Source organism: Pinus tabuliformis, chromosome 9, assembly GCF_031772625.1.
Source record: "Pinus tabuliformis cultivar Carrire ecotype Pingquan chromosome 9, CPIR1, whole genome shotgun sequence".
Lineage (NCBI taxonomy): Eukaryota > Viridiplantae > Streptophyta > Pinopsida > Pinales > Pinaceae > Pinus > Pinus tabuliformis.
Genome location: NC_142307.1, coordinates 123,404,455 through 123,476,543, shown reverse-complemented (window position 1 = coordinate 123,476,543; position 72,089 = coordinate 123,404,455). Strand labels below are relative to the sequence as shown.

General features: G+C 39.2%; 2 protein-coding genes across 5 annotated transcripts; both read right to left on the bottom strand.

The window, feature by feature from the left end:
• Positions 1–26,484: 26,484 nt before the first annotated feature.
• On the bottom strand, positions 26,485–37,972 carry LOC149147396 (adenosine kinase 2-like). 4 transcript variants are annotated; one of them, XM_089445026.1, is made up of 11 exons: positions 36,530–37,968; positions 36,285–36,397; positions 36,084–36,151; positions 35,886–35,953; positions 35,624–35,700; positions 35,427–35,479; positions 35,241–35,311; positions 34,976–35,042; positions 34,768–34,890; positions 30,305–30,425; positions 26,485–30,185 (listed from the first exon to the last, which is right to left on the bottom strand). In XM_089445026.1, the coding sequence occupies exons 3-11, from the start codon at positions 36,114–36,116 to the stop codon at positions 29,977–29,979; spliced, it is 822 nt and encodes a 273-aa protein (XP_089301152.1). In that variant the 5' UTR covers positions 36,117–36,151; positions 36,285–36,397; positions 36,530–37,968; the 3' UTR covers positions 26,485–29,976. The 4 variants fall into 4 exon arrangements, with proteins under 4 accessions (XP_089301152.1, XP_089301150.1, XP_089301153.1 ...); XM_089445024.1 differs by having other exon boundaries at positions 35,427–35,524; positions 36,530–37,964; XM_089445027.1 differs by lacking the exon at positions 34,768–34,890 and having other exon boundaries at positions 35,427–35,524; positions 36,530–37,972.
• A 25,039-nt stretch (positions 37,973–63,011) lies between these two features.
• On the bottom strand, positions 63,012–63,682 carry LOC149147395 (histone H2B.4-like). The gene has a single exon (XM_089445761.1). It carries the CDS (start codon positions 63,599–63,601, stop codon positions 63,179–63,181), a length of 423 nt encoding a protein of 140 aa, XP_089301887.1. The 5' UTR covers positions 63,602–63,682; the 3' UTR covers positions 63,012–63,178.
• Between the last annotated feature and the right edge of the window lie 8,407 nt (positions 63,683–72,089).

Below are 72,089 nucleotides of genomic sequence, written 5' to 3'. Positions count from 1 at the left end.
GTTCCTATGTGATTCCACCAGGGTATTGTCCAGGCCTGCTGGCAGTGGAGCAACACCAGAGATGAAACTTAGACTCTGACGACTATACTTCTTGTGCACTTATATACCCCTTAACCCCAATTGAAATAACTATGTTGCCTTGGCTTGGAATGTGTGTCAATCGACCAAGAGTATGGCAGATGCTACATCTTACAATCAAGCTAGTGTGAAGCCAAGACGAGCTGAGAGCTGAACAATACTTCCAGAGGTGTTAGACATGCTTTTCACAAACCAGGTCCATTCAGAGAGTTGGAGTTCTACCAGTGTATCGCCAAGTGTTGTAGCGGCTACAACCACCCTCCAAAATTTTGCCTTAGCTTGTTTTGGAGCCTCCCTACCAACCTTCATAGCAGCTTGCCTTGCTTCGTCAAGCCCTCAAGTTTCAGTGTCTTTCTTGCTCAAAGGCAACATGTCGATCACAGTTTGATATTTTCCTTTCAAAGGCTACTCACCCAGACTTGGTCTAGATGCAGGCTGAGTAGCTTCCCCCTGAAAATTGTGCATTTCTTGAGGGAAACCAGCCTTCCCTCCAGAAATTGCGCAATCCTCTCTGACAACCTATTGGTCTCCAGGATTGCGCAATCCTGCCAGCCAACCCTCCAAGAAATATTTGCACAAATTTTCCCAGTAGCAGGCTATTCAACCCAGGATTTGCATAAACCTAAGCAGCAGTCAGCTGCTTAGCCCAAAAATTGTGCAAATCTCCTGGGCAACCAACCCAACTCCCAGCCATAAATGCACATGTTTCTCCAGCAGTCAAGCAGTGTCTTGCATGTGCCATTGAGTTGACCGGTTCCTTCCGGGACTGAGAAAAATAGACTTGCATGCATGGGCTATTTCTCCCAAGGTATCATGCAAAGGAATCCCCTATTTTAAGGATCTATGTTTAGCAGTTGGAGGTTACATGCAAGGAACAATTCAGAAACCTCCCTCCAAGTGTCGCTTCCCCAAGATTTGTGGCATGCGCGTCACAACCTCGATGTTATCAAAACTCATCAACCGGACACTACAGAGCTCATTCTTCACATAAACCTTGTAGCTCTGACATCCCACATCACATCTAGGAGCAGTCGTCACATTCAGCTCAGTTGTTTTAGGGTAAGCTCGCTTCCCATTCCTTGTGTTGCATTTATGTCGCTCTTTGCGTATTCGCTTGTGTGACTATTGTTTCCTTGATTTATTTGAACGCCTGTTGTCGTTTACATGTAGTCTAGCTTGTCCTAGCTCTGTTTCAATTTTCGTTGCTATCACTGTTGTCGCATGCATGAAATTGTTTTGAACGGACGTTCGCCCAACTAGCGAACTACCTCACCCACATGAATGTTGGTTTGTTCGTTGAATATTTCATTCATGTTTTGCATGCACTATCAATCACTTATGCTATCACTTAGTGTCACCATGCATTTACTATCTTAGTTACTTTTAGTTGCCCGTCGGCGAGACGGGCCAACCTTGGCCCGGAATCTTCCTTCACCAAGGCTGCATTGTGCAATCTGGGGAAGGAAGGCTCACCTTCCTCTCCAGATTTGCACATTCCTACCCAACACTAGCCTCAAGAACTGTTTTGCACATTTCTGGAGGACAGTGGCTGCTTGGCTCAAGAAATTGCGCAAATTTGTCCCTGGGCCAGTAGTCAGCAGCCAAATTGGACTGTGCATTATACAATTCTAGCAATCAGTCAGTCTCTCAACAGCGCGGACTGTGCCTTGTGCAGTCTTGGTAGTCAGTCTCCCAACCTCCCGGCCGAAATTGCGCAACCTTCATGATCATTCACCCAGGTATGTTGCAAGTCAGTTTTCATGTTCATTATGGTTTTCGACTGATAGATTGCTTTCTATGAGTGTTTCCATGTCTCCAGGTATCGCAGGTGTTCACCTGCCACTCAGCAGTACAGGTACAATGGCTTCCAGGAGAGAAGAGACGAAGACACCGTTCAAAGCACGCTTGGGGATGTAGTCGATCAAGTGTCTATGAGCTTGTTTACTCATGAAGACATTAAGTTGTTCGTGGACAAGGACATCAAGCAGCAACATCACAGCCAACAGCATCATAAACAACAGTTGAAGGCATCATACCAAATGCAGTGAACGCAGCAAATGAAGCGAACACAGCAAATGCAAGAGGAAGGTTGTTGACAACATAGAGGCGAAGAAAAGTTGCAAGATCATGTAGATCCATTGATAATAAAAGCAACTTTCGAGACTCAGGCTATGAAGTGATGGTGCGACATGAAGATCACGCGAAGGCAGAAGATGGAACAAAGAAGGAGTTGCATGTGTTGAAGCAGTAACTCAGGAAGAACATGAAGCTGCACAGAAAGTCCAATGAGTTGCAGCGGGAAGAGGAACAGCAGTGGGCGCAACATGCACTCACGGATGAAACTATGCTAGTACAAGTTAAGGATCCATCCTGGCAACTGACACAGAGTAAACATGGTGAGCAGTGTTTTTTATCTCATGCAAAGGATCCAGCAGTGTGCATGTCGTTGAGTGCATGCATGCAATCCAACCCATCCAACACACTCACCAAGGCGAAGACAAGAAGCAATTCCAACTAGGGCTGAACATGCACTTCGACAAGTTGATGTGTATGACCACCAACACACACTTGAAGATCAACACAGACACTATGCATCAATGTGTTGCCAGTTCAACCATACCGAAGAAGACCATGTGCATGTTAGCAGACGAGTTAGATGAAGGGCCAAACCAATGCATCGATTGCAATGGAGGCAAGAATTCGCTTCAGCAAGATGTCACCATGAGGTGCATGCACACCATCGCGAACAACCAAGTTTGGCATCAACTCACCAGCTTGACCATCACAAGCATGTCAAAGAGTTGGTCTCACCATAGCGGACCGAGTTTCAGTGATGTCTTGCAAGGCTTGCTCAAGCCATGTTGTCTCACATGAGTACACGTGCATTGTAATGTTGAGTCATGTCAAGTGCAATTCGAGTGTCAAAAGTTGGATGTAATAGTGATAGAGTAGGTGAAGAGTCATGAGGGTAGTCGAACTGTCACAAAGGGGAATGTCAAGGGTCACCCCACCCTTTGCTATAAATAGTCCCTCATAACTCATTATAAAGGCTTTTTTGTCATCCAAGCTTCTATTAAGACTATCTTAAAGAAGGCTTGAACAATATTGTAACGTGCTTTGGCTTCTCCACTGCACGCAGCTAGTACATCTCTTTGGAGGAGAAGGCAGATGTGGTTGTAATGTTCCACTGTTGGGGCTAGCAGGTTTACAAGGTCTATTATATGATTGTGACTTACACTTCTTTTGTTGGGTTGTGTTATATTCTTTCCATGACTAGCCCACGTAGTTAACCAGGGGGCAGAGCACCCCCTTCGTTGCGCCAATTGTGTAGCGAGGGGGGGTCAGAGGTGTACCCGTAACCCCACTTTATGGGGTCCAGGGCAGCGCCCCGGAAAATTTTGGTTTTGGACCCTATGTTAGGATGGGCGGACCCACCGATGGTTTTTTGCATGTTTTTCGCACATTTTTTTGGACGCGATGGTTTTCGGTCCATGGTATTGAACGCGATGGTTTTTTGGTCCATGGTATTGGATGCTTTGGCATGTATAAATATGTATTATAACATTGAAAGGAAAATAATGAAAAATCAAGCTGGTAGTCCCGATTTTGGGATCCAGGGGAAAATCTCTGTGTATAAGTGTTTTATGTGTTATGCTCTCGCATTGTTTATATTTTGTGTTTTAGAATTCGTATGCAGGTAATTTCTGTACGAGGTCAAAACCTACATCTTTAATAATAAGAGCCAGAACATTTTCATGCATATGTTGTTATTGTAGTTGGATTGTTCCGGTTGCCTTAATGATATATGTTGTTTAACTTACATACTTGTATATGAACTGATTTGTATGCAATTATATGAATCTTGTTGTTAATGTGTTGCATATGTTGTCACCGTCTGAGTCGACTTCTCTGTTAGACATCAGACAGACATTTCTCATGAACCTTGCTATATCAACTGTCACACTCCTCTCGTATTGATCCATGAGTGTTGTTCGTGTTATCTTACCTTGTTGTTGTGACTACCACATCCGAGTGGACTGCTCCACCGGAAGCTATGCATATGCTTTGTGTGGTGTGTTCCTAGACGAGTTGGCACTGGTCCCTTTCAACTTGTAACTCTCCTTCACCTTCCTCTCCCTTTGAAGTTTTGGAACCTCTCATACACATTCCTTGACTCTCTACATCAGTCACTCCCTTGCTACTAACAGAGTTATCTTACTTTCTTCTGTGACATCGCGGTCAAGTCATTACCATACGACCCACTGTTGGGACTCCTACACCAAACGGTCTGAGGTATAATTGGGACTTCTTACCGGGGAGATCCCCTTGACATGTTGGCGAGTCCAACACCTTCAACAATACCATTATACACACAAATACATTTCCAACAACGAAAATTGTGTCAATCGGAGTCTATATGCGAAAATTATGCCACTCAGAAGTTAACCTTCTTGTTTTCACCACCATAATTAGAGAGGACGCCACATCAACCCCCAGTATTCATGGAAAAGGAGCTAGCCACATGATTATGATGTAGAATAATATAAAAGATTTTATATTGTATCTCTGGTTAAGAGTTAAGGTAGTCAAACCTAACCACTAGTAGGCTGTCAGATTGTGTTATAACTGGGCCACTAGGAGGAAAAGGGATTTCATTCCGAGTGCATTTGTTCCATAACTAATAAAAAATAGCCAAAAGGGATAGAAGGTATAGAACACAGAGAGGATTTGTTCACTATGGCATAACATGGGCCACAGGACATACTTATTTGTACTCAGCCATATTTCCATTCAGAGAAAGAGAGTGGAGCAACCTCACCTTCTCGCTGGGTTTTTCTACCAAAAGGGTTTCCCAAATCATATCTTGTGTCAAATGTGTGTGTGATATTTTTATTTTGTTGTTATTTATCTTTTGCATAATTTTAATTTGCATGCATGCATTATTAACAGTAAATCTAAATATCCAAAAATCTAATAAAACTATAATAGTGTAGAATTTGAAATATTTAATATAACATTATCATATATGTTGTGACAAATTGTCGAGTGGAATATCCACAACAGTTTACGGATCACTCTACTTCTGTATTCCTGATTATTATCCCCTTCTCTTGTAGTTTCATCTTGAGTGATTCTTCAATCGCTCTAGCTTCTTCTAATTGTACTTTTAAATTTATGATAATCTGCTTGTTTTCTTCATAGTACATGTTGGGACTTTGTAAACATTATTTTAGTTTGTTTTGCCTCTTCCTTGAGTATGATATTTTTATTCATTATTCTTAAAGATCACTTAAGGCACTAATTTATTTTGCCTCAAGACCCACTTCTCCTTCTTCATCATGATTTACTTCATAGTCTGTAGGAGTTCCATTCTAAGTATCTAATGCCATGAAGAGCACTCTATTGGAATCACGGTCACTATCATCATCTTCAACGGATGAGCTACTATCTTCTCTTGAATAAATACTTTTTTTCGAGGAATTTTCCATTGTTCTTTCATTTGTTTCTTTTTTGATATTTTTTTTCTTTCTTATAAATTTCTCCTTCATCACTATTTAACACCTTTGTAAAGGGACATTTAAAAGCATAATGACCAATTCTATCACATTGAAAACATTTAAAAGGAAGCTTACCTTTATATTTTCCAGTTTCTCTTTTCGAATTTCTCACAAATTTGGCATCTTCTTCATCATCAGAATCATCACTACAACTAGAGATTTTTTTAAACTTTTTCTTGTTCTTCCTTATCTTCTTGGATACCTTGAAAGTTGCTTCCCTTTTAGATGTATTTTCTTGTTTTGTCCTCGTTTCATACAGCGTAATAATTCCTTGTAGTTTATCCATACTCAACGTAGCTAGATCTTGTCTTTCTTCTAAACTTGATATTTTAGAATCAAATCTCATTTGGAGATATCTTCGTATATTTTGAGCAGCGGTTGTATTTGTGATTTTCTCTCACAGTCCTCTCATAATATTCACAATCTCATCAACCTGACTACAATGTCTTCATCTTCCTTCATCTTCAAGTGTTCAAATTTTCCTTTATAAGTTTGAATCTTGGTCGCTTTGACCTTTTCACCTCCTTCATACACATTCTTGAGCTTGTCCCATATTTCCTTTGTTAATTTGCAATGCTTAACCTTGACATTTTTTTATCCTATCAACCCTCATAGAATGGCGTACAAATCCTTTGAATTACTTTCGAGTCTTCTTCCAACCAGAACTGTTGGAGTAGAGGTTAGTACCTTGTATTCATTTAGAACAATTCGCCAAACATTAATTCCCTGTGCTTGTAAGAACCATCTCATCCTTATGCTTCAAAAGGCATAATTTTGACCATCAAACAATGGCAGACAATATTTGGTGTATTCTATTAGAAATAATTAGAAGAGCAGGGAATCAGTATTTCTTGCCCAATCAAAATTTTTCTTAGGTTATGCTTTCTTTTTCGAATTTATCTAACTCATTATTTTATTAGCAGCACATTATGATGAAGATCTAGTCATATTTAATCAATCATGAGCAACATTAAACATAAGAGCACATAAACCATGAGAATGCAACACATCAACGTAGGGACACGTGAGTTTTAGGTGGAAAGCCTAAATGGGAAAAATCAATCATTGTTGTTGTCTTCTTTGTCTTCTTATCATTATTAAAAATCTTTACATCTTGCCTGATGCAGAATTTTTCCATTGCACAGGTTCCTACCTGCTAGAGGCTACTACCTCTAATATATTTTCTAGTTGTTACTTTAAGGAAGCCACTACTCCCTCATCTTTATTGTGATCCACATTTTAGAATCTTTCAGAATGGGACTGCCTTTAACAACCACTTATATGGTAGGCTACTTTTCAAACTGGACCACAACCAACAATATGCTCGAACTGAATACAAATAAACTCTCTGTAATAGATCATTGAATATAATATGCTCAATAGGCCATCAAACCAAAGTTCATCATTTTTTTCAAATACCAAGCTAAACCCTTTACTCAAAACTAAGCCAAACAAATCCCATTCTCATCAAAACAATCCTTGTCAATCCACATCTTTCATCAATGCCAAAACCTTCTCTGAATATAACGCACAACATGATCTCTCACGAAATTGTTCTCAATCTCAATACATGACAATATGCAGCAACAAGCCTTTCTATGCAACAGCAAACTCATAGTAGCATCATCAAAGGCATTTACAAGCACAACACTAACAACTCTCAACCTTTGTAATAGGAAACCATGCAAACAATCTTAGAGGACAATCGATAGCATTATTTTCAATAAAAAACAAACAATAGCATTATTCACATAAGCCTTTGTCCTACATACAACCTTTGTTATACAAAACTCTGCCAAAATCATTAATCTCTACATATTGCATACAACTTTTCAAAGACAAACGGGAGTAACACTCAGCACTGCTTTTGAAACAAGTCAATGACCTGCACACAACATCTATCATAGGTCTCTAAATACATTGTCAAGTAGTGTCACCATAAACATCTAATCATTGAGACTCGTCAATTATGTTACTAATGTAAAGTATATGAAGATCTCATATGAAAAACTCAAACACAATGCATTCAAATCAGAGTTTTGTAATGATACACCATACAATCAACGATCTTCTACCATCATCATAGAAAAGAACTCATCAAGCAAGACAAACACCAACATCGCCATTCAAAAGATCAGTTCGCTAAAGTATAAGCCAGTGGATAAAAGCCCTACATACAACTTCTGAAATAACATACAACAGTTTCATAAAGGGTAGGAACTATGTCAATCTCCGCATATCATATAAACCCTGCAATAGAACAAAAACCAATCTTTTCTGATGCAATCTACAGTGAACCAAGGTAGATGTAGATCTTCAGCATACAAAGTTAGGGTCTCTACAAAATTCTTCAAGCAAAACAGTCACAAAAGCATGTATATCCTACATCAAATTCACTTGATCCAATTCATATGGCTCTTTACCCTGTGTATTGAAAGGATCAAGGATGTTCTCATAAAAAGACATTCATACATCATTGCATATTCAAACTCAGAACTTGAACTCTAGTTCTAGAAGAACTCTTGCTCATTGTTTGTCAACAAATTCTGAACAATACATAGACTCAAAAGTAACTTGGATCTGCAAAATAATCATTAAATCTATGCATATACGCCCTCTGCAATAAAAACAAGTTTATGTGTACATATTCAGATCTGAAAAGAACATGTGGTGTGCATGGAATAATTGAGCCTCACTAATAAAAAAAATACATTGATCCAAGAAAGAATATTACAGCATTATATCCATGACTCTCACACATGTAACTTATGATCAGTGAAAAGGAATGCTTACCATACCAAGAGTCTTCAGATCACTTAACCCTCACTCACTGATGCAAGTACCTGTTCCAAAACAAAGGAGACACAACTCATCCAAATCGCACCCCCAACTGATTGACTTCACTTCCCTTTTATAGTCCCTTTTCCTCATCAATACCAAAGACAAATCCATGGGATTTAGTGTTGGTATTATTGACCATATCAATTCAACTTTGTGCGCACAAATTCTAGGGGAAAACCATTGGTTTTTCTCGTGGTTTTTTTATTTTTGTAACGTATAGGAATCTTTGCTTGGACAATATAGGCCTCCCAGAGACGATCGTCACTTGGATGCTATGGGCTTCCCAGAGATAACATTGCTATCTTCGCTTGGAGCATAATTGCTTCCCAGAGAAGATACTCTAACTCATGCAATCACCTCCACTCTGCTCAAAACTTTTACAATGGTCTTCAATGCTTCTCCAATGCTTGTAGAGCCTCTGCAACCATCAGAAACACCTCAATAACATGTCATCAAGCCTTAGTTTTCTTCCTTCATTAACATGTCATCAACCTCAATTTTCTTCACTTTCAAGCATCTTCATACCTTGCCCATATTCCTACAATCGTTCTAAACCTTGTGCAACCTTTTATAATTCCTATGCAATTATCAAGAGTCATCATCCATCCATGACATAGCTATGAATATCAATAACAGTGACATAAAGTGACAAGATCATGATGAAGAAAATGACAAGATATCCAAGTTCACATCAAGGCCAACACTTTAGCCATGATGCCAACATATTCTACTTGCTTGTCCATGAGTCTTATTGAGATCTACCTTCCTATGGTCAAATTGTTTCTAAGAGAACCCGCTCTCATTCTAATTATTGGAATATTCAACAACACTGAGAGGGAGGTGAATCAGTGTTAACAATTTTTAACTTAAAAAACTTGTAAATGCATCCACGGATATAAATAAAAGCACATAAATATACAGAGCGTGGAGATTTCTATGTGGAAGCCCAAAGTGGGAGAAAACCATAGAATGGTTTTCTTAATATATATAAAGATTACATTCAAATTTAGCAGCACTAACTCCTTGGTTTATCAACACCAACTCCCTGGTTTATTAGCACCAATTGAAAGGCAACACAAATTCCCTAATTTATCACCACCAAAACTTGTACAAGAGTCAATATTAGTCAAAGAAAGTTTAACCTCCTGGAAATTACTTTTGTGTCCTACACACACTAAATGGCCTTCACATTATTTTAAAACAAATCACTCTCTTGGACCAAAGTTTGATTAAGGAATCAACCCAAAATTTGTGAAAGGGGTTGAAATGTCGTAGCACCCTGGTTTTCTTTGTGTCCTACACACTAAATGGCCTTCACATTATTTCAAAACAAATCACTCTCTTGGACCAAAGTTTGATTAAGGAATCAACCCAAAATTTGTGAAAGGGGTTGAAATGTTGTGGCACCCTAGTTTTCTTTGTGTCCTACACACTAAATGGCCTTCACATTATTTCAAAACAAATCACTCTCTTGGACCAAAGTTTGATTAAGGAATCAACCCAATATTTGTGAAAGGGGTTGAAATGTCATGGCACCCTGGGAAAGCCAGACACATGCAGAGCAAATGCACTCAACCTCCCCTCATCAAAGTACAATATGGTGGCGGAGACCATACCTTAGCACCAAACCCCCACTTCACCCTAGATTTGATATTCAAGAATGCAGAATTATGAATAGTTATTGTAAAATTATGCGAGTCGCATGTGGGATGGATGATCAACTTATCTATCTCATGATGCAACATAAATGTAGAGCTCAAGGGTTTCCATTTTTCCCTAGTCTCAAAGGGGCGATGATGGTGGTTATGGCAAGTTTTGTGGCCATGCGTACGCCCTACTAAAGTTTCTTTGGCCCTTCTAGAGTGTCTATCCCCTTTTGATATCTGCAATGTGCTATGAATCAGTGTCAACCAACGAATTGGCATGCTGACTTCACCCAATGTCTATACAACGCATAGTAGTAGCCCCATATGGTCGTCATTGGTTAAGAAGGCAACATTTCGACGTATCTCAATATCAAGCACAACTAGTCTCCCCTATTATGCGCCAATTAGCATCCAGGATTACATACAAGCACAAGGTCTCCCTTGTCCACCATAATTAAATTCATCAAGTTGTATGCCCAACACACATGAGGTTACACAAGAAATAACCTGCAATCAAAATGAGAGAAGGCGGCGAGCAGGCTTAGCCACACAGAGGCGACATGCAAGCAGCTTCTCTAAACAAGTAGCTATAGTGCCCAGCAATCATCAAGGAAATCACGCTTTAAAAAGTTGGTCATAGCTGAGGGTAGAAAGGGATCACTGCATAATCATGTCCATCTAACACAAAATCTGGACAGGTAAGAACAAAAAACCTAGAGATCACAATAGGAAAACATGCAACAATTGCAACAAATGAAAGAGAACATGGAAGCTTTGTAATTGGACATGCTTGAAACAAACATGAAGCAACAAGAACAAATGAAGACCATTATTATTTTAATGGAGATACAAGAACAGAAGGTCAGATTGGCCCGCCAATTGGATAAATGGATGCATTGCGCCAACAAATTGAAGGACTGCGAGATCAAGCCAACACTGTGAATTCCAACACCCAGAAAACAATGCTACCAACAGACATGAAGGAAGCTCACAGTTGCAAATAATTAATATTATTTTGTATTAATGGAGAAATGGTTACACAAGTTGTAACATATCTCCTTAATTTAGGATTTGTTCCTAGAGTTTAGGAGTTTGGTTGCAACTTCCTGATCTCTAGTAATGTACTTAATGATGTAATTGCTCATTTGATGAATGTAGAGTGTACGGAGAGAGTTCTCTTGGTTTAAGTGCAGTCTCCAAGTGCAATACTCACCTGTGAGCTGCAACTCCTTCTTTTTCAATTCAAGTCTGATTTTTATCTTGGTATCAGAGCACAGAGTAGGGACAACCTTAATCTTTTTTTAGGATGTATCATTGATTACATAACTATAGTGGCGGTGGAGTATATAGAAGCATTCGTAGAATCAGGTGGACTGCAGTAACACCTGAAGCACAGGTCTCAGATGACTGATCATCTCTGAGCGGAAGAAAGGGTTGGCGTGGTTTCGTCGCGAACAGTCGCGCCATTTCGCGCGGTTTTCATAGAGCTAGTTGCGCCAGAAAGTGCTATTGGCGCAGAAAATCAAGCCTTAATCGCGCCAATTTCGTGAGACACATCGATTCTATTTTCGGTGCGGCTATTTCTCCGTCGAGAAGCGCTAGCCTCTTTCTCTTTGGAAAATCTGCAACTTTTTGCAGATCGGCCTTGCCCGGTGGTGGCACTTTGAAATTTCAGAACTGTTCGGTGGCAGCAGATCGGAGTTTCCCGGTGGTGGTGCATTGGAGTTCCTGATCTACTCGGTGGCAGCAGATCGGATTTGCCCGGTCGTGGCGCATTGGAGTTCCGAATCTGTTTGGTGGCAACAGATCGGACTTGCTCGATCATGGCTCATTGAAGATACAATTTTTTTTTTCTCAGCAAAACAGAGGTTTGGATCTGGTATGTGGTGATTTTTTTTTAGTGTGTCCTGAAAGTGTACAGTTGGATAGACTTATTCATCAGAGGATCAGAAATTTTATCAATCCAATATGAATAACAGTATAGAATCGTATCTCCACGAGTTTGGAAAACTCGATGGATCGAATTTCTCCAACTGGAAATTCAAGATGCAGACTTTACTTAAAAGTGAAAATGCATGGTCGATCGTTATAGGAAATGAGCTGAGACCAGGATCAGCCGCACAAGAACAAGATTGGGATAAAAGGGAGACAAAAGCAAAGGTCATATTGAAGATGTCCATCAAGGAAAATGTTATCCCACATATTAGAGACTGTAAATCGGCCACTGACATTTGGACGATGATCAAAAACCTTTACCAGACGCAGAATACAAACCGTGTCTTGTCACTCAAAGGCAAGCTGTTTGCATTGAAGATGGAGGAGAATGAGTCCGCTGCTGGATTCATTGCTAGAGTCAAAGACCTGAAGGACAGATTGGGAGATATCGGAGAGAAAGTTTCCGATTCAGATCTGGTCACGATCACGTTGAACGGAATGACTGATGAATACCAGATCTTTATCACAGGGCTGTCAGCAAGGGAGAAAGCCCTTGCATTTGAAGAGCTGACAGGGATTCTGATACAGGAAGAAGAACGACGACAAAATTTGAAATCACAAAGCAATGACCTTGCTCTGATGGCAAAAAGGAGACAGTATAGAGGGAAGCAGCATCAGCAACCGCAACAGCAGCAGCAGAAAGGAGCCAACACATTTCAGAAGAGACCGTTTAAAGGTATGTCTGCTAATAATTTTCCCAGCAAAAAATGTTTTTACTGTGGAAAACCTGGACATCAGATTAAAGATTGTTACAAGAGGCAGGCAGACGAAGGAAGAAACAAACAAAGAAAACATAAGGGTTACTTTCTTGAGGAAGAAGAGGATCATAGCCACGAACTTCGACTGTTTATAGTCGATTGTGCCCTTTCAGCTTCAAAGGGAGATGAGGACAACATATCGTATGTTGACTCGGTCGCATCCTCACATATGACTGGTAATAAGGACTGGTTTGAATTTCTTGAAGAAACTTCATGTGGGTCGAAAATCTATTTAGGAGATGATAGTGGACATGAGATCAAAGGATATGGTGACATTCCTGTAAAATTACCTAGCGGTGACATTAGACACCTTAAAAATGTATTGTATGTTCCAGGAATTAAGAAAAATTTGGTCTATGTCTCAATGATTACGGATGAGGACATGCAAGTTCAATTCTTTAAGACTAACTGTGTCATTAAGGATAGCCAGATGGAAACAGTTGCAACAGGAGTGCGTGTGGGGAGCCTGTACAGACTAGATGTGAAGAGTATGCCACAGCAAGCAATGGTTGCAGCTGGATCGACAGCCGAAAATCTCTGGCATCAGAGATTCGGCCATCTTAATCTGCAAGACCTCATCCTACTTCAGAGAAAAGGTATGGTTGATGGACTCCCTGTTTTCCATAATGTTAAGCTGGATTGTGATGGATGTGCATTAGGGAAAATGCATAGAGAAGAGTTCCCTTTGCATGTTAATAGAAAGGAAAGAGACATTTTAGAATTGGTGCATACAGACATCTGTGGACCTATGCAAACCAGGTCATTAGGAGGAGCATATTACTTTCTCTTATTTACATATGATTGCACTAGATTTTCATGGATATACTTTCTGAGTAAAAGGAGTCAAGCCTTTCAGTATTTTAAAGAGTTTAAATCCATGGTAGAAAACCAGACAGGAAAAAGGATAAAAATTCTTCGCTCAGATCAAGGGGGAGAATACAGGTTGGGAGAGTTCATGGATTTCTGCAAGCATCATGGGATTGTGCAACAATTTACAGTGCCCCACACTCCACAGCAGAATGGAGTGGCAGAATGGAAGAACAGAACTCTTGTGGAGTGCGCAAGGAGCATGCTTCAAGATAAGGGTCTATCAAATGGTCTTTGGGCAGAAGCTATTGACACTGTTGTGTATTTAAAGAATAGGAGTCCTACTAGATGTCTAGGCTTCAAAACCCCTTTTGAAGCATTGTTTGGATTCAAACCAGCAGTGATTCACTTAAGAATATTTGGGTCAAAAGCTTATGCTCATATACCTAAGGCAGATAGGAAGAAGTTAGACCCTAAAGCCCTGAAATGTATATTTGTTGGATATGGCACTGAGTTCAAGGCATATAAGTTATTAATCCTGTGACTCACAAGGTTTTTGCAATCAGAGATGTCATATTTCATGAACAGGTTAAAGAAGGAAAGAATGACTCTAACAGTGATTGGCACATTCCATTGCTAATGGAAGAAAACAGTGAGGAAGATGAAGAGCAGGAGGAGAAACAAGAAGAAGTAACAAACAATGTAATCAATGATGATGCAAGCCCAGAAAAGGCTGAAATAGATAGATTTGAGGTAAGACCCCTACCAAGGAGATCAGGTAGGAAGACTCGATTACCTTCTAAATTGAAAGACTATGCATTAATGTCAAAGATTTTAAACATTGTAGAACCTGCAAATTATGAGGAAGCAAGTAAATCTGATGCATGGAGGGCTGCAATGTATGAGGAAATAGAATCAATAAACAGAAACCATACTTGGGATTTGGTTGAATTGCCTGAAGGTAAAACCCCCATAGGATGCAAATGGTTGTATAAACCAAAAATAAATGCAGATGGGAGTATAGAGAAACTTAAAGCTAGACTGGTAGCAAAGGGTTACTCACAGAAAGAGGGAATAGATTTCGATGACACCTTTTCTCCTGTAGCCAAATTAAACACCATTAGAATGCTAATTTCCTTAGCAACAAAACATAAATGGCAGCTACACCAGCTAGATGTTAAGTCTGCATTTCTGAATGGTGACTTGAAGGAAGAAATTTATTTAGTACAGCCTCAAGGTTTTGTGAAAAAGGGGCAAGAACATCTTGTGTGTAAATTGAAAAAGGCACTTTATGGTTTAAAACAGGCACCCAGGTCGTGGTATGAGAAAATTGACTCATTTTTTGTACAGCATGGCTTTCATAGGAGCTTGAATGATCCAAATCTGTATACCAAGTTTAATAAACAGAGGCAAATTATTTTGATTTCTTTGTATGTAGATGATATGATCATAACAGGGAATGCTAACAATCTGATCAAAGAAATCAAACAGCAGATGTCACAAGTGTTTGAGATGAAAGATCTCGGAAACCTTCATTATTTCTTGGGATTGGAGGTATGGAAAGACTCTGGACAAACTTTTCTTACTCAAGGGAAGTATGCCAGAAGCTTGCTGGAAAGGTTTAGAATGGAGCAGTGCAAATCAGCAGCAACACCATTACAGCAGAACTTAAAGTTGAGCAGTGACGACGGTACTAAAGAGGTGGATGCTACCATGTACAGATAGCGAGTTGGCAGTTTGATATATCTGACTACAACTAGACCAGATTTGGCATATCCTGACAACGATGCAGGAGAAGAGCAGAAAGAATCAACTATTATCAAAACTGACAACCAGAGTACCATCAAGCCTGCATAGAATCTAGTCTTTCATAAAAATACCAAGCATATCGATACTCAAGTTCATTTTGTTCGAGAGAAACAACAGTCAAAAGAGATATGTGTTGAATATTGTAAAACTTGTGATAACATGGCTGATATTTTTACTAAGCCTCTTGGGCGTGTAAAGTTTGAATTGTTTAGAGGGATGCTAGGAGTTTAGGATAATCCTTTCTACATTAAGGGGGGGAGTTGAAAATAATTAATATTATTTTGTATTAATGGAGAAATGGTTACACAAGTTGTAACGTATCTCCTTAATTTAGGATTTGTTCCTAGAGTTTAGGAGTTTGGTTGCAACTTCTTGATCTCTACTAATGTACTTAATGATGTAATTGCTCATTTGATGAATGTAGAGTGTACGGAGAGAGTTCTCTTTGTTTGAGTGCAGTGTCCAGCTGCAATACTCACCTGTGAGCTGCAACTCCTCCTTTTTCAATTCAAGTCTGATTTTTATCTCTCACTACTTGACCTCAACCAGACACTAGATAAGGGTAATCACACTTTAAATTAATGTACTCATAACGAAAATTTTGTTTTTTGCTTGGAAGCTTTTGTAAGATGTACACATGTAGTCATGTGGGCATATTAGAGTCTCTATGTTGTCCCACAAACTCCTCATTAATATCCAAACCAAAGGACAAGTTACCAAGAATAACAAATGTAATCAACTTCCTGGGTATTTGTTGCAACTAGGCGCTAACTTAATACAAAATCTATTCATTTCTGTTAAAATAAATAAATCATGACCCCTCATAAAAGGCACCAAAATTATATTTAAGTTGGATCCCCTCATTGTAAAAATAATTCATCAATTTTATTATATATATTGTGTGTGTGCGTATGTGCGTCATCTCACGTCCTCTCCTAGCGCACCCATGCCTTCAACCTACCTATCTCAAGATGCAACATATCCCAAAAAGTTGTAATGGATAATAAGGACCAAATACAAGCCATCATGCACCAACAAGACACCAATATAGAATATATCAAAAACTCTATTTTATCTCTCTCATGATATCTAGAAGATCATGAACGTTGTGTTATAAAACACAAAGGCATAGTTCTAGAAACTTTGGTCAAATTCAAGAGGCAAGTCAAGAAGTTGGAATCTAAATGTGTCATTTTTTGCTCTATTATTACTAAGTTGTCTCATAATACTACAGTTGGTCCCTCTATTATTCAATCAACATCAACAACAAGGCAACAAAGGAAGAAAAGCAACCCAACATTGCAAACCTTAATGGACTAACAAAGGGCTCTCCTCAAATGGAGCTTGTAGGACAACCACTAACACCAATATTTCATCCTACCCCCCTAGTTAATGTTTTTTACAGTTTCATGGCTTTCTAAGTCTTTCTATAAGATCTACACAAAGAGTGTTTTCTTACAGTTGGAGTATTGAAAATTTCTCAAATAATCTCACTTGAAATCAATATTGGAGAGAATCAAGTATGAGAAGAGCAAAATTCCATCAATATCTAGCTTCCATATTCTAAGGCACAAGAATAATGAAACAAATGTTCTAGCAAATGTGGCATTCTAGAAAAAGGTAGAATAACATTGACTAACCCTAGTGAATATGATCAACTAATACCATAATCTCTCAATGTTAAGTCATAGAAAATCAACACAAGGCACATTATGTACAATCAAGTGACACACACTTCACCTTCTTCCTGTACTCACTATTCGATCCTCTTTACATTATCATTACCTATAGGTATGTCCACAAGATCTATTTGGGATTGCCCTCATGAATGGTTTAACTATACTTAAAATAAATATGGAGCACCACCCATTTCCTCCAAGCATAAGCAATCTAAGCTCTAGTGGATCTTGGTTTCCCTTATATCCTTTAATCATCAAGAGCTTACAAACCAAGAAGAAGATAGCTAGAACAATAGACAAATCAATAAGCCAAGTACACATAAAAGAGATAATTTCACTTGAGACCACTAGGTCAAAACTTAAACCTAATCAATTTGGTACAATTCACCTTCCTCACATTGGTTAGTTAAACACGGTCTCATCTAATGACTTGCTCATAGTCACAACATGTCATAAAAGATTGGCAGCAATATATGAAATGACAATATCCTATCAACATAACCAATAACCCAACCCTTGAGAAATTGACTTTACCAAACAAATAGTTAACTTTCTTAACCACAAGTTCCACACAAATTCACCTAATTTGAGATTTGCCTACTCTAATTTCCACATGCCTCTCAACAATTCAACAAGAAAAGTGGGACAATTTCAAAGGGACTAACAAATATAATTTATCATCAAAACTTAAAACATTACCTACATTAATTCAACTACCTAAACCAATTAGTACACAGAGTTGTGCCCAGAATTCCTAAGCCAATTAGTGCCCAGAGTTGTGCCGAGAATTGTCCGGGTGGACACCGATCCAGTGGGCAGGCCGCATTTTCAAGAAGCAATGATAAGGATTATCCTCTTTTGCCTCTAAAATGAATAAGTGTTATGCACAGTGAAAAAAAAAAAAGAAAAAAAAAATTATATATATAAATAAATAAATGGAAAGTCAAAATATTCAAAATGAAAAATGAATAAGGCGAAAGAAGAGAAAGGCTTCCTATGCAGGGAGGTGATGCAAGCAACTCCGCCAGGGTATTGACCAGGTTCACTGGCAGTGGAGCCATGCTTGTGTTCCTATGTGATTCCACCGGGGTACTGTCCAGGCCTGCTGGCAGTGGAGCAACACCAGAGATGAAACTTAGACTCTGACAACTATACTACTTGTGCACTTATATACCCCTACACCCCAATCGAAATAACTACATTGCCTTGGCTTGGAATGTGTGTCAATCGACCAAGAGTATGGCAGATGCTACATCTTACAATCAAGCTAGTGTGAAGCCAAGACGAGCTAAGAGCTGAACAATACTTCCAAAGGTGTTAGACATGCTTTTCATGAACAAGGTCCATTCAGAGAGTTGGAGTTCTACTAGTGTGTCGCCAAGTGTTGTAGCGGCTACAACCACCCTCCAAAATTTTGCCTTAGCCTATTTTGGAGCCTCCCTACCAACCTTCACATCAGTGTGCCTTGCTTCGTCAAGTCCTCAAGCTTCAATGTCTTTCTTGCTCAAAGGCAACATGTCGATCACAGTTTGATCTTTTCCCTTCAAAGGCTACTCACCCAGACTTGGTCTATATGCAGGCTGAGTAGCTTCCCCCTGAAAATTGTGCATTTCTTGAGGGAAACCAGCCTTCCCTCCAGAAATTGCGCAATCCTCTTTGACAACCCGTTGGGCTCCAGGATTGCGCAATCCTGCCAGCGAACTCTCCAAGCAAGATTTGCGCAAATTTTCCCAGTAGCAGGCTGTTCAGCCCAGGATTTGCGCAAACCTAGGCAGCAGTCATCTGCTCAGCCCAAAAATTGTGCAAATCTCCTAGGCAACTAGCCCAGCACCCAACCATGAATGCACATTTTTCTCCAGCGGTCAAGCAGTCTCTTGCATGTGCAGCTAAGTTGACCAGTTCCCTCCAAGACTGAGCAAAACATACTTGCATGCATGGGATATTTCTCCCAAGGTAGCATGCAAAGGAATACCTTGTTTCAAGGATCAATGTTTAGCAGTTGGAGGTTACATGCAAGGAACAATTCAAAAACCTCCCTCTAAGTGTCGCTTCCCCAAGATTTGTGGCATTCGCGTCACAACCTCGATGTTATCAAAACTCATCAACCGAACACTGCAGAGCTCATTCCTCACATAAACCTTGTAGCTCTGACATCCCACATCACATCTAGGAGCAGTCGGCACATTCAGCTCAGTTGTTTTAGGGTAAGCTCGCTTCCCATTCCTTACGTTGCATTTATGTCGCTTTTTACATATTCGCTTGTGTGACTGTTGTTTTCTTGATTTATTTGAACGCTTGCTATCATTTACAAGTATTCTAGCTTGTCTTAGCTCTGTTTCAATTTTCATTGCTATATCATTGTTGTCGCATGCATGAAATTGTTTTGAACGGACGTTCGCACAACCGGCAAATTGCCTCACCCACATGCATGTTGGTTTGTTTGTTGAATATTTCATTCATGTTTTGCATGCACTATCAATCACTTATGCTATCACTTAGTGTCGCCATGCATTCACTGTCTTAGTTGCTTTAGTTGCCCGTCGACGAGTCGGGCCAACCTTGGCCTGGACTCTTCCTTCACCAAGGTGGCATTGCGCAATCTAGGGAAGGAAGGTTCACCTTCCTCTCCAGATTTGCGCATTCCTACCCAACACTGGCCTCAAGGACTATTTTGCGCATTTCTGGAGGACAATGGCTGCTTGGCTAAAGAAATTGCACAAATTTGTCCCTGGGCCAGCAGTGAGCAGCTAGACTGGACTGTGCATTGTGCAATTCGAGTAATCAGTCAGTCTCCCGACCTCCTGGCCGAAATTGGGCAATCTTCATGATCATTCACCCAGGTATGTTGCAAGTCAGTTCTCATGTTCATTCTGATTTTTGACTAATAGATTGTTTTCTATGAGTGTTTCCATGTCTCCAGGTATCACAAGTGTTCATCTGCCACTCAGCGGTACAGGTATAATGGCTTCCAGGAGAGAAGAGACGAAGACACCGTTCAGAGCATGCTTGGGGATGTAGTCGATCAAGTGTCTATGAGCTTATCTACTCACGAAGACATCAAGTTGTTCGTGGACAAGGACATCAAGCAGCAACATCATAGCCAGCAGCATCATGAACAACAGTTGAAAGCATCATACCGAATGCAGTGAACGCAGCAAATGAAGCGAACACAGCGAATGCAAGAGGAAGGTTGTTGACAACATAGAGGCGAAACAAAGTTGCAAGATCAAGCAGATCCACTGATAATGAAAGCAACTTTGGAGACTCAGGCTATGAAGTGACGATGCCACATGAAGATCATGCAAAAGCAAAAGATGGAACAAAGAAGGAGTTGCATGTTTTGAAGCAGTAACTCAGGAAGAACATGAAGCTACACAGAAAATCCAATGAGTTGCAGCTGGAACAGGAACAGCAGTGGGCACAACATGCACTCACGGATGAAACTGCGCCAGTACAAGTTAAGATCCATCCCGGCAACTGAAACATAGCAAACATGGTGAGCAGTGTTTTTTATCTCATGCAAAGGATCCAACAGCATGCATGTCGTTGAGCACATGCATACAATCCAACCCATCCAACACACTCACCAAGGCGAAGACAAGAAGCAAGTCCAACTGGGGCTGAGAATGCACTTCAGCAAGTTGATGCGCATGACCACCAACACACACTTGAAGATCAGCACAGACACTATGCATCAATGTGTTTCCAGTTCAACCGTACCGAAGAAGGCCATGTGCATGTTAGCAGACGAGTTGGATGAAGGGGCCAAACCAATGCACCGATTGCAACGGAGGCAAGAGTTCACTTCAACAAGATGTCACCATGAGGTGCATGCACACCATCACGAACAACCAAGCTTGGCATTAACTCACCAACTTCACCATCACAAGCATGTCAAAGAATTAGTCTCACCATAGCGGACAGAGTGTCAGTGATGTCTTGCAAGGCTTGCTCAAGCCATGTTGTCTCACATGAGTGCGCATGCATTGTAATGTTGAGTCATGTCAAGTGTAATTCAAGTGTCAGCAGTTGGATGTAACAGTCATAGAGTAGGTGAAGAGTCATGAGGTTAGTCGAACTGTCACAAAGGGGAATGTCAAGGGTCAGCCCACCCTTTGCTATAAATAGTCCCTCATAACTCATTATAAAGGCTTTTTGTTCAGCGAAGCTTCTACTAAGACCATCTTAAAGAAGGCTTGGACAATATTGTAACGTGCCTTGGCTTCTCCACTGTACGAAGCTAGTACATCTCTTTGGAGGAGCAGGGGGATGTGGTTGAAACGTTCCAATGTTGGGGCTATCAGGATTACATGGTCTATTGTATGATTGTGATTTACACTTCTTTAATAATAAGAGCCAGCACATTTTCATGCATATGTTGTTATTGTAGTTGGATTGTTCCACTTGCATTAATGATATATGTTGTTTAACTTACATACTCGTATATGAACTGATTTGCATGCAATTATATGAATCTTCTTGTTAATGTGTTGCATATGTTGTCACCGTCTGTGTCTACTGCTCTGTCGGACATCAGATAGACCTTTCTCATGAACCTTGCTATATCAACTGTCACACTCGTCTTGGACTGATCCGTGAGTGTTGTTCGTGTTATCTTACCTTGTTGTTGTGACTGCCACATCCGAGTGGACTGCTCCACCGGAAGCTATGCATGTCCTTTGTGTGGTGTGTTCCTAGCCGAGTTGGGACTGATCCCTTTCAACTTGGAACTCACCTTCACCTTCCTCTCCCTTCTAAGTGTTGGAACCTCTCGTACACATTCCCTGACTCTTTACATCAGTCACACCCTTGCTACTAACAGAGTTATCTTACTTTCTTCTGTGTGACATCGTGGTCAAGGCATTACCTTACGATCCACTGTTGAGACTCCTACACCAAACAGTCTGAGGTCTAATTGGGACTTCTTACCGGGGATATCCCCTTGACATGTTGGCGGGTCCAGCACCTTCAACAATACCATTATACACACAAATACATTTCCAACGACGCAAAAATTGTGTCAATCGGAGTCCGTATTCGAAAATTATGCCACTCAGAAGTTAACATTTTTGTTTTCACCACCATAATTAGAGAGGATGCCACATTAGCCCCTAGTATTCATCGAAAAGGAGCTAGCCACATGATTACGATGTAGAATAATATATAAGATTTTATATTGTATCTCTGGTTAAGAGTTAAGGTAGTCAAACCTAACCACTAGTACGCTGTCGGGTTGTGTTATAACTGGGCCACTAGGAGTAAAAGGGATTTCATTCCGAGTGCATTTGTTCCATAACTAATAAAAAAATAGCCAAAAGGGATAAAAGGTATAGAACACAGAGAGGATTTGTTCACTATGGCATTCCATGGGCCACAAGACATACTTATTTGTACTCGGCCATATTTCCATTCAGAGAAAGAGAGTGAAGCGGCGTCACCTTTTAGCTGGGTTTTTCTCCCGAAAGGGTTTCCCAAATCATATCTTGTGTCAAATGTGTGTGTAAGCTTTTTATTTTGTTGTTCTTTATCTTTTGCATAATTTTAATTTGCATGCATGCATTATTAACAGTGAATCTAAATATCCAAAAATCTAATAAAACTATAATAGTGAAGAATTTGAAATGTTTAATATAATATTATCATATATGTTGTGACAAATTGTCGAGTGGAATATCCACAACAGTTTACGGATCATTCTACTTCTTTATTCCCGATTATTCTCTCCTTCTCTTATAGTTGCATCTTGAGTGATTCTTCAATCGCTCTAGCTTCTTCTAATTGTACTTTTAAATTTATGATAATCTGCTTGTTTTCTTCATAGTTCATGTTGGGACTTTGTAAACATTATTCTAGTTTCTTTTGCCTCTTCCTTGAGTATGATACTTTTATTCCTTGTTCTTCAAGATCACTTAAGGCACTAATTTATTTTGCCTCAAGACCCACTTCTCCTTCTTCATCATGATTTACTTCATAGTCTGTAGGAGTTCCATTCTAAGTATCTAATGCCATGAAGAGCACTCTATTTTTATCATGGTCACTATCATCATCTTCAATGGATGAGCTACTATCTTCTCTTGAATAAATACTTTTTTTCGAAGAATTTTCCATTGTTCTTTCATTTGTTTTTTTTTTGATATTTTTTCTTTCTTATAAATTTCTCCTTCATCACTATTTAACACCTTTGAAAAGGGACATTTAAAAGCATAATGACCAATTCTATCACATTGAAAACATTTAAAAGGAAGCTTACCTTTATATTTTCCAATTTGTCTTTTCGAATTTCTCACAAATTTGGCATCTTCTTCGTCATCACAATCGTCACTACAACTAGAGATTTTTTTGAACTTTTTCTTGTTCTTCCTTGTCTTCTTGGATACCTTAAAAGTTGCTTCCCTTTTAGATGTATTTTCTTGTTTTGTCCTCGTTTCATACGGCGTAATAATTCCATGTAGTTCATCCATACTCAACGTAGCTAGATCTTGTCTTTCTTCTAAACTTGATATTTTAGAATCAAATCTCATTTGGAGAGATCTTCGTATATTTTGAACGGTGGTTGTATCTGTGATTTTCTCTCACAGTCCTCTCATAGTATTCACAATCTCATCAACCTGACTACAATGTCTTCATCTTCCCTCATCTTAAGGTGTTCAAATTGTCCTCTATAAGTTTGAATCTTGGCCGCTTTGACCTTTTCACCTCCTTCATACACATTCTTGAGCTTGTCCCAGATTTCCTTTGTTAATTTGCAATGCTTAACCTTGACATTTTTTTATCCTATCAACCCTCCTAGAATGGCATACAAATCCTTTGAATTACTTTCGAGTCTTCTTCCAACCAGAACTGTTGGAGTAGAGGTTAGTACCTTGTATTCATTTAGAAAAACTTGTCAAACATTAATTCCCTGTGCTTGTAAGAACCATCTCATCCTTATGCTTCAAAAGGCATAATTTTGACCATCAAACAATGGTAGACCATATTTGGTGTATTCTATTAGAAATAATTAGAATGGGGGGAAATCAGTGTTTCTTGCCCAATCAAAATTTTTCTTAGGTTATGCTTTCTTTTTCGAATTTATCTAACTCGTTATTTTATTAGCAGCACATTATGATGAAGATCTAGTCATATTTAGTAAACCATGAGCAACATTAAACATAAGAGCACATAAACCATGAGAATTCAACACATCAACGTAGGGACAGGTGATTTTTAGGTGGAAAGCCTAAATGGGAAAAACCAATCATTGTTGTTGTCTTCTTTGTCTTTTTATCAATATTAAAAATATTTACATCTTGCACTGGTGCAGAATTTTTCCAGTGCACAGGTTCCTACTTGCTAGAGGATACTAGCTCTAATATATTTTCTAGTTGTTACTTGAAGGAAGCCACTACTCCCTCATCTTTATTGTGATCCACATTTCAGAATCTTTCAGAATGGGACTGCCTTTAACAACCACTTATATGGTAGGCTACTTTTCAAAATGTTTCAAACTGGACCACAACCAACAATATGCTCGAACTGAATACAAATAACCTCTCTGTAATAGATCACTGAATATAATATGCTTAATAGGCCATCAAACCAAAGTTCATCATTTTTTTCAAATACCAAGCTAAACCCTTTACTCAAAACTAAGCCAAACAAATCCCATTCTCATCAAAACAATCCTTGTCAATCCACATCTTTCATCAATGCCAAAACCTTCTCTGAATATAAGGCACAACATGATCTCTCACGAAATTGTTCTCAATCTCAATACATGACAATATGCCGCAACAAGCCTTTCTATGCGGCAGCAAACTCATAGTAGCATCATCAAAGGCATTTACAAGCATAACACTGACAACTCTCAACCTTTGTAATAGTAAACCATCAAACAATCTCAGAGGACAATCGATAGCATTATTTTCAATAAAAAACAAACAATAGCATTATTCACATAAGCCTTTGTCCTCTATCCTTTGTCCTACATACAACCTTTGTTATACAAACTCTGCCAAAATCATTAATCTCTACATATTGCATACAACTTTTCAAAGACAAACGGGAGTAACACTCAGCCCTGCTTCTGAAACAAGTCAATGACCTGCATACAACATCTATCATAGGTCTCTAAATACATTGTCAAGTAGTGTCATCATAAACATCTAATCATTGGGACTCGTCAATTATGTTACTAATGTAAAGTATATGAAGATCTCATATGAAAAACTCAAACACAATGCATTCAAATCAGAGTTTTGTAATGATACACCATACAATCAACGATCTTCTACCATCATCATAGAAAAGAACTCATCAAGCAAGACGAACACCAACATCGCCATTCAAAAGATCAGTTCGCTAAAGTATAAGCCGGTGGATAAAAGCCCTGCATACAACTTCTCAAATAACATACAACAGTTTCATAAAGGGTAGGCACTATGTCAATCTCCACATATCATATAAACCCTGCAACAGAACAAAAACCAATCTTTTCTAATGCAATCTACAGTGACCCAAGGTAGATGTAGATCTTCAGCATACAAAGTTAGGGTCTCTGCAAAATTCTTCAAGCAAAACAGTCACAAAAGCATGTATATCCTACATCAAATTCATTTGATCCAATTCATATGGCTCTTTACCCTGTGTATTGAAAGGATCAAGGATGTTCTCATAATAAGACATTCATACATCATTGCATATTCAAACTCAGAACTTGAACTCTAGTAAAACGATGATATCTGGAAGAACTCTTGCTCATTGTTTGTCAACAAATTTTGAACAATACATAGACTCAAAAGTAACTTGAATCTGCAAAATAATCTTTAAATCTATGCATATACTCCCTCTGCAATAAAAACAAGTTTATGTGTGCATATTCAGATCTGAAAAGAACATGTGGTGTGCATGGAATAATTGAGCCTCCCCAATAAAAAGAATACATTGATCCAAGAAAGAATATTACAGCATTATATCCATGATTCTCACACATGTAACTTATGATCAATGAAAAGGAATGTTTACCATACCAAGAGTCATAAGATCACTTAACCCTCGCTCACTGATGCAAGTACCTGTTCCAAAACAAAGGAGACACAACTCATCCAAATCGCACACGCAACTGATCGACTTCACTTCCCTTTTATAGTCATTTTTCCTCATCAATACCAAAGACAAATCCATGGGATTTATTATTGGTATTATTGACCATATCAATTCAACTTTGTGCGCACAAATTCTAGGGGAAAACCATTGGTTTTTCTCGTGGTTTTTTTTATTTTTGTAACCTACAGGAATCTTCCCTTGGACAATATAGGCCTCCTAGAGACGGTCGTCACTTGGATGCTATGGGCTTCCCAGAGATAACATTGCTATCTTCGCTTGGAGCATAATTGCTTCCCAGAGAAGATACTCTAACTCATGCAATCACCTCCACTCTGCTCAAAACTTTTCCAATGGTCTTCAATGCTTCTCCAATGCTTGTAGAGCCTCTGCAGCCATCAGAAACACCTCAATAACATGTCATCAAGCTCTAGTTTTCTTCCTTCATTAACATGTCATCAAGCCTCAATTTTCTTCACTTTCAAGCATCTTCATACCTTGCCCATATTCCTACAATCATTCTAAACCTTGTGCAACCTTTTACAATTCCTATGCAATTATCAAGAGTCATCATCCATCCATGACATAGCTACGCATATCAATAACAGTGACATAAAGTGACAGGATCATGATGAAGAAAATGACTAGATATCCAAGTTCACATCAAGGCCAACACTTTAGCCATGATGCCAACATATTCTACTTGCTTGTCCATGAGTCTTATTGAGATCTACCTTCCTGTGGTCAAATTGTTTCTAAGAGAACCCGCTCTCATTCTAATTATTGGAATATTCAACAGCACTGAGGGGGTGAATTAGTATTAACAATTTTTAACTTAAAAAACTTGTAAATGCATCCACGGATATAAATAAAATCACATAAATATATACAGCGCGAAGATTTCTATGTGGAAGCCCAATGTGGGAGAAAAGCATAGAATGGTTTTCTTAATATATATATATATATAAATTACATTCAAATTTAGCAGCACTAACTCCTTGGTTTATCAACACCAACTCCTTGGTTTATTAGCACCAATTGAAAGGCAACACAAATTCCCTAATTTATCACCACCCAAAACAGCAACACAAATTCCCTAATTTATCACCACCCAAAACTTGTACAAGATCAATATTAGTCAAAGAAAGTTTATCCTCCTGACAATTGCTTTTGTGTCCTGCATACACTAAATGTCCTTCACATTATTTCAAAACAAATCACTCTCTTGGACCAAAGTTCAAGTAAGGAATCAACCCAAAATTTGTGAAAGGGGTTGAAATGTCGTGGCACCCTGGTTTTCTGTGTCCTACACACTAAATGGCCTTCACATTATTTCAAAACAAATCACTCTCTTGGACCAAAGTTTGATTAAGGAATCAACCCAAAATTTGTGAAAGGGGTTGAAATGTTGTGGCACCCTGGTTTTCCTTGTGTCCTTACACACTAAATGGCCTTCACATTATTTCAAAACAAATCACTCTCTTGGACCCTAGTTTGATTAAGGAATCAACCCAAAATTTGTGAAAGGGGTTGAAATGTCATGGCACCCTGGGAAAACCAGACACATGCAGAGCAAATGCACTCAACCTCCCCTCATCAAAGTACAATATGGTGGCGGAGACCATACCTTAGCACCAAACCCCCACTTCACCCTAGATTTGATATTCAAGAATGCGGAATTATGAATAGTTATTGTGAAATTATGCGAGTCGCATGTGGGATGGATGATCAACTTATCTATCTCATGATGCAACATAAATGTAGAGCTCAAGGGTTTCCATTTTTCCCAAGTCTTAGAGGGGCGATGGTGGTGTTTATGGCGAGTTTTGTGGCCATGCGTGCGCCCTACTGAAGTTTCTTTGGCCCTTCTAGAGTGTCTATCCCCTTTTGATATCTGCAATGTGCTATGAATCAGTGTCAACCAACGAATTGGCATGCTGACTTCACCCAATGTCTATACAACGCATAGCAATAGCCCCATATGGTCGCCATTGGTTAAGAAGGCAACATTTTGACGTATCTCAATATCGAGCACAATTAGTCTCCCCTGTTATGGGCCAATTCGCATCCAGGCTTACATACAAGCACAAGGCCTCCCTTGTCCACCATAATTGAATTCATCAAGTTGTATGCCCAACACACATGAGGTTACACAAGAAATAACCTGCAGTCAAAATGAGAGAAGGCGGCGAGTAGGCTTAGCCACACAGAAGCGACATGCAAGCGGCTTCTCTAAACAAGTAGCTATAGTGCCCAGTAATCATCAAGGAAATCATGCTTTAAAAAGTTGGCCATAGCTGAGGGTAGAAAGGGATCATTGCATAATCATGTCCATCTAACACAAAATCAGGACAGGTAAGAACAAAAATCCTAGAGATCACAATAGGAAAACATGCAACCATTGCAACAAATGAAAGAGAACATGGAAGCTTTGTAATTGGACATGCTTGAAACAAACATGAAGCAACAAGAACAAATGAAGACCATTATTATTTTAATGGAGATACAGGAACAGAAGGTTAGATTGGCCCGCCAATTGGATAAATGGATGCATTGTGCCAGCAAATTGAAGCACTGCGAGATCAAGCCTACATTGTGAATTCCAACACCTAGAAAACAATGCTACCAACAAACATGAAGGAAGTTCACTACTTGACCTCAACCAGACCCCAGAGAGTGGTAATCACACTTTAAATTAATGTACTCGTAGCAAAAATTTTGTTTTTTGCTTGGAAGCTTTTGTAAGATGTACACATGTAGTCATGTGGGCATATTAGAATCTCTATGTTGTCCCACAAACTCCTCATTAATATCCAAACCAAAGGACAAGTTACCAAGAAGAACAAATGTAATCAACTCGCTGGGTATTTGTTGCGACTAGGCGCTAACTTAATACAAAATCTATTCATTTCTGTTAAAATAAATAAATCATGACCCCTCATAAAAGGCACCAAAATTATATTTAAGTTGGATCCCCTCATTGTAAAAATGATCCATCAATTTTATTATATATATTTTGTGTGTGTATGTGCGTCATCTCACGTCCTCTCCTAGCGCACCCATGCCTTCAACCTACCTATCTCAAGATGCAACATATCCCAAAAAGTTATAATGGATATTAAGGACCAACTACAAGCCATCATGCACCAACAAGACATCAAGATAAACTAGCAATTGTCCCAAAAGGTACAAAGAGAGGCCGATAGGATTATTAAATTAGAATTGTTGAATTTCTCCAGAAGAGATGTTAGTTCAAGCCTAACGGATGAGCAATTTGAGCTCGCTAAAGGCCTTCTAATTGTTTTTTATTATTGTAAAATTATATTGATAATTCATTGGTTTTACTTTCAAAAGCTTGAAGGAATTTGAAGAGTAGGTATAGAATTGCTTTGTGGGATTTGATCCCAAGTGTTGAGTTGATTGCTTTAACTTGCTTGGAATAGCAACCTTGAGTGCTTTGATAATTGTACGTCTGTTGGGTGTTGGTGCTTGTATCGTCTCCCCCTGCATTTTGATTATTATTCAGAGAGCTGAAGAACGTTCCACTAGAGTCAACAATGGATACATTTTTATTAAGTGCATTTGAAACATTTATTACAGCCATAGGAGAATTGAAATCTAAATATAAAGTGAAGAAGTCATCAACTTCAGAGGATAATTCTATTCCTGTGGCTGCCTCTACAATAACCTTACTATTGGTTGCTATCGTTTGGTTCACAATCTGTTACTCTCCAAGTGCTTGAAAAGTCATTAAATTATCATACGTGAACTCTTGCGAAGTATTAGTAATGAGCTTGCCATGAGAGGATTCTACCCAGCCAGAGGAAGAGATCCTGCTATTGCCAAATGCACTATCAACACGAGGCATTGGCATCAGCTTATTCAAAGGATGTTCAAAGCTCTGCAATCCACATGATGTAGAGAAGTAACAACCTGCGAAGGCAAATGCAACAACCAATATTACATTAGAGGCTCTATAGCCAATCAGCTACACTTTCATGTGCCAGATAGCTAAAAAACAGATAAGCTCATATTTAGCAGTCCTATATTACCTCGGGGAAATGGAGCAAAAGATTTTCCACATTCTTCTTTCAAGACATTTGGCTCATCAAATAATACAAGGTAATCATCAGCTGCAGTACCCCAGAAGAAAGGCACTGAATCATCAGCATCCTAGCAAAACAAATAGTTATTGGTCAAAAGTCAAGAAACCCACAATTTCAAGGAATGCTTAATATTTTATATGGGAACAAAATATGTCCAAATAAATACTCAGGGCACCATTCTGTTATTGGGAAATTGGAAGTGCAGCCTATGATAGATCATATGAGCAGAATTTTCAGGGTAACAGGTGCCAGTAGCCCATCTGAAAATAAATAACTAATCTTCCCCCTTCCCTCTCCCAAAACAAATAATTAGAGAAACGCTATGGGAAGATAACTTAAATTTATTTCAACAAAGTAGGAATCTGGGAAAATATTGGGAAATTGCTTTAGGCCTAAAATTTGCAAGGAAGGAGTTGGTTAGCAAATGAATAATGTGATTTTATGGCTTAAGGTACATTGAAGTTTTGCCTGTCTGTACCATCGTGGAAGCACCCAGCTCTTCCAGATTATCCAGCCTGATCCACTCAGTCCGGGCCATTCCTCGGAGAACAATCTCAGTGATTGACGACGATCACACTAGCTCTTTTATATCTATATCTACGTTAAAAGGTCTATACCTATTTATATTATTTTTAGGGTTTACCGGTTTATGCTTTATCTGTATACTTTTGGTATGCCTAGCAGTCCCCTTTTATATATTCGTCATGTGTAGACATTAATAAAATTTCTTTCGTCTTCATTCTTCTAGATGAGCAACAATCACGTGTCATTCTTTCATGCTCTGAGCAGTTTGTGTCAAACAAATCAGGCTAAATCTTTTGTATGTCTGGTGTTTGAAATTGCAAACAGTACTTATTGCGGTCATGTCCATTTCCTTCATTATTTTAGCATGTAGTTTATTTCCGTATGGAGTATAGGGCTTTGGATGGGATCATTAAACATCAGTGGAAAAAGAAAATGTTTCCAAACTTTCTAAAATATTCAGTTTTCCTTTCATGTTTTTCCAACATTCGTAACTCTTTGCTATATCAATGTGACTTAAAATAGTGGGAAGCAACTCAAAGTTTTAAGTGATCCTCTGTACCAAAATACTAAGGTTGATGTAATGGAATTTTCCCTTTCTCCATTTTCAACAAGACATATGTTCTCAGTGAATCTCTTTTGGCTTATTAAGAGTTTCTGCATGTCCTTTCTGCTTCAATGTCCGCACCAGAATTTTCCCTTACTCCATTCACACCCAAAATATTAAAGTTGATGTAATAGAATCTTCCCTTTTTCCATTATCAATATCACATGTGTTCAGTGGATCTCTTTGGGTTATTAAGAGTTTCTTTGTGTCCTGTGTCTGTGGGTATCCATTCCCACACCCAGAGTTTCTTTGTATCCTTCTGTGTTTGTGGGTATCCAGCCCACACCCCAACACAACTTGTGTGTTCCGTGTATCTATTTGGTTTATGTAGAGTTTCTTTGTGTCCTTCTGTGTTTGTGGGTATAAAGCCCCACACCCCAATGACTTCTGTGTTTGTGGGTATCCAACCCCATACCCCCAGTGGATCTCTTTGGCTTATTAAGAGTTTCTCTGTGTTGTGTTTGTTTGCATTTATAAAAAAAAAAAAAAAGAGGACACTCAGATAACGAGAACCATTTGTTTCTTCAAAGAAGAGAAAAGCACTTGATGCAAAATTTGTCTACTCGATAATTCTCATTAAAAGTGCCATGAAACTAAACATTAACAAATTAACAGCTAATACGCTCATGACAGACCAGCGGAGATATGTGGCAATTTAATTTTTAAACACCAGAAAGTCCCTTGGCAAATTACATGTGCATAGCTTCCTCCCTATCACGACTTGTGCCTCTCCTAATAAAAATCAATTATAACAAAATATGATACAAGAAGCGAAACAAGAGATTGATATAAATTATGGTAACTTCTGTGTTTGTGGGTATCCAACCCCATAACCCCAGTGGATCTCTTTGGCTTATTAAGAGTTTCTCTGTGTTCTGTGTTTGTTTGCATTTATAAAAAAAAAAAAAAGAGGACACTCAGATAATGAGAACCATTTGTTTCTTCAAAGAAGAGAAAAGCATTTGTTTCTTCAAAGAAGAGAAAAGCACTTTATGCAAAATTTGTCTACTCGAAATTCGTATTAAAAGTGCCATGAAACTAAACATTAACAAATTAACAGCTAATACGCTCATGACAGAGCAGCGGAGATATGTGGCAATTTAATTTTTAAACACCAGAAAGTCCCTTGGCAAATTACATGTGCATAGCTTCCTCCCAATCACGACTTGTGCCTCTCCTAATAAAAATCAATTATAACAAAATATGATACAAGAAGCGAAACAAGAGATTGGTATAAATTATGGTAAGAAATAAATTCCTTACAATGATAAGAAAGAGTAGTGAGATATAAGATATACATGAAGCCAAATAGTAAGATATAAATTCCTTACACTGATAAAAAAAAAAGTGCACACCATTGGCACAATGGAACAGCGGAGAGAAGAAAGAGCAGAAGACTGTTCTATGATTTACCAATGGGCAATGACAATTTTTATCACTCCTAATAAAAAACAATAAACAGACGCGACTGGTACATGAGAATAATAGAGTACAATTTTAATCTTGGTAAGATATAAATTACTTCCAATTATAAGAAAGAGTACATTCTTGGATATGATAGAACAGCAAAGAAAAAACAGACGAAGAATGGTACATTGGTAACAAGACAAAAATCCCTCACAAGGAGAAGAAAAAGTACATTATGTGATGTGCATAACTTCCTCTGTATCACAACTTGTATCTCTCCTAATGAAAAAAATACAACCAAAATTACATGCATGAAACAAAACAAAACGGACTGGTAATATGAGTAAGATACAAATTCCTTCCAAGGAGAAGACAGAATACATTCTTGCCATGATAGAACACAGCAGACAAAGAAACAGAAGAAGATTGGTTAAAGAGAAGTACTTACAACGAGAAGAAAGAGTGAATAACCAATATGATTCCAAAATTATTACAAGCACTCATTTCTGTTGTAGAGCACATTTTCTTTTTTTTATTATTTGAATAGATATACAGGGAAAATATGAAAAACCAGAGCCCAATACATATATAAATAATCTGAGTAATGACAGATCGCATGGTGAAATGTTTGCAGAGGCATCTCAAAATCAGCACGCAAGTGCAAATTTATTTTCAGCTTTAAACTAATACAATTTGAGTATACTAACAAACTTGGGTTAACCGTTCTACTCAATTCTCCGTTACCAACAAACCCAAAATTCTCACAATACGGTTCTAAGGTCATCTGCTAAGGGTTCCCTTAAGGTTGGAGATTTATAGTGGAGTCCAACAAAATCCTGGCAGGCATCTATCACCTTCCGTCATGAATCGAGATGATGTTTCTGAGCTCTCTTATCATCCAGAATCAGAATGTACAGATAAAGGTGATGGCTATGCCATGTCACAGACCATACTCTACATAGAGTTTGTCACAGATGTTGACTCCCATGGGGTTGCACAATTTTTACCAAGTAAGAACTCCAGACATCAACAACCTGCTCAGATACTTCGACTCATGACAGATCACATGATGAAATATTTGCAGAGGCATCTCAGAGTCAACACTGCTCAAAATCAGCGTTCTAGTGCAAAATTATTTTCAGCTTTAAAGTAGTACAATTTGGGTATGCTCACAAACTGGGGTTAACCTTTCTACTCAATTCTCCATTACCAACAACCCCAAAATTCTCACAACACGGTTCAAATAAGGTCATCATCTGCTAAGGGTTTCCTTTAACAATAGAGATTTGTAGTAGACTCTAGAGTCCAACAAAGTCCTGGCAGACTATCTATCACCTTCTGTCATGAATCGAGATGATGTTTCTGAGCTCTCTTATCATCTAGAATCAGTTTGTAAAGATAATGGTGATGGCCATGCCATGTCACAGACCATAATCTACATATTGTTTGTCACCAATGTTAACTCTCAAGGAGTTGCACAATTTTTACCAAGTAAGAACTCCAGAGTCCAGACATCAACAATCTCCTAAGAACTAGATTGAACTCATATTATACTTAATCATAAGGGAAGGAAATCTAGAACCATAGACCAGAATGTATTTGGTTGAATATAGAAGGAATGTCCAAGAGTCCAAGACCACTGAAACTTTTAGCCTCTTCCAGTACAATAATGAGAAATTGAGAAATAATTACCAGGTGCAGATCCAGTAGTCGTTGCAAAAGCTGGAAAGGTAATTATTTTCGATCTTTTGTCTTTTGTTTATATTCCTGAGACCAGTACCATAGACCACTGAAACTTTTAGCCTCTTCCAGTACAATATTCAAGAAAAATCTTCTCTTAATCTCAATGTCAGCTATAAACAAAAGACAATACCTTTCCAGCTTTTGCAACGACTACTTGATCTGCACCTTGTGTAATAACAGCTATCCTCTTGTGAGTTCCAGTTGCCTTTGGCAGTGCTGACATCTTTAGGGCTATTTCTTCAACATTGTCAGTCTAGAAAATGCAAAAGATTTAGTAAACATCTACTCCATTCAAGTTCAGAAGTATATTGGTCAGAAATTAAGATCACATAATTTACCTCCCACCCTTGCGCCTTTGCAAAAGTCCTTGCTTCAGTCTCATCTCCAAAAACATAATCCATATACCTGAGGTAAAATTGCCAGATATCATGAAACATTTCAAACAGTATAATAAATATAAGTTATAACAGAGGGAATTCGGATATCATAGAAGAAAGAAGCCAAATCAACTTGGTATGAAAATAGAAATGTTTTAAGTTCTATCTGCGTAATCATCTGCTATCTAGATATCAGACTAAAACAATGCAAGGAAGTAGGTCTTACGGAAAAACTTTCATCCATGCCTCAGTAAAACATTCACAGATATAAGGAGATGCAAGATTCATCATAAATATCTGCACGACATGAAATACAAGACCATTTGGCATGGACATTGTTAGTTTGCCAAATAACCAATAACACAATAACCCCTCTGCTTCCAGATACCAAAGTGATTACAATACACTTTACCTTCCCTTTCTGAGCTGCATGTTCAGCCACAAGTTGAATCGACTCAGGCGAGACTGCAAGGAAAAAGCCAGCAATATAAAAGAACTTGGCCTTCTCAACTGTACAACAAACAATAATTTCCTTTTAAACTTAGAGCTAAGTAAAGCCTAAGCATTGAGAAAATAACTTAAAAGAGAGCAAAAACTTCAGTACATTACCTAAAGCCCAGTTTTCGGGTGATTTCAAGTGTTCTGATTTGTAGCAATTTGTTGCTAACAAATTTACAACCACTGACCTGAACATTACAAGGTTAATATTTAAACGAGTCAAGAGAGAAAAACCTGACGAGAACAGCTGGCAATGAAGCGAATATTATGTGCATAGGTCAAGAAACTCAGGTATCTGGGGTGTCCGTGACAAAAGAACTAGTACACGGTACAATACAATAACACACTGTTAAGAGACATTTTCAGTGCTCACCTTTCACCCCCAACGATAAGAACAGCACATGTACCAGTTGGTTTTGTTTCATCCTCATAATAATGCACCTGTATGAAACACAAAATACAGTTTCTCATATCAGTGATTCTTCAGGGAAACAGAGTACTTTTGCAAATATTGGCCAAATGAAAATATAAAGCAATGAAAACGAACTATACTGAAGATAATGGAAGTTACATTGACTCCAGGGGCTTTCGAATTTTTCTTCATCTCTGCCCCAAACTTGTCCTTGCCAAGAAGGGTGCCTGAGACCAGTAATAGACATGCACAGAGATAAAGGAAATCACGGTTACCACAACCATCACGGCCTAGATCCGCGAGACTGAATCTCTTTAAGGAAATGACAGACTGAAAACCTGAGGGAACTTGGAATGTTACCTTCGAACGTCCTCGAGTTTATTCCGCTTCCTGGGAAAACATGGACAGAACCTACTACAAGAATCGCTATGAAACAGTAAGTCAGAGACTAAGGGAACAAGAAACCTAGGTCTCTGCAAGAAAGAAGAGGAAACACATTATAAACCACACCCTACTTGTAAATCAAGAAAATCAAACATGAATGGAAATGAAACAAAACAAAAACGAGTTATTGGGAAAAACAAATTAAAAAAGCTAACTAATACCTGCCATTCAGCGCCTTTCTCCAGCAACATATGCCATGGTTGAGTTCCTTTCTAAGAAAAAATTTCATATGCAGAATACTCAACTCCTGAGGAATCGTCAGATTCATGGTAAAGGGGATGCCAATGCACCAAGTAGACAAGCATCTGAGGATAGAAAAAGAAAGCAACCAGCGCTAGATTTGTCCGCCAAATTAATTAAAAAACAAAAACAAAAGCAAAACTAAACTAAACTTCAAAAAAAGGGGAATGAAATCAATCACGAAGAAGTATGAAAAAGGATCAATCAATCAATTAATCGGTTGAGTTGAATTTTGTGGGGCATTGAATGGCATTCATCCATCCAGTCGAGCGCTTCTTCTGGAATGGGCGTTGCAGATCACTGCAAGCACGCTTTCCTGGAGCTGAAGAGGAAGAAGATCCATCGCTTCCTGGTGTTCAAAATCGACGAGAAAACTAAACAAGTGGTCGTTGAAAAGACCGGAGGACCTGCCGAGAGTTACGATGATTTCACTGCTGCCCTCCCCGAGAACGATTGCCGATACGCTGTCTATGACTTCGATTTTGTCATCTACGAGGAACTGTCAGAAAAGCAAGATCTTCTTCATTGCATGGTAATGAATTTCATCCACCTTCCCATTTCAATTCTCCCACAATTCATCAAGCCCACACCCAGTTTAGGCCAGTTCCTATTTAAGTTCCATTTTTAAGAATTTTACACACTAACGGACTCTGATCAAGCTGAAAAATTAAGCTAATGTATTTGAATCGTTGGTGTGTTCACGTCCCAGTCATCCCGGGGGCTCTTGTTATTATGGGTTTCCAGTTTTCTTCTTTTCTATGAAGTTTTTGTGTCATGAGATATCAGCGTAGTCTTCTTTATATATTTGTTTCCAAGGATTGTCTGGTCTGATGCAGTTACAAATTTCATTGGATAGGTTAGACAATGCAACCAGTTCCATTATCACAGAGAGATATAAACAAAACCCTCAGCCAACAGAGGTTAATGTTCCGATCCCTTTAGCCTATTTCATGCTTTATGAATCTGAAAGCTGGATTTGGGATGGCAAGACACTGGGTTGATTTGATAGCATCCTCCCCTCACTCTAGTAGTAATAGTATACTAACATTATTGGCTGTATAGTTGTCATGCCTTGTGCCCCTTCTCTAGCTTGTGATTGTTATCCATGCAAGGTTTTACAAACTGATCAGGTTTCTTTTTACATTAATAATCACTCTATCTATGTTGGGTGTGTGTTGTGAATAAACCCATATGCATAACAATTGCTAGACAAAGGTGGTTTATTAGGCGTTACCAGTATTGTCTGTATGTGATTTTTTATACAATAATAATAATTACCCTTGATGAAGGGGATCTCTGTTGTGTCTGATTGAAGCCATGATGCCTTAACTTCCTATGTTCTCGGTTCTCTGTAACGGATTTTGTTCCAGAATAATTAATTTCTCTTAATGAAGGAAATCTCTGTTGTGTCTAATTGAAGCTATGATGCCTTAACCACCTATCTTCTCTGTGGTTATGGTCTGTTATCTTATTCAAACTCTCCGCGATACTAGATTAATACAGGCCTTTTTTGAAGCCTCCATCAAACATGCACAATTGCATATGTTCCCTCTTCTACAAAAGGGTGCAGTTGGTAAGAAATTTCAGACTTCTCTATAGTTTTCCTTCTTGGTAGCCACTGGAAGAGAAGGAACTTTTGGTTATCTGCTTATGTGAACCCTTTCTGAAAATTAATGATCTTTCTATGGATCATATTAATTCAAATTTTCTTATGTCAACTATAAAAAAAAATCTCAGTCTATGGGTCCATATCGTCTTTGACTTTTCACAACATCGAACACTGATGTCGATGTTGTGAAAAGTCAAAGACGATATGGACCCATAGACTGAGATTTTTTTTATAGTTGACATAAGAAAAATTGAATTAATATTGATCCATAGAAAGATCATTAATTTTCAGAAAGGGTTCACATAAGCAGATAACCAAAAGTTCCTTCTCTTCCAGTGGCTACCAAGAAGGAAAACTATAGAGAAGTCTGAAATTTCTTACCAACTGCACCCTTTTGTAGAAGAGGGAACATATGCAATTGTGCATGTTTGATGGAGGCTTCAAAAAAGGCCTGTATTAATCTAGTATCGCGGAGAGTTTGAATAAGATAACAGACCATAACCACAGAGAAGATAGGTGGTTAAGGCATCATAGCTTCAATTAGACACAACAGAGATTTCCTTCATTAAGAGAAATTAATTATTCTGGAACAAAATCCGTTACAGAGAACCGAGAACATAGGAAGTTAAGGCATCATGGCTTCAATCAAACACAACAGAGATCCCCTTCATCAAGGGTAATTATTATTATTGTATAAAAAATCCCATACAGACAATACTGGTAATGCCTAATAAACCACCTTTGTCTAGCAATTGTTATGCATATGGGTTTATTCACAACACACACCCAACATAGATAGAGTGATTATTAATGTAAAAAGAAACCTGATCAGTTTGTAAAACCTTGCATGGATAACAATCACAAGCTAGAGAAGGGGCACAAGGCATGACAACTATACAGCCAATAATGTTAGTATACTATTACTACTAGAGTGAGGGGAGGATGCTATCAAATCAACCCAGTGTCTTGCATCCCAAATCCAGCTTTCAGATTCATAAAGCATGAAATAGGCTAAAGGGATCGGAACATTAACCTGTTGGCTGAGGGTTTTGTTTATATCTCTCTGTGATAATGGAACTGGTTGCATTGTCTAACCTATCCAATGAAATTTGTAACTGCACCAGACCAGACAATCCTTGGAAACAAATATATAAAGAAGACTAAGCTGATATCTCACGACACAAAAACTTCATAGAAAAGAAGAAAACTGGAAACCCATAATAACAAGAGCCCCCGGGATGACTGGGACGTGAACACACCAACGATTCAAATACATTAGCTTAATTTTTCAGCTTGATCAGAGTTCGTTAGTGTGTAAAATTCTTAAAAATGGAACTTAAATAGGAACCGGCCTAAATTGGGTGTGGGCTTGATGAATTGTGGGAGAATTGAAATGGGAAGGTGGATGAAATTCATTACCATGCAATGAAGAAGATCTTGCTTTTCTGACAGTTCTCGTAGATGACAAAATCGAAGTCATAGACAGCGTATCGGCAATCGTTCTCGGGGAGGGCAGCAGTGAAATCATCGTAACTCTCGGCAGGTCCTCCGGTCTTTTCAACGACCACTTGTTTAGTTTTCTCGTCGATTTTGAACACCAGGTAGCGATGGATCTTCTTCCTCTTCAGCTCCAGGAAAGCGTGCTTGCAGTCATCTGCAACGCCCATTCCAGAAGAAGCGCTCGACTGGATGGATGAATGCCATTCAATGCCCCACAAAATTCAACTCAACCGATTAATTGATTGAATATTTTTTTATCAGTTTCCACTAAAAGAAAAGAAAATCAAAGAAGTTAGTTATTGTTTACCATTGGGTCACACTCTGCTTTCCATTCCACATTAGTACTCTGTTCTGGATGCTGCTGCAAACAAGACAGAAAAGAAACAAGAATCCTAATTCCAATAGCCCGCCATTAACTATCAAGAAAAAGCTATGAACCCTTAAGTGGGCTTCAAATCGTCAAACATGGACGCCCATGACCAAATCCCGCCACTATTAACAGGCGAAACTCGATCATTATTCTGAGGAGCACAGCCGCGAAAATCCTCTGGCTCGGCTTTCAATCTCAAGGGACTTTTCTTCTTCTTGGCATCCCCGCGCCCAAAAACCACCGCCTCCCCATTCTTGAGAGCCAGAGTAGGCGGTAACCCGCCCAAGCGCCTACAGCTGCGATTTCCTCTGCAAAATACCTTCGAAGCTGAGACATACAGAGTCGGCTCCGAAGGCGGTGGCGGGCGGAGAAAACCACGAACAAATCTCCGAACGCGGCGCTTCGTTTTCTTTAAAGAAGACACAAGCCTCTGGACATACGGAGTCGATTTCCCCGCTCGCACTTGGCTAACTTCAAAATCTCCAGCCTGTGCTTTGCGATTCCAATCCCCATGCTCTGCAAGAATTCATAGTTGAAAGATGCAATATCCTCCGTTTCTAGCTCGTTTTGGGAAAACAAGAGGACATACTCGTAGACCAGACAAGGTTCCAGGTCCGATTCCGAGAGCCAGCCGAACTAGGGTAAATGACTCCGATCGCTCAGAACAAAGAAATAGTGCCCCGCATGCCACAGTTATAGCGATTAACAGTATAGCCCACTTTCCATGCCGATGATGGTGATGCTCATAATGACGATGTTGGCAAGTGGTGTTGAGAGGCATGCCACAGAGCAAAGGATTGAAAGCAAACGAAGACGCATTGAAGCTTGCTGCGAGGGTTGCAACAGAAATCACGACAGATACCCGCCGAATATGAATGCCAGGTGTCAACCTGAGAATGAAAAGGACGACGAAAGTCTGTTTCAAAGGAAGGCCTATCAGCCTAAATATATCAAAAAATCTATTTTATCTCCCTCGTGATATCTAGAAGATCATGAACATTGTGTTATAAAACATATAGGCATAGTTCTAGAAACTTTGGTCAAACTCACGAGGCAAGTCAAGAAGTTGGAATCTAAATGTGTCATTTTTTGCTCTATTATTACTAAGTTGTCTCATAATACTACAGTTGGTCCCTCTATGATTCAATCAACATCAACGACAAGGCAATAGAGGAAGAAAAGCAACCCAACTTTGCAAACCTTAATGCACTAACAAAGGGCTCTCCTCAAATGGAGCTTGTAAGGACAACCACTAACACCAATATTTCATCTTATCCCCCTAGTTAATGTCTTTTACAGTTTCATGGCCTTTTAAGTCTTCCTATAAGATCTACACAAAGAGTGTTTTCTTACACTTGGAATATTAAAAATTTCTCGAATAATTTCACTTGAAATCAATATTGGAGAGAATCAAGTATGAGAAGGAGCAAAATTCCATCAATATCTAGCTTCCATATTCTAAGGCACAAGAATAATGAAACAAATGCTCAAGCAAATGTGGCAATCTAGAAAAAGGTAGAATAACATTGACTAACCCTAGTGAATATGATCAACCAATACCATAATCTCTCAATGTTAAGTCATAGAAAATCAACACAAGGCACAGTATGTACAATCCGGTGACACACACTTCACCACCTTCATGTACTCACTATTCAATCCTCTTTACATTATCATTACCTATAGGTATGTCCACAAGATCTATTTGGGATTGCCCTTATGAATGGTTTAACTATACTTCAAATAAATATGGAGCACCACCCATTTCCTCCAAGCATAAGCAATCTAAGCTCTAGTGGATCTTGGTTTCCCTTATATCCTTTAATCATCAAGAGCCTACAAACCAACAAGAAGATAGCTAGAACAATAGACAAATCAATAAGCCAAGTACACATAAAAGAGATAATTTCACTTGAGACCACTAGGTCAAAACTTAAACCTAAACAATTTGGTAAAATTCACCTTCCTCACATTGGTCAGCTAAACACAGTCTCATCTAATGACTTGCTCATAGTCACAACATGTTGTAAAAGATTGACAGCAATATATGAAATGAAAATGTCCTATCAACATAACCAATAACCCAACCCTCGAGAAATTGACTTTACCAAACAAATAGTTAACTTTCTTAACCACAAGTTCCACACAAATTCACCTAATTTGAGATTTGCCTACTCTAATTTCCACATGCCTCTCAACAATTCAACAAGAAAAGTGGGACAATTGAAAAGTGGGACAATTTCAAGGGGACTAACAAATATAATTTATCATCAAAACTTAAAACATCACCTACATTACTTCAACTACCTAAACCAATTAGTACCCAGAGTTGTGCCCAAAATTCCTAAGCCAGTTAGTGCCCAGAGTTGTGCCGAGAATTGTCCGGGTGGACATCGATCCAACGGGCAGGCCGCATTTTCAAGAAGCAATGATAAGGATCATCCAACAGAGGCGATTGAGTCACCTAGGTATATACATGGAACCGCCTTATCTCCCCAGCCTGGACAGCGCTAAGTATTTTTGGACCGCGTACCTATTTTCATCTTAAGAGACGTGGATGGCTTTCCGATTGTCTAAGTAGCCATATAATTATCTGGGCGATGGACATATTTCCATTTCCATTCCCCATCTCGCCTACGTGCATTTTTATAATTCAAAATCTTTAATGGGATGTTTAAACTCAACTGATCAAAAGAATTTTCATATTTATTGGTGAACCACAATTCTGCGATGACATCACCGAAAGAAATCAGTATTCTTAACCCATAATTAATTAGGATAATATTAAGAATAATAATAAATAAACTACTTTTTTACTTTTTCTCACCTAATAATAATAATAGATTTTTGAATTTTTAATAAAATAACCACCTTGACGAGTTATTTAGCTATAATAAAGACTAATAATAATAATTAATTAATTTACTTTTATCTAAATAATAATCATCATCTTGATCATAATTCTCTCCTTTCCAACATTTTTTATCATTTTTTTCGCTGCGAGTGCGCTCTGCTGGTAGCGCGCGCCGGCCCTAGGACGATCTGCTGCGCATCAACACGTTCTGGGCCTTGGCCCCTGCCATGGCCCCTCCGGATCAGCCACAGGAGGACCTCGATCCTCAAAGAGCTTTCTCGGATCTGATCAAATCACTCCCTCCTCAGCAACCCAAGCCAGCAACTTCGAAATTTGTGAAAAAACTTGACATTCTCCAGGAAGTTCTGCTGCCTCCAACCCTCCCCCGCATGGCAGCAATTTCTCTTGCAGAGAAAGGTCTTATAGGACAGTTTACAGGCCTCTGGCCTTCACCAAGAACAGTTCAGAAATGGGTCGAACGAAATTGGATGGACAAGATCTCAGGGAAGATTTCGATCAAATTTTGCGGAAGAGGGTATTATACATTCCATTTTGAAACCAAAGCAGACAAGGATCTGATATTTAGAAACGGACCATACTTCATGGATTCCAGGGGTCTCTACCTCAACAAATGGACCCCGGACTTCGACCCGGAACTGGATGTCCCCAATGCTGTGCCAGTCTGGGTCCGTCTCCCTCACTTGCCTCTTCACTGCTGGGGAGATGAGTCGGTGCGAGCCATAGGAAACGCTGTTGGCAAATACATCGATCGTAGCGAACCCAAGGACAACATGCAAGCCTGTGCTAGGATATGCGTTGAAGTGGACCTTGGTCGAGGATTACCGGAAGCAATAATGTTAAAAGTGGACGACTGGAGCCATATTCAGCCGCTGGATTACGAACAGATACCGTTTAAATGCAAGGTATGTCACGAGTACGGGCATTTTGCTAATAGATGTACTAAAACTGTAAATGCAGATAAGGAAGAGCAAGATGGACAATGGGAACCTGTCAAAAAAAAGAAATCAGCCCCTCCTCTTAAACCATCCAAGGACTCTGGCAATCCTGGGCCATCTGTTCAACGCCCCTCCTCCCCGCCCTCCAACCCCTCTGAAACCCTTACTCCTGATCCTCCCCTTCCCCTCTCCTCCAATCCCTTTTTGATCCTTTCCACAGATGACTCCGCCCCTGATGTCCCTTCTTCCGAGCCACCCCTTTCCCTTCAACCTCAGACCACCTCTTCTCAACGCCCTTTCGAGTCCCTTTCTTCAAGGATTACCAGAAGCTCTTCTAAAGAGCATGGAGCACCCAGTGATTCATTCAAAAAAACAGGGCCAGGCAGAAAAACCGCTAAACAACATAGGGAGGAGAATGCCCAAAAGGACATAGCATTGGGAACGCAAACTCCAATAGAATCCTTTATCCATGGACATCAAGAGAAAGAAATAAGTGGTAAAGACCAAGAGAGGCGAGCACCTCTCCGCACACCCAATGCGCCATGTTGAAAATCCTTTCATGGAATAGCAGGGGTTTAGGGCACCCCTCTAAAATTGCAGCCCTCAGAGATCTGACTCACAATGAGAAGCCAGAAATAATGCTGATACAAGAAACAAAACAAGATCAACATGAAATGAAAAAAATTATAGAACAACAGAAGAGATTCACGGGCAACATCAGCGAATCTAGAGGAGCCTTGGGAGGCATTGCTACCATTTGGGACAGCAGCAAATGCACTTGCACTGCAGCAAATCAAGAGAAAGAAATAAGTGGTAAAGACCAAGAGAGGCGAGCACCTCTCCGCACACCCAATGCGCCATGTTGAAAATCCTTTCATGGAATAGCAGGGGTTTAGGGCACCCCTCTAAAATTGCAGCCCTCAGAGATCTGATTCACAATGAGAAGCCAGAAATAATGTTGATACAAGAAACAAAACAAGATCAACATGAAATGAAAAAAATTATAGAACAACAGAAGAGATTCACGGGCAACATCAGCGAATCTAGAGGAGCCTCGGGAGGCATTGCTACCATTTGGGACAGCAGCAAATGGACTTGCACTGCAGCAAATTCTCATCAGAACTGGATTAGAACTGCTCTCGACAGCAACACAAGCAGCCAGACAGTGACCATTTACAATGTTTATGTACCCAATCACTATAGAGAAAAGGAAACTTGTTGGGATGACTTGAAAAATAGCATTGATGGAGAAAGCAATCCAAATATTATAATTGCAGGTGATTTTAATCTAATACTGCATGCAAATGAAAAAAGGGGAGGCACTTTTACTACAGATCCGTTTAGAGAGCGCCTGGAGGACATCATCCAGGACAACGATTTAGTGGATATCATTCCCAAAATTCACAGATATACCTGAAGCAATCGCAGAATTGGCAGTGGCAATATTATGGAAAGATTAGACAGGTTTTTAGTTAACATATCGCTCCTCTCAAATTTCTCTGTAGGATACTCTAATGTCCTCAACACATCTGCCTCTGATCATTACCCAATCACCTTAACTCTGGAAAACCATCGCCCTCTTGGGCCCATTCCATTCAAATTCAGCCCTCTTTGGAATCAGATACCTGCGGTCAGAGAAATTGTCAAGGAAACGTGGATCCAGCATGTGGAAGGCTCGCCTAGTTTCATTTGGGAAACGAAATTAAAAAGAACCAAGAAGGCTTTAAAAGATTGGGCCAAAGAGAGATACCAAGAACCAGAGGAGAACAAAAAGAGAGTTAAAAATGAGCTAGAAGAAGTGCAGGCAAGAATTGAAGAACATGGATTAACACACCAAAGCAAAGAGCAAGAAAGTGAATTATATGAACAGCTGAGCAGAATAAATAGGGAAGAAGAAATCAAATGGCGTATAAAATCCAGACAATTATGGCTTCAAGAGGGAGATAAAAACACTGCTTACTTTCACAAACAGGCCACAGCCCGGAAGCTTAGAAACAATGTCAATACAATCCTGGACAGTGAAGGAAATCAACATAATACTCAAGAGGCTATAAAGAAGGCAGCTACTAAACACTATAAGGATCTGCTGACTGAGGATAAAGGAATAGAAGACTATGCCGACTTGCTTAAGCACATGCCCAAAGGAGTTACAAAGGAAATGAACGATAGCATCAATAAAGATATCGAAGAAGAAGAAATCAAAAAAGCAATATGGTCTTTGCATCCTGATAAATCGCCAGGGCCTGACGGTTTCCCTATTTGTTTCTACAGGAAATACTGGAATGTGATCAAAAAAGACCTGTCTAAGATGATCCGATGGGTCCAAAGAAAAAGGAAGATTGGAGGATTCACCAACTCTACATTCTTAGCCCTCATCCCCAAAGAAAACCGCCCTTCTTCCTTCTCCAGATTCAGACCCATATCCCTTTGCAATTCTTCATACAAAATCCTAACAAAAATTTTAACCACAAGATTAAAACCCCTCCTTCCCTCCTTGATATCTGAAAACCAAAGAGGCTTTTTGCCGAACAGACATATCACTGACTCCATCCTTCTCGTCCAAGAATCCATCCATTCAAGTCTATCCAGAAAAGAAAAAGGATTTGTCTTAAAGCTTGACCTAGCGAATGCCTTTGACAGAGTTAGGCATTCCTTCTTATTTGTTGTCCTTACAAAGATGGGCTTCGGAACCTCCTTCATTAACCTCATTGCAGCATGCATAACAGGTCCCTGGATATCCCCCTTGATCAATGGTATACCATGTGAAGCTTTCCAATCCTCCCGGGGTCTAAGACAGGGATGTCCTCTCTCCCCCTACCTTTTTATTCTTATGGCAGAATCTTTTAGTCAAGCTCTGGATCACAACAGAAGAGTTGGACTCATAACTGGCATCAATTATGGGACTGGAGTTAAAAATATTAACCACTCCCAGTTCATTGATGATACCCTGCTAATAGGAGGCGCCTCCATCACACTTGCAAAAAGGTTCAAGAAATTACTAGATCAGTTTATGGATTGCTCGAGACGACTGGTAAATCAGCTCAAACGTTGTATCTATGGATGGAATACGACAAATCAAACTATCCACAGCATTTCCAACATTTTCGGGGTTCCTTGCAAAATCGATTGGACCCATTTTTCATACCTGGGCATGCCAGTTAGTCTGGGACCTTTGAAAGTTGATACCTAGAATGGGATCATAGATAAAGTAAAAAGGAAAGTGCAGCAATGGGGAACAATATGGCTCAATCCTGCGGGCAGACTCATTCTCCTTAAGTCAGGTATCACCTCCTTACCTCTTTATCGTTTCTCTTTATATCAGGCTCCTGCCATCTTTCATCATAAATTGGAAGCTGCCCTTCGCCAATTCCTATGGCAAGGGGGTAAGAGCGACAAAAGCAAGTTCAGTTTAGTCAAATGGAAGCAGGTTATACAGACTCAAGAAAGAGGAGGACTTGGCATAAGAGCACCAAAATTCTTGAATTTGGCTTTTGGTGCGAAAATTGTTTGGAGGCTAATAACAGGGCCTCCAATGTGGTGGAAAAGAGTATTGGAGGTCAAATATCTAAGCTTTCCCAGGCAGCAGCTTCTTGAATCCAATATTCCAAATAGAGACTCAACCAAAATCTGGAGGTTATGCAAACAATCTCTGCCTATGATGATCCAGAATATATCGAAAGTCCCAGGGGGAGGAGATAGCATAAACTTTGGGGTTGATAAAATATTGGGACACCAGCCTCTGAATACGCACAAAGAAGCCAAGCCAATCATCAAGTTTCTTAACGAGGAAAGTATTTGCAATCTAGCCCAAATCTCCAGTTGGGATCCTCACTCCCGTACCTAGACAGGTTGGACCTTCCCTGAAATTCCTAACGCATTAGAGCCCAGCCTCAGCTGTCTAAAGACCCTTCTTCACAACAAAGCCCCTATTAAAGAAAATGAAGCAGATGGCTTTCATTGGGACTCTTCTGGGACCGAATACACAGTCAAAGCAGGCCATCAACAAATTTGCAGTAGCACCTACCAATTCAATATATGGCCTCATTGGAAATTAGCTTGGAGAGCAAAATCTATCCCAAAAATTAAATTCTTCATATGGCTTCTCCTGAGAGGCAAAATTTTAACAGCAGAAAATTTAAGAAGGGGCATCAACGGACCCTCCAGATGTCCCAACTGCTGCCAAGCTGAAGAGACGATGTATCATCTATTCATAAAATGTCCATTTGTTACCGATTGTTGGAGAAAGATGTCTCTCATTGGAGCTTGGTGAATGAAGTAAATGGAAAAAGAAGGCTGAAAGGGTATATAGGGAAGTGCAGGTTTGGGACTCAACAGCCCGTATGGTACAATACCATAAAACGCAACAACATTTGGATGATGAAGTTTTGCAAGCATGCAAACTTCCCTCGAGAAATCAACGCTCTAAATAAAAAAGTTAATTGAGATATATACTCAAATATCTAAAGGGAATTCAACATAGAGATTGATATCATGCAACAAACATAACTGCTAAGGCGCAATTCAGAAATGTATTATGCTCTTACCAAACGTTCTTGCTCAAATGGATTTCCCATAAAAGCAATTGTTCTTTGTTCGTTTGATTTCAACATTTGTTCCCCACCATTTGTCATGATATATTGTCCCAAAGGTGTTGGAACCAAGCTCTTTCAATTCTTCAAGGTCAAGTTTTTTTATTCTCTGCTAAAATGCATGCAAGGACGAAGAAATGCTCAATACCAGACTCAAATGAATTTCATAAAAATACTTGCAAACATACATTAAAAGTAATTGGATTTCAGGGTACTAAAAGATAATTCTTTGGACCTACAACTGCTCTAAAAGATCATCGCTAATAATTGTTGCAGACCAACCATCGTCCACTTCTTCAGTATTAGGTCACTGGATATTTGTTAAGAAACAATAAATATGCACATTGTCGTCACCAGTGGAAGAAAACAATTTGTAGGAAGAAACAATGACAATAACTTTAATACCTCAGAGTTCAAATCAATAGTAGAAATAACTTCCTCCTCTGTCCCATTTGGCAGTATTTCCGGTACACTGTTTCTATGAACCTTTCCATCTTCAGTACCCTGGTTCTATTCATGCATTTGAGAGCATTGTAGCAGGACAGATAGGTTGTCGAAGAGATGCAACAATGACTTCCTCAGCGACACATTCTCTCTCTCCTTTCACACTCTCATCTAGAGGATGACATAGGTTTAAAGTTAGAACATTTGTATTTTTCTCCAAATATGAGCAATGCATGAGGTAAAACAAACGCTAACGCATTTAAAGATACAGTAAAAACTATAATTTTTATAAGACAATTTCTCCTTACCTTCCACTTTGAGATCTGATAAAGCCAATGTTAGTGAAGGTAGTCCTGCAGTAAGGTCATCCTTTGTAGTGTCCAAATCCTGATAGGTTCCCTCTCCTATTGCAGGAAGGTTAGTTGAAACAAAATTGTTGTTGGTTGGTGACAAACTGGTAGTGGCAAGGGATTCTGTTTAGGAAGAAAATTTTGACACCTTGTCAGTTGCCACGTAAGTGTCTTTTAAGTATTCACTGAATGAATCAGATCCACATTTATTGTGTTGTGATGTTACAATTGCAGAGTCAACAACTCCAACTTTGACATCAAAAAAGGGACTGGTATTGGATCAAATATTGGAATGCACACCATCGTCATCAATTATGATCTTCACCACCAGTTTCACACTACGTTTCTCAGGGATGCTTTCGAGTGAGGTAACAATTGCGGCGTAAAATCTAAATTCATTGATTTTATTAGAGGATATATCATTTGATAGATCATCCACAAGCAAAAATGACATATGCTCGAAGATGCATTCTCCCCTAATGACTGTGAAGGATGTTGTTCATTTGCATAGGTCAAAGTGCTTGGATTTTCATTATGAGCAATGATGCCATGGCTAGAACCAAGGCTACCCACTTCATTTTTACCATTGAAAGGTGTATCCATATTTCCTTCCTGATGAGCCATGGCATGCTCTTGCAGAGGATGTGAAACTCTTACTTCCTGAACTCTAAATTTAGAACTTGGCACTGCACTTAGATCTTTCTTCCAGTCAGTTTATTTTCTTGGGGTACATGAAGAATGACACCCATTGTTCCCACATCCCCTGCATTGATACCCAAGCTTGAACTAATATGATGTTGGTACAAAATATTCCAACATCTCGGCTTGTTTATAAGTCTGATAAGGATCACTCAAACCTGAACCTGATAAACCACGCAGGTCCTCTAAAAGAACGGTCCAAGTGGAGGCTATGATAATTGTGTTTCTCATGTATGATTTTGAGTCAACATGCACAAGAAGTTCTCGAGCATTCAACAAAGACCTAGGATCCTAGATGGAGATCAACTCGGACATCGCCATAGGCATAGGGTTGTTGACAGCCCAATTCAAGTATTACTTGCAAAAATCGACGAGAGAATTTGGCGGAATCATAATTCGAATTATAAAGGGGAGCAGCAGAATCTGAGAAAATATGTTTGGGACTGCGATAGTAGTCTATATGATTCCTTTGAGTGGTATTACTTTTCTCTTCAACTAAATCGTGCCACAGCCGCAGCATCAATATCGTCCGCTTTCATCAACAGTAATCAGTTAGTCGGTGAAGTCCGGAGTTGGTTAATGCCACACTACGTCTCCACTAAAAGCACGACCAACAACACTAAATGCAAACACTATGTTGCTCAAGTATGAATTCAGGTGAGGTGAACAGCAACCACATGTAATTTTTGGATAGGCAAGAGGACGACGAAAACTAAGTTCACTCATTGGCAACAGTGAACAGTGTTTGGACATCCAAAGCCCGCGGTGAAAAACGCCTTCAGCGCCTAAGCCTTAGACTGAGCAACCAAGCAATTTCACTATATTCCTGTGTTGAACACCACTGATAAGATTTGCTTCATTCAGAAATTCAGCATCTGCGTGCCTTATACCCATATAGATCCGTTTTACTACAATCACTCTGCCATCAGGAAGAATCCTCTCGAGATCGACAACCTTCAATTTTTTTTTCTCCAATTTTACTAGGTGTTGTTATTTCCGAATATCTAATTTATTTAATTGTAAGAGATATTAAGCTCTCACCTTATACACGGATCCAAAACCTCCATCTCCAAGTTTGTTCTCTAGTTTGAAATTGGAGGTGGCCTCTCTCAGAATTTCGTACTTGAAAATGAGCTATGGATTCGCTATGCTCGACCCTAAGACAGAATCTTCTTCCCCACCTGCGAAAGCAATTACAAGGTGTCTATTTATCTTGCACACAAGGTAATCAGAAGCATCTTAGGTCCTTAACAGTGAGTAAGTTAGTTGCAAGTTCAGGACCTCTGGTTTGATAAATATATTGCCGACGCTTTTTTACGAGAGAAAGTATTCTACATTCAAAGGCTTATGAGTGCAATTAATAAAATCGTGGCAGCTACTATGCCCAAAATTATCCCAAGAACATTAGCTTTTTTGTCTTCCGCAAAGTTTGCACAACAATTCTAATTTAATTAGCTATGTTTTATTTTACCAAAACAAAATCCTAAAAACAATACCAGATTCCTTATCATGGTAAACAATGTAAGAACATACCAGAGGATATTAGAGGGCTTTCTCTTGTCGGCGGTGAGAGAGCTAAAGTATTGAAAAATTCATAGACCTCGTAATGCAAATAGTAGTTCTTAGATTCGAATTGTGCCCCAACAATTCCACTTTGGCATCGGAATATATATGACAAAGTAACAGTTTGGAATGATCCCAAGCTTGTTCGAAACATCTCTCCAAAAATGAACCACGTTGTATATATCCTACGAAAAATTACCAAGCGCAACGACTAAATCTACAGCAAAAACAAGGTAATCAGAAGCATCTTAGGTCCTTAACAATGTAAGTTAGTTGCAAGTTCAAGACCTCCGGTTTGATAAATATATTGCCGACGCTTTTTTACGAAAGAAAGTATTCTACATTCAAAGGCTTATGAGTGCAATTAATAAAATCGTGGCAGCTACTACGCCCAAAATTATCCCAAGAACATTAGCTTTTTTGTCATCCGCAAAGTTTGCACAACAATTCTAATTTAATTAGCTATGTTTTATTTTACCAAAACAAAATCCTAAAAACAATACCAGATTCCTTATCATGGTAAACAATGTAAGAACATACCAGAGGATATTAGAGGGCTTTCTCCTGTCGGCGGTGAGAGAGCTAAAGTATTAAGAAATTCATAGACCTCGTAATGCAAATAGTAGTTCTTAGATTCGAATTGTGCCCCAACAATTCCACTTTGGCATCGGAATATATATGACAAAGTAACAGTTTGGAATGATCCACAGCTTGTTCGAAACATATCTCTCCAAAAATGAACCACGTTGTATATATCCTACGAAAAATTACCAAGCGCAGCGACTAAATCTGTAGCAAAAAGTTTGGGAGCTTATGTCTCTTGAGAAATAGCATTTGAGAGCATGACCTTAATAGCATTTGTGAACTGTTGTCGCTGCTATTCAGTGTCGCTGAGAACACTATATAAGGATCACTCAAACCTGAACCTAATAAACCACGCAGGTCCTCTGAACGAATAGTCGAAGTGGAGGTTGATAATTGTGTTGCTCAAGCATGATTTCGGGTCAAAACAAAGTTACTGATCAAACGAGAATTATTACCTCAAAACGAGAACTCTAGCCAAAAAACATCAAAAAAATAAGTTGAATATGAAAAGTGTTGATGCTTGAATAATAAAAAAAATTCAGAGTAAATTTTCAACATTTTTTAGAAATGGAAGTAAAAAATAATTTTTTTGAACAATTTTTTTTTCCAGGGTAAATTTTCAACATTTTTTATTAATGACGTTAAAAATAAAATATCACAACTCCGAAAAACTTTAAATTTCCAACATTTTCAATCATCACATTAAAGATAAAATATCACGTCTTTGAAAATCCTTAAAATTCCAACAATTTTTAGTTATGGTGCTAAAGAAAAAATACTCATCACAGTATTCAACAATAAAATTAAAGATAAAAATATCGTGACTTAAAAAAACATTAAAATCTTGACCATTTTTCAACGATGGAATTAAAACCAAAGATTATGGCTATAAGAAACACCTTAAGTTTTAAAAATATTTCAAGCATTACATTATGTAAAAAAATTATGACAACTTGATACATTGCAACAAAAATTTTAAAAATCAACCATCAAATTGACATGCAGTGTAGGTGAACTCGATCCATTATAATGAAAACTTAAAAATTAACCATGAAATTGATACATTGTGTGACGGACTTTATTCATTATAACAAAAAATTTAAAATCAACTATCAAATTGCACATAATGGGATCGGATTTTTAGTCGAGCATCAACACAAACCCTACAAAATATAAAAAATAATAATAATAAAATACAAAATACAAAAGAAAACAAAAATTCAAACATTAAAAATAAATTAAAAATAATAAGTAATAAAATAATAAGTAATAAAAAATAAAAATAAAATACATGACAAAAACAAATCAAATATAAAAACTATATTAAAACAAAAAACAAAAAAATGTAATATAAAAATGTGAAAATATATATATATATATTAAAAATTAAAAATATAGAGAAATAAAAGATTAAAAAATATGAAAAAAAGGGAAAATATTAAAAAAGAAAGACAATTTAAGAAAATAAAATAAATAAATAAATATGGAGCTACATCTAGTTTATGTACTAATGGTAACAAATTTGTGTTGGAGATGTTGAAGAAAGCCAACATTGTTGGGCTATTTGGGGTAGCGGTCTCGCACATAACGTATGGTCTCACATAAATCAAATAGATACAAGATTGTGGATTGGTATTGGTTATTGGAGAAGTTCCAAAAGCGTCTGTTCTTATGAAAACAACATTGACTATTTTTGGGTGGCAGATATACTCTCATTCAGTTTGTATTACAACAGAGCTCATCGTATTAAGATGCATTTGTTCTTTATGTGAAAATAGTAAAATCATCTAACAAATAAAGGCTATCATGGCACATTTCCTTTGGTCAAGGGCTAAGGGGGTGAATAAATTCCACTTGGTTCATTTTGATGCCATTACAAGAGGGAAAGAGAATGGTGGATGGAGAATTTTGGGCTTGAGGGTTCTTGGATGGGTGTTCTTAACAAAAAGTCTTTGAAGGGATTTCTTCGGTAAAGGTATATGGCAGGATATTATGTGATAAATACTTGAAGCACAAGTTGTTGTTGGAATGGAATAGTGGTGGTGAGGTTGGAAGAAATAAAGGGTCTTATATATGGCAAAGTTTCTACAAGATCACAAAATGGTTTCTCGATAAACTACATTGGTCTTGTCACGCCCCCAGGCCTGCGGTAGTCTTCCAACCGCTCTTGGCGAGGTGCGGCACCACCGAACACTTTCTTTTCACCAATACTAATGTTCATGGACTACGCCTAATTCACTTTTCCTTACTTAGTTTGTGTTTCGCAACCAAGCAATATTATGTTTAACCTTTATACCAATGAACACCCATACTCATTCATTATCATCAACAATTATAAAAGAGAACAACAATTGCACAGTATAAAGGGAGGGGCAACTCCCTGAACAATGAGTCTGCCCAACAATATATTAAGAATATCAGTTTACAATACACAAGTATGTCTTGGCAAGACCAAGTCCCATACTTAGCCAATTTTACATCAATACAACTTTCGTGCACTCCTTGCACGATGGGTGGGCGCTCACCTGAGCCACCAAGACACCCTCGCCAAGTCTCGGCACAACAACACAACTGTACATCCAACCCGGGCACGTCTTGCCCAACACCTTCACCTCTCACCGTGAGCGATTCCAACAAGTGCGTTCCACCAAGGAGGGCGCATGAGCTATGTGCTCATCTCTCCTCTAAAACTGCGCACTTACAACCTCTCTCCAAGAGCGAAGATCGAATGTGTTGTGTTCGAATGAGTGAGTTTGAACGCTCCTCCAACGAATGTATATACCCATCGTGGGGTGTGGGTGGGCTGCCCAGCCGACCGCCCACACACCCCTTCATCGCATCGTTTGGGCGCTCCATAAGTCGGCCACACCCCATCATCGTAGGTCGGCCACCCCTCCACCACAAACGCTCTTCGCAAGGGTATAACTTCGCACCATGCCTTAGTCTTTTTCACATGCTCGCACAACCTTCGTCGCATATCGTCCATCATTCTGTCGCATGCTCGTTTGGTCGCTCCTCCGTTCAGTCGCACAACTGCCACTTGCACCTCCATCGCACGCCCGTCGTGTGCGCGCACCGGTCGCCCAGCGCCCAACCGTCGCACAACTTCGAAGGCCTTACATCCTCCTCCACCTGAAATCGTTGTCGTCCTCGACAACATACCATCTCGGTAGTCATCCACCAAGATCATCATTATCCATGATGTCAACTCCTCCACATAAGGCAAGCATCCCTGCAACATATGTAGAACTCCATCTCCATCATGTCTCACCTTAGTGACCAACTGCCACCAAGCTCTCCATACCAAGGTATACACTTCATCGGTATGTCATGTATCAGATATCATCTCGATCCATGATCATCGACCCCTTTGCCCCAATCTCCACTGCAACATCTTGTGTCGACCTCATCATGTGTCATCCCTCCATGTAGTCTCCCATCAGAACATACCTATGTATGTTCCTGTCAAGTGTAAAACTGATAGCCACATCTCTCTGTCATGTGTTGTCTCGTCTGGACTAATGCCAATATACCTCTGCACATTAGTACCCCTCATGACTCGAACTAGTCGGGTGATCAGTCCAACCATGCGCTCAAATCACAAAAATGCACATCCTTATGCCACCACAAGTCTTTCCCTGACTTCTGCTACATCTCGGACTCATCAAGAATCTATCTATCATCCCATGCTCAGGTCCATGGAACCTCCATCCTATCTGCAACATGTTCAAGCCATGGTTTTGTTGCACAAGAGTGTACAACTTTTCCACTAGCTCATATATCTCCATGTCATAACAGCATCTGCACAACATCCTTTGCTTCGACATTCCCCATAGAATGTCCATGAATGACACCTCTACACATGCTCCTGCATAATGTCTCTACATCAAATTGTCGTGCTCCATATCTCCAACCTGATGTCCATGACTCTAGTTGTCCATGATGTCCAACCCATGTAGACTCCATCCCAACCTTTGGCCATCTGCACCCAAGTCTGCAATCTGTCATAAAGAAGCCTCCTTCCAAGGCCCCTTGCAAAGTTGGTGTGGTTCCTCCCTACCAAGGCCTCCACACCAACCTATTTCCAAGGTTGTCTATAGAAAAAGGAGGGCCAGGAAGTTTCCTCCCTGACTCTCATCCACCATGTGTCAGATTGATGTTGTGTCCTCAAGTATCTATGCACAGCCTCAATCTCCTCATATGTACATCCAAGCTCACCTAGCTTTTCCTTTGTCAACTGAAAGTCATATATGCCCATAGCATACTTGCAAAAGTCCACTATCCCAGCAGGATCTCTACCTCCATAATCCTCATCAACCACTACCTCTGAAGTAGTACTCGTACTCCCTTCATTTGCAACTTCATTATGAAGATCATTAGAAGATGATGCTCCCATCAAGTGTCTCCATGTTCGTGAGGTTGCCTTCTCACTTCCTTAATCCTTCTTTCCAGCTCTTGCAACGAAGTCAATCAACTTCTTTTCCTTCGTTGTTTGAGTCTCACTCCCAAGTCCTCTTTGCTCCACATCCTCATGCTTCACATTTGGATATTTGGGATACAAAACCATAGAAGTCATCCTTGGCCTATACCCCAAGCAACTTCTTATATTCATCGGTACCATCATGGTCCTCCCTTCAGCTGTGATCAAGAGAATGTCCCGGTCCACCATTGGTATGGCTTGTGCAAGTTCCATAAAGTCCAGCCCCAACACCATAGAATGATCATCCATGTTCACAACCCTCAAGTCCAACTTTCCAAACCACGATCCTACTTTCACCTGAGTGTTCTTCAACATAGCATCAACAGCTCTTATGGTAGAGTTGACTGCTTTGAAAGCACTCCATTCGCTCTCCATATTTGCTTTCTTCCCAAAAGACTTTGCTGCCTTCCTGCTTAAGAAGCTATGAGTAGCCCCCGTATCCACCAAGGCTGCAAATCTCTTGCCCTTCAGGGTTACCTGCACAAAACTTAGCTTCAAGGAATCACCTCCCTCTGTTGGCTTTATCTTGCGCCTTACATCAACAACCTTTTTCAAGAATTCGGCCTCAGAAGTGTCAATTGGCTCATGCTCCATCTTGACATTCCTACTAAGGTACTTCACCTCCTTGCTTGGCTCTTCTAAGCAACCCCATTCTGGTTCAGCTTGACTTCCTTCAAGGTTGTCCTCCATCGCAATCTGCTCAAGTGCACCAACCAAGTGTCCACTGACCAAGTTCATAGAACTAAACTTCTGAACGTCCTCTGGATTATCTCGGTAGTGAGTTCCCAACCTGTCAATGTAGTCGAGCTCTTCCTGCTCAATCACAACAACCTTCTTACCAAGAAGCTTCTTCTTTATCTCTTCCTCAACTCACTTGATTTCGGCTTCCACCCTGGCACTTTCCTTCCTCAACCGGGCTCTTTCACTAAAGAGCTCTTGAAGACCAAGACCACTCTGTTGGATCTCCTCATCAAGTTCCTTGAGTTCAACATCTGTCGTACTTTCGCATTGACTCTTGAGTTCTTCAAGTTCCCTTCTTAGTTCTGAACAGCTCTCACGAATCTTCATATTCTCAACCTTCATCGAAACCCAATCAGAACTCCATCGACTCATCTGTTCCAACACTTTGTACCGGAAGGCTTCAACTGTATTATGGCTAGACTCACCTATCGTAGGTTCATCCACCATCTCTACCTTTTCAGCCATCTCCATGTTCACCAAGTACCCTGCAACCATGAACCAGCTCTTGTTCCACTTGTATGTGAAACAGCTTCCTTCTCCTGCAAGTACCTGTCATCAACTTCCAAGTGTATGCACACTTGCTTTACCCAGCTTCCTGCAAGACTCCTCCAAGTCTTCAGACTAGCTCTGATACCAACTGTCAAGTTGTGTATCAGCTTCAACACTTGAACCTGTTCAACATCTCTGATACCACCTGTCACGCCCCCAAACCTGCGGTAGTCTTCCAACCGCTCTTGGCGAGGTGCGGCACCACCGAACACTTTCTTTTCACCAATACTAATGTTCATGGACTATGCCTAATTCACTTTTCCTTACTTAGTTTGTGTTTCGCAACCAAGCAATATTATGTTTAACCTTTATACCAATGAACACCCATACTCATTCATTATCATCAATTATAAAAGAAAACAACAATTGCACAGTATAAAGGGAGGGGCAACTCCCTGAACAATGAGTCTGCCCAACAATATATTAAGAATATCAGTTTACAATACACAAGTATGTCTTGGCAAGACCAAGTCCCATACTTAGCCAATTTTACATCAATACAACTTTCGTGCACTCCTTGCACGATGGGCGGGCGCTCACCTGAGCCACCAAGACACCCTCGCCAAGTCTCGGCACAACAACACAACCGTACATCCAACCCGGGCACGTCTTTCCCAACACCTTCACCTCTCACCGTGAGCGATTCCAACAAGTGCGTTCCACCAAGGAGGGCGCATGAGCTATGCGCTCATCTCTCCTCTAAAACTGCACACTTACAACCTCTCTCCAAGAGCAAAGATCGAATGTGTTGTGTTCGAATGAGTGAGTTTGAACGCTTCTCTAGCGAATGTATATACCCATCGTGGGATGTGGGTGAGCTGCCCAGCCGACCGCCCACACCCCTTCATCGCATCGTTTGGGCGCTCCATAAGTCGGCCATACCTCATCATCGTAGGTCGGCCACCCCTCCACTGCAAGCGCTCTTCGCAAGGGTATAACTTCGCACCATGCCTTAGTCTTTTTCACATGCTCGCACAACCTTCGTCGCATATCGACCATTGTTCCGTCGCATGCTCGTTTGGTCGCTCCTCCGTTTGGTCGCACAACCACTCGTCGCACCTCCATCGCACGCCCGTCGTGTGCGCGCGCCCAATCGCCCAGCGCCCAACCGTCGCACAACTTCAAAGGCTTTACAGGTCTTATGGTAAGGGTGACAAAATCTTATTTGGGACTAACACAACAAAAGGGGTCAACAATTTACAATCTCTGCATGTCAATGTTATTGATGCATTACATGCATTAAGATGTTAAAACAATGTTTTGGTGACATCTTCAAGCATGTTTATAGGGAATTAAACAACGTGGTTGATGGTATATCGAAAAAAAGTTTGTTGGCGACTCCAAGTATATTACATTACACGTTTAGAGGTGAGCATGCACTTACACGTTTAGAGGTGAGCATGTGGTGCTAGAAGAGGGTGAGATTTCCCTATGTTGAGTTCTCTTTTAGCTTAAGGACTCTTTTATATGATGTTACATTCTTGATTTTTGGACTAATTTTTTCTTAACTCGGCAAAAAAATATTTTTGTAATAAGATAAACACCTTTAGAACTTATATTTTTGTAATAAGATAAACACCTTTAGAACTTGGTTTGACTACATAGTAAAATGGTGGATAGATATGAATTAAAACCCATATAATTTTCTCTTGTTTTTGAGATCTATGTACCTTTTTATTGAATAAATAAGATATTTAAGGCTTTGCTTAGAAATGGAATATCTAGATAAATATATCATGGACTTCCTCTTTAACAAAAATCCAACATTTTTTTCCTTTAGACAAGAAAAAAAAATTGTTTTACTAAGAGAAATAAGGCCCTTTAGGGGACTTAGAAATAAGGCCACCTTCAACGTGGGGAAGCAATAACAAATTTTGAGGAAATTTGCAATTAGCATGTAGGGCAAATAATAACCCAAATTACGAAAACAAACCTACAAATGGTATACATCAGAAAGCAATTTGCAAAGGTGTAATTTCCGTAAAGTGGAACGGACCATATGACTCGTAAAAGCGGGACAAACTGAAAGGGAACACTTCAATAAAATAACAAAACGGTTCAATGGTCCTCTCCATATAAAAGAGTAAAATAGTAAAGTTGTCTAAACAGCCACATTTTTGTTCAGAAAGTAATATAAATTTCAAAATGATTTTAAGAATGGTGTATTTTTTTTAAATCCAGATTATAATTAACTAATTTCAGGGTTTTAAGTGTCCTTTTTAATGATATTGAATTTATTTTCACTATAATAAAACAAAACAAAATTAAATAATTAAACACTCCTATAATTAGATTTCTAAAAAAAATTCTTACTAAATTCTCGCAAAAAAAATTAAATTTCCCCATTTTACATAATAGTGACTTTGTTACCAACTACGAAAATTGAGTAAACTCTCCAGCACAACTTACCCAAGTGCATGGATCAATGGTCGGGGCAGTCGGCTGCCACGCACCCCATCATCGTTCGAACCCTGATTTGTATCTAACAAGTTTCAATGTGGTTGTAATGTGATGTAACAAAATCTGATAGATGTCAGCATGTTCTGACAAGTATATATGTACAAAAAGAGGGCCCATAAATGCTTCTTAAGGGAACTAGCCCCTCCCATTTTAAAAAAAAGATATTCTCCATCCCGACAAAATTGTGGCTCCGTTAACTACGCTTTTGAAAATTGGATAAACTCTCAAGCACACATTGCAAAAAACAATTATCATTAAAGAATTCTCTTTTTCAAATTGAATTCTAATCAGAATTGAAATTGTGGTTTCGTTTACAAAGCCTATGAAAATTGGGTAAACCCTTCAGCACTGCTAAAAAAATCACATGACAAAAAAATAAAAATTTTAAAAATTAACTCAGGTTCAAATTGAATTCTAATTGGAAATGCAAAAAAATCACACATGCCCAAAAAAAATTATTTAAAAATTAACTCATGTTCAAATTGAACTCTAATTGGAAATGCAAAAAAAAAAAATCACATGCCCCAAAAAAAAATTATTTAAAAATTAACTCATGTTCAAATAGAATTCTAAATGGAAATGATATTTTATCAGGATCAAAAATTATCATATAATAAATAAAATAAAAAGTTAGTATATAGTCGAAACAACAAAAATCACATTAAAACTCGATTACCATTTCAAACCAATGGAACCTAGGGACACTTTCTATTGCTGGATTTCTGAAAGCTATGAAAGCAAAAAGCTATAGGGACACTTTCTATTGCTGGATTTCTGAAAGCTATGAAAGCAAAAAGCTATTAAAAGATTATAGATAATTCTAGCCAAAAAAAAAAAACAAATGTGAAATATCAAACAAACTAATAAACCTAATCAAAAATATACATGCATACCCATAATACTACAGAGTGTAGTGAGCTACGTATTGTCCATGAAAAACTTCATATAAGGCAAAAATATAAACTACAAGGTTAACAATAAAAGTGCAGAAAATTGACCCATATTAAGACTACATAACAGTGACCTGAATGCACAAAAATTCATCAAATATTATGGGCATTGAAAACAATGAAAACCTATGGGAGTCGTATGGATCTGGCCCAAATAACTTTGTTGCCTAAAGTACTGGAAGTGCATGTATCTTGCAGCCTCTCTAAGACCCAGTTTGGATAATGTATCTGTTAGTGTTTGATTCTCTGTAAATATGGTGAAAGGGGATGCAATCTAAGATTTTAAAATATGAATGTGATTACGCCATCCATCAAGCTGAGGGAAGGAAAGAGTAATTTCCCCAGTATGTTGTCAATAAGGGATTTTGAATCCTCATATACATTGATGGTATTCAAATTAAATTTTCTTGGAGAATCAAAGGAGGCCACAAAGTGCTTATATATGATGGTATTCAAATTAAATTTTCTTGGAGAATCAAAGGAGGCCACAAAGTGCCAGGATTTCAGCCAGCATGCTAGTGTCTGTGCCACCATGTCAATGTATCTTATATTACTTTCTGTCACAGATCTTAAAGAAAACACCACAACCAGATATCTGAGCCTATGCTGCACCATCAAAATACCCTGCTGGAAACTGGATGCATAGATGTATCCAACTATTTGCATTGCTACATTTTGAAAGCTAACAACCTCAAAAATTTGTATCAATGGAGGTTGAAGATAGGGCTGAAGATTCTTTGTATTGATAGGTTTTGCAAGGCTAACAACCCAAAATATCCAAATTTAATTTCGAAAGCTACCCCAAAATTTTGCATCAATGAAGGCTGAAGATGGGCCTGAAGGTTCCTTGTAATGATAGATTTTGAAAGTTAACGACTCCAAAATATCCAAAATTAATTAGTTTTAATTAACAGAGGCGATGCAGGTTCAAGGCTTGTTATCCAAAATTAAGTATAGTCATGAATTAACAGAGGCGATGCAGATTTGAGGCTTTTACCTAAACAGAATTCTTTTACAAAATAAAATAAAAATAAATAAAAGCCATATTAATAATAAATACATAAATAATACAAAACCAAACTCCCATAAGGAAACAAATAAGATTCAGATTTAGCCACATCTTCAATCACTTTTAAAAAGCTTAGTAAACTTAACATAAGATTTATATTAACCAAATCTTTTTTTAGTAACAAAGAGTTTATCTTTAATTCAGGTTTAACAGTATCTAGTCTCAATATTTAGATAACAGAAAATATGCATTATCAATATTTTAACTAAATTGCCCTGAAAATCCAGTATTCAAATATTGCCCCAAAACTAGGTATCGTTGGGAGCCAACAGCTTTAAAAAAAAAAAAAATACAAACTGCTTCCTTTAAACAAAACCCTTAAACCCCAAAATCAAATACAAACTGCTTCCTTTAAACAAAACCCTCAAACCCCAAAATCACAGCAATATACCACAACACTTCCAATTGACAATATCTGTTACTTTTCAGCCCAAATCCCAACAACATCTCCAAAATAGAAGATTGCATTGCAAATAAAAAAACCGCAATCAACAGTGCACCAGAACATTTAGAAATGTGATCCAGGTTCATTGTCAATTAATCATCTAATTCCCACAAACTTGCTTTGCGACTCAAAAGAGCACAAGCTTTTCAAAAAATGTAACAACTGACCCCAAGATTCCACAAAGACAAAGTAATTTATAAGCAAACAAACAGATCAATATATTAGGAAGCCATCTCATACAGCCCCAAGAAAAATATATATTTACAAATAAGCTTATTTCCACAAAGAGAATAAATATTTCCATAGAAGAGGTGGTGTCAAAAGACACCATTAAATTTGATTCAGAGAATACCCAATTTAAGCACTGGTAAATTTGGTCACAGCCTTGGTGCCCTCTGAGACGGCGTGTTTGGCGAGCTCCCCTGGAAGGGCAAGTCTTACAGCAGTCTGAATCTCCCGAGAGGTGATCGTGGGCTTCTTATTGTAGCGGGCGAGTTTCGATGCCTCGCTTGCCAATTTCTCAAAAATATCATTGATGAAGCTGTTCATGATTCCCATGGCCTTACTGGAAATACCCACATCAGGGTGAACCTGCTTGAGAACCTTGAAGATATAGATCTTGTAGGTCTCCACGCTCTTCTTATGCTTCTTCTTACCCTTCTTCTCTCCGCCCTCTTTGGGCAGCTTCTTCTCAGCCTTGGGAGCGGGCTTCTTCTCTGCAGGAGCCTTCTCTGCGACGGGTTTCTTCTCCGCGGGTTTCTTCTCTCCCTTGGGCGCCATTACTGACTCGAATTCGAATTTCACAGATGGCAAATATCCTGCTCAGATCAATAACCAGACGTGTGACTTACAATGTACTATTGGGAAGTTATAAAGGGAGAAATCTATTTTGCTATTGGTTGGTGGAGCGCGGCACGGATCGATGGCCTCCGTTTGATCTCAACCGTAGATTGGATTTGCTTATCAGTGTGTTAAATACCTTTAGCGGATTCCCTACGGGGCTTGACCAGCGGTGAAGCGATGGGGCGTGCCCCATTAAATTTGAACCCACCATACCAAAATCCCTTTAGAGGAAACTCCATTTTCATTCAGATTTATTGTACACCGAGAGGGATGAATATTAAATTAAATTTATATGTGATTAAATGAAATTGGGTTCATTTTTTTTAAATATTTTTTATTTTAAACTAAATTTATAAATATTTCAGATGTGACATATTATATAAGTAAGTTTTTTTAATAATTTATAAGAGTAAATTATGTATTGAAAATTCATGAGGTATAGATTAGTTGGTTTGGATGAGGCTTAGTCTTCTTTTGGTCTTGGGTTCAAACCTTATGGGGAGGGATTGAGGATGGGAGTCAGTTCGAGGGGTTAAAAACTATCTCAATGGTCATCCAAGCTTGACCAAGCTTCACACAAACCCGATGACAAGCCTCCTATTATGCGTAGATCAGTCTTCTTCAATCCAATAAGCACGTTGGCCTCAACCTAGGCTTAGCCTAGTCAACAACAAAAAAAATATGTATTGAGCATATAGAGGGATCAAATTTTTCTTATCTTTAATTCCATATTGTGTATTAAAATTCATTTAGTGAAGTGAAGCCGGGTGGTAGCTTCCAAAGTCTTCGGTAGTTGGGGAATGAAAAATATTTCCATCTTTACAGAGACGTTGGTTGCCAAAATTTTGTGGAGGCTCACTCAAGACAAAGTTCTTTGCAGTAGAGTGATGAAGTCCAAGTATTTACATAATCAGTGCATTGAAGATTGGGATAAAATGCCTAAGAAGTCCTCTGGTGGATCTATTGTGAGGAAAGATCTAGTCGACTCCTTTTCTCTAGTAGGTGTCTAGATAGTTTGGAGGATAGGGAATATCCACAAAATAAGGACGGGAGAGGATCCTTGGTTGGGTGTTGATGAGGATTTTAGGCTCTTGGATTCCCTTATCCATTCACTAAATGATGCTTGAATTTATTCTTTGGTAGACGTTAATGCCCAATCACCTCAAGTGTTTAGTTGTGAAGGGTGAAAGTCTGTGGAGTTCTTGGGGCTTGAGGGGAGAGATGTTGTGGTGTAGAATCAATATGTGGCAAGTTGCCCTCCAATTTTATCAGGTTAAGGGTGGAAGAGGAAGAATCCTTTGTTGATCAAAAAATCCTAGAACAAGGGAATTCACTACAAAGTTGGGTTATAAAGCATGGAGTGAACCTTGATTTAATGATGAAATGCAGTGATGGTGGAGCTATCTCTAGAAGTTGCATGCTCCTTTGAAGTGTAATAACACATTATGACTACCCTTGAATAATAGTTATTAACTTGGGACAATGGTGTTAAGAGGGGCTAAGTTAATCCTAGTCATTAGGCCTTATGCAAGTCCCACAAGACATCATCTTCTCATCTTTTAATCTCTTGCCCTTGTAGTATACAAGTGTTCTGGATTGTTAAATTAAAGTATAAGTAGAATATTTCTTGGTCAAAACATATTCTAAGTGAGTGTTTGTGTGAATGGTTAATGGACAAATTGGTCTTTCAGTTGGAAGGTTTTCTACTTATTGTGGTGTTTGTTATCTCGTGGGTAGGAATTCCAGTATTTTCAAAGACATTGATATTCCTCAGAAGTTACAATTGGCTGATGGATTTCAAAAATAACAAGCCAAGGACTCCAGTTATGTTTGCTTTAGAAGTGGATATTCCTTGGAATTTCTTTAATGGTTCGAACCAAGGTCACCCTCTTATCTCTGGGGTGGTTTTGGTCATATTCTTATCTCAATCTCATTATGTATAGGTAAATTATGCTCATAGCGAGGGTTCTAATAACATGGATGAATTCCTACCACGATGGGGGCAGAAGAGGACTGATCTGGATCTTTGGGGGAGGCCCCCAAGATCTGAAAAATTGCCAGAAGAAAATAAAAGGAGAATCCCCAATAAACAAAACCACAAAGATTTTTTTTATTATTAAAATGTAGAATAATTGTAAGAGCTACATTGTGGCGGACAAACTGTCCTTTTACAAAATGCGACTTGTTACATATAGTATTTTTCAGTTACAATAACACGGGTCAATTCCATGGGTGAATGAATACCATGGGTTAATTCCATGGGTGGATGTCACAATACCATCGGTTAATTCCATGGGTGAATGAATATCATGGGTGGATATCATAATACCATGGGTGAATGAATACCATGGGTGGATGTCACTTACAATACCATGGTTGGATAAATACCATGAGTGGATGTCACTTACAATACCATGGGTAAATTCCATGGGTGGATGAATACCATAGGTTGATGCCATTTTCCATTTGGATCATTCCTCCCTCCTTAAGAAGCAATGGTCCCAATTGCGTGAAGTTCCTTCCTACGAAGCCTTTGTTGAATATGAAGAGCCACTGAAGAGAAGGGTTTTATGTGGTTAACCCATAACCATGATGAACGAAGATCCGAGGATAGATAAACCTTGTAATGCTTGTGACCAACTGTGATACTAACAGCGTGCATCTTAGCAAATGGATTTCGATGAAGTGTGGGTCCCATAACCATGATGAACGAAGATCCAAAGATAGAGATACCCTGTAATGCTTGTGACCAACTGTGATATTGACAGTGTGCGGCCTAACAAATGGACTTCGATGAAGTGTGGGTTTGTGGATGACCTATAACCATGACAAACGATCCGAGGATAGAGATACCATGTAATGTGTGTGACCAACTGTGATACTAACAGTGTGCGGCCTAGCAAATGGACTTCAATGAGAAGGATTTTGTGCAGTTGACCCATAACCATGATGTTGGTTGTTGATGAAGTAGCAAGTGCCTACATAGCCTGGGGTGGGAGGGCACATCTCAAAATAACCCAAGCCGAATGTTGTTATGCTGAAACTGATGAATATGAAGCAAGTGCCTACTAAAGTGGGGTGGGAGGGCATGTCTCCAACAGGAACCCACTCTAAATGTTGCTTCAGAATTAAAATGGACATAACTCGGTCAATATAACTCAAAATATTTATTATAACCTATTTTTTGAAGTAAAGGGACCATTTTGCATCTTCCAGAAATCCTTATCTAGACACCCTAGAATCTCCGATTCACGCAACAATTTTTTCTACTGTCACAAAAGTTCTGAAAAAATAGTTGATTTTAAATGAGTGATATCTCCCACATCCGAACTCCGACGCAACCCATTTTTCTTTTGAAATTGGGTGATTTTTCAAGAAGAGCTCAGATCTACAATCTTTTTTCTAAAATTCTGCACAAAAACTTCAAAAAATGATAGGAGTGTCGTTGTCCACCAGTTGTCGTCAAAAAAAAAAAAATCTACAACATAGCTGATTTTAAATCAGCGATATCTCCATCATCCAAACTCCGATTTGGCCGATTTTTTTTTTTTTTAATTTTGGTACTTTTTCGCAAGGAATCCAAATCTGTTATTTGTTTTTGTAAATATTGTACCGAATGTTTCAGATCTGATCTACAAACTCACCGCCCAAAAAAAATCCCGCAAAAAATGAAAAAAGAAAAATTCTTCCTGCTTGGCCCAAGAAAGTGCTCTGCGGAGGTCGCACTGTGCCCCTTAAGTTTGTTGAATATTGATGCAAAATTTGAAACTAAAATATGCATCAAACCATCATTCCCATGGAATCATAACCTGCTCTGATACCACTGATGTGGATCTTGGGGGGAGGCCCCCAAGATCTAAAACATTGAAATGGATCTTGGGGGGGGGGAGGCCCCCAAGATTTGAAAAATTGCCAGAAGAAAAAAAAAAGGAGAATCCCCAATAAACAAAACCATGAAGATTTTTTATTATTATTAAAATGTAGAATAATTGTAAGAGCTACATTGTGGCAGACAAACTATCCTTTTACGAAATGCGACTTGTTGCTTATAGTATTTTTCAGTTACAATACCACGGGCCAATTCCATGGGTGAATGAATATCATGGGTGGATGTCACAATACCACGAGTCAATTCCATGGGTGAATGAATACCATGGGTGGATGTCACAATACCATGGGTTAATTCCATGAGTGGATGTCACAATACTATGGGTCAATTCCATGGGTGAATGAATACCATGGGTGGATGCCATAATACCATGGGCAAATACCATGGGTGAATGAATACCATGGGTGGATAAATACCATGAGTGGATTCCACTTACAGTACCATGGGTAAATTCCATGGGTGGATGAATACCATAACTTGATGCCATTTTCCATTTGGATCAAGGACGAGCATATTGGTCATGAGAGGGAGAGCCTATGCCCTCCCCCACACACACCCTCGAAACATTTGGCGAGGTGTTAGCATGCAAAGTGGACTGTGGTAAGCTTCAATATGGAAGTCTTAAATGTTATAAGAAGGACAAAGATTGAAATATTGCAGTTTCTAGTGAGCTTGGTTAGGGGCATACGAGAAGGTGGCGTAATTAGTGAAGGGTTTGCGCAAGTCATTTGCCCATGCATTCTCCTTTGGCTCTAGTCTATTGGTCATGAATTCTCTAAATTCAAATGGAAAATCGCCCGCATAAGTGTTGGCAGTCGGGTGCGCCAGGTCTGGGATCCAGGTGAAGCTGAACCGTGGAGCTTGTACCAACATTGGTTATGTCCGGAGAAGAGGCGAAGCTTATGGAATTAGGTAGCAGACCAAAGATTTATAAATTTGGACTCTGTTGCGAAATCCAATGTAAGATTTCTAGTTAGTCGCTTTAAAATTCTTCCAGTAATTTCCTCCCAATGTTGAAAGGGAGAATTGGGAGCTTGAGTTTGTATCTAGTCACTTGTAATTCAAGAAGAGGGACACCAAAATCACATAATCCTTCTATGTTGCAATTGGGGTGTAGTAATAAGTTTATGGGTGGTGGGTGTTGATTTGTGTTGATTGGGAGGTACTCCAAGCCCTAGGGTTCGGGGTTTGGAAGGCAAAGCACCACAAGGGTCACTTGTGGGCTTGGAACACAAGGTAGGGGTTTTGCACCCATCGGGATTTTGGGCAAAACCATGATGAATTTGAGCATGAGAAAATTTTAGGTGATAGAGATTGGCGTTCTGATTCCAAACCTCCAAAGATCACTCAAGTCAGAGCTCTAGAAACGAAGATATGAATTTTTGAAGTTGACAATTAATTAATGGACAAACAAGTCATGTAGGCTTGAAATGAATTCATCTAAGAGACATGTCTTTTCATCAATTCATGGAGCCCCCTTTATGTGTATATATAGAGGTAAAGTGGAGAACTATTCCTCATCCATTTGTGCAACACACAACAAGAAGATAGCTCGTTGGAGAGGAGATATAATCTTTGTTTTGGGCCACAACTAAGAGGAAAAAACAACAAAGGTCAGGGACTATTTCTAGGGTTGTTTCAGATGACCGAAGTGTTGTAGAAGGCTGAGTAGAAGAGTTGGAAGACCAAGACTATTGTGGATGTTTGAGAGTTTGTTTGAGGTCAAACAATGTTAAGAGGAGGCTATTTTGGAGGGTTTTTAGGGAGCCACAACAAACTAAGGTAGGCCGCAGACCTAGCCTCTCCAAAATATGCCAGCGTTGGGGTGTTAAGGGCTACCACTTGCCCATAACAGCAACCCACAAGTAGGCCATCTTACCTTTCCTAGGTCGCGACAAAAGGGAGGTTGTTAGGTTGGTTTATGAAGGGTTGTTACAGCATGCACTTGCCCTAACGAGGGACAACAATATTGCAGTAACATTGAATGTGTGTTGGATCTGGGTTTTTGGGTCAGTTTTGGATCATTTATTGGAGAAGCTTGTTGATGCCAAGTGGAGAACCTTACGTGGTGGTGAAGAGTCCATCCTAGGAGCAGAACCAACAGTGTAGTATTGGGCAACATTGGTCTCGTAGAGGGAAACGTCTTGATAGCCCAAAGTATCCCTAGACGAGCTATCTTGAAGTGATGAAGAGGAGTTGAATATTGGGTGAAGTTTGGTGTAGAAGTGCAGCACCTTGATGGACAAAGGTGACTGCTAGCTTGGCAGATTGGAGCTCGGGATTCAGCCATCCTAGATAGAAGATTGGATCAACTCGTGTACATGCTACAGAAGTGATTTGCAACAATGTTAGGTGGCAGCCCTCTTGGAGTCTCGATGTGTTGTCCTTTGAAGGACTAAGGGGTAGCTAGTGAGCAGTACGGAAGTGAAGGACCGGCAAGACAACATACGACATCGAAGTTGCAATGAATTTTGTCATTGTATCTTGTATACCATAGGTTGTTGTATTATTCATATTTGGTTTAATATAACGAAGATTGGTGATTGTACAATTTTGTTAAAAAGTGTGTATATTTGTGTATGTGTGATTTACTGCTTTATATTTCCATTGTGCAAAGTAGTTTATGTTTGAGATTCTTGGTTTGGTAGTGTGAGTGATTTTAAGACTCTAACCTAAACCCAAGGTCGTGGAAATTCAACATGGTATCAGAGCATGTTTAAGCTACTTTGGAAGTCAGTGAATCAGATTTGTGCACAGTGAATTACAACTTAAGAGGGAGTTGGTCACATTGTAGGTGACAATGTCGAAGTTGCAAGTTGGAATCTGGTATGAGGATAGATTGGAGGGGTTGTCCAACTATAGTCTATGGAAGGAAATGATCAGGTTGGTCTTGTATGTCAACAGGATTTGGGAGTTCGTCGAGAAAGCCATCAAGAAGCCAACTGACCCAAATGAGATGGAAGTGTACGAGGACTTGGATACAAGGGCAAGATTGATCATCCTAGATGGTGTGAAGGATGCCCTAATAACTCATTTGTGCCAAAAGAACATCGCACATGAGATGTGGATGGCTCTTCAGAATTTGTTCCAGAATAATAACGAGAACCGGGTATTGGCATTGGAGGATAAGTTGAAGTCCACCAAGATGATAAAAGGGTGAAAACATGACCTTGTATCTAACGAGATTGTCTCAAGTCAAAGATGAGCTTGCTGCCATCGATGTGACTATCTCAAATGGAGATATGGTAAGGATTGCCTTGAAAGGGTTCACCAAGGAATGAAAGCCCTTCATCAAAGGAATTGTTGCCATAGAAAAGCTGTCAGACTGGGATAGGTTGTGGGATGACTTCATCTAGGAAGAGTTGCAAGATGAGGATCTTCATCCAAAGGAGAAGTCTTTCGATGACGATGTAGCACTTGCAGTGCAAATGAAGGGTAAGCAAAAGATGGACTTGAGTAAAGTCAAGTGTTTCGACTATGGTGAGATGGGTCATTATTCGTCAAGATGTATGATGAAGAAGAAGGGAGATGATGAAAAGAATAAAGGAAAGAAGTTCGTCGGCGTTGCCACTTTAATTGAAATAGATGATCTCACCAGGAGATTGGAAGAGGAGAACTTTTCTATGATTTCTCATTTCTCACATTGTACTATCGATGAGGATGGATGGTACGTGGACAGTGGTGCGACGAAGCATATGACAGGGTCACAGGAGGTTTTTGAGACTCTAGCTGAATGGTACTTGAAGTTGCACATGGTGTTGGGTGACAAGAGTCAATTGGAGATCCAAGGATTAGGAATTGTGCCATTTAGGATGGAGACAAGATGTGTGATGCTGGTCCAGGATGTACTATTTGTACCAGGGCTCAAATATAACGTGATTTATGTCTCGATGATCGAGAGGAAGGGTTCGAGGTCTTGTTCCAGGATGGTAAGGCAAGACTCAGGCTAAGAGGCTCTAGCTCCAATGGGATTGTACTTGGAGTTAGGGATCATGGTCTCTTCAGGTTGACGGGCAAGCCTGTGGATCATGCAAAGAAGCAGGTGGAGCAGGTGCAGGTTCCAAAGAAGTAGGAGCAGGCGCAGGTACAGGTGCAGGCTTCAGAGGAGCAGGTGCAGGTTCCCGAGAAGAAGGTACACTTTCTAGAGAAGAAAGTCCAGGTTCCAAAGACTTAGGGGGAGTCGAGTTCAAGAGGGAGCTTGCAGGTTCAGAGGTAGACTTCGCAACATAAGAAGAGTGTGTGGTCGGTAGGGAGCAAAAGTTCTCCTACAACTTCCAAGAAGGAATCATGGAGAGATTGGAAAGCGATACAGAAGAAGAAAAATAAGTAGGATTCCTCCGGTGACAACGACACTTCCGAGAAGGGCATAGTTCACCATACAGGGATTGCTACGATTGTGAGCACTAGAAGTTGGGAAAGTGTTGCGAGCAGTGACGATGATGATGAGTTACTTCCTAGTCTTGGAAGTACCTCCCTCGCTAAGAGGGAGTGTTGATTTGTTTAGCTTGGGAGGTACTCCAAGCCTTAGGGTTAAGG

Excerpts from the sequence above, each read along its gene's own strand:
- LOC149147396 (XM_089445024.1), bottom strand. The coding sequence starts at position 36,116 with ATGAAGAAAAATTCGAAAGCCCCTGGAGTCAAT. Across the intron at positions 35,525-35,623 it reads ACCCGAAAACTGGGCTTTAG|TTGAGAAGGCCAAGTTCTTT; the intron begins GTAATGTACTGA and ends TTTGTTGTACAG. Across the intron at positions 30,186-30,304 it reads TTTTGCTCCATTTCCCCGAG|GTTGTTACTTCTCTACATCA; the intron begins GTAATATAGGAC and ends TTGCCTTCGCAG.
- LOC149147395 (XM_089445761.1), bottom strand. The coding sequence starts at position 63,601 with ATGGCGCCCAAGGGAGAGAAGAAACCCGCGGAGAAGAAACCCGTCGCA.